A 72,089-nucleotide genomic window follows, 5' to 3' on the forward strand; every position below is an offset into this window, starting at 1 on the left:
GGGGAAATATGGAGTCCTTTTGGTAAAAATAAACAAATAAAATAGATATATATATTGGTGCATATGCTTTAGCAAAAGAATAAACAAAAAAATGGTACCTGTGATTACCTTTAAGGAAAGAACTGGGGTGAGTATGGAAGGCAGAAAGGGCAATTTACACTTTATATCAGAGATTGTTGCATTACTATTCTTATTCAATATACATTTTAATATCAGAAGGGCTTCGTGGGTGATGCAATTAAGAATCTTTTTTGGTTTACCTTGTGTTCTAGTTTGCTAGCAGCTGGAATGCAATGCACCAGAGACAGAAAGGCATTTAAAAAAAGAAATTTAATAAATTGCTAGTTAATAGTTCTAGGGCTGTGGAAACATTCAAATTGAAGCAAGTCCATACGAATGTCCAAATCAAAGCACCAAGAAGAGGTTACCGTCACTCAAGAAAGGCCAATGAAGTTCAGCTGGAAGGGCACGTGGCAAAGTCTCTCAGCTTTCTCTCCAGGCTTCTTGTTTCATGGAGCTCTCCCAGGGGTGTTTTCCTTCTTCATCTCCAAATGTCTCTGGTGGCATGGGTTCTTGGCCTCGTGGCTCTGGTCGGCTCTGTTGTGGCTTTCTGTGGTTCTCTTTTCGTTCTCATAAGGCATTCTCTCCAAAAATGTCTCCACTTTTATAGATCCCAGTAAACGAATCAAGTCTCACATAGAATGTGTGGAGACGGTTTAATACCCACGACTGATTGAGTCATATCTCTGCGGAGATAACCTAAACCTAATCAAGATTCCAACCTATAGTACTGAATAGGGATTAGAAGAGACTGATACTCTCACGAGATTGACTAGGATTAAAGCATGGCTACTCTAGGGTACATAAATCCTTTCAAACCAGCATACCCTGTAACATTCTTTAATACGAAGAATATAAGTATCAAAAGTAAATAAAACCCAGCTGCCTCATACACTTTTTCATGAATAGATCTTTACAAACATTTTCCTCCCAAACTGTACTCTAAATTGATTATTCAAGGTATTTTAGTATCAGAATTTTGAATTAAGCCATCTATTAAACACTCTGAGCTTGAAGTGATATTAAACTTGTAATAGAATTATTTTCTCCAATCACCCTTTCAAATAAAATGTATTTATGTGTTTCAAACCATCCTTTCTCCTCCCTAAAGCATTGCACAGTTTCCCAGCCACTTCCATTAATTAAAAGCACAACTAGATACACTTTAAAGCCCTGATTTCATCTTTCCAGCCTCAATTTCAGGCACCTGGGTGCAGACAGTTTTTTCACATCTCTCTCTCCCTGGTTCTCTTGTTGGGGCAGGGCCAAGACATTAGAAGAAAAAGGATCTTTTCAATGAACTGGGCATGAGGATGCATTATTTCTGTGGGGAAATGCCCTGGGAAACTTGTGTAAATTATTTGGAAGCTTCCCCACTGCTCAATGTCTTAGTATATGAGATCTAGCTTTGACCTCATCTGACCTATTCTCCCTTCCTCCTGGTAAGGGAAGTGGCCCAGGTAGGCAGACCACACTTGATCCTGCTGAGGAGCTCTCACTTTTACTCTCACCCTTTCCCTCTTTCAGTTGCCTCTTTACTGAGGACTGCATGGGGTGCAGGAGTCATGGTTTTAGGGAACAAAATTAGGCAGTCTGCCTCGCTGCTAAGTCATAGGAAATGGGGATTGTTTCCTCCTATTGATTCTCATTTCAGGACGTTCAATCCCCCTTTCCAAAAAATGTCTGCAAACACAAAAAGTACACCCCCAAAGCTAGCTATCTTTGAAAAATTTAGTAAGTCTTTGATGCTAGAAGTTTTCAATTGAAATCCAAAATCTCTTGTTATGTTACGATTTCATGAGGATACTACTAAGCTGATAGTACTAATACTTTCTCTGTGCCTGTAAGAGGAATGATAAAATATACGGCTGAAGAGATAAACTAGAATAAAATCCTGAGAAGATTTTTTTTCCTTAAAACTATGTTTGGACTTTGCACTGTAAGTAATAAGAAATCTCTGAAAACTTGTACTGGGTAGTAGTAATGAGCTCCATCTTTTCAAATATATTCTCTTTGTACAATGATAGAGCAAAGTCTGGCTACATTGGTACAGCAGATTCAAAGTTTAAGTGGGAGTTTGTTTCTAAATTCAGTAGGTAAAACCATAGACATTGCATCTTATCAAAAATACCTTCATAATCCCTTAGGAAGGTGCCAATTTGAGATCAGCATACCATCTCTCTATAGGAACAAAATAGCTAATTTTCCCTTCAGTTTTGCAATATTTACGATGTGCTTTGCTAAGTAGAATGGTTGCTTATATTTAAGGGTCATTTTGCTCCTCTTTAAATTGTCTAGACTGTTTCTCAATGTTGCAGAAACCTCACACATGAAAAGGACACACAGGAACTGAAATTTATTGAGGAAACAGCAGGTGAGTTTCTCCTATCTCTCGCTGACTCTGGCGCAAACTCTTATTGAGTAAAAAAGGAAGTGGAATTGACAATACCACTGAAATAATACTGCTGTCTTATTTTTGTAGAATGAGTAAAGTTAATCATGAAAAAGTCAATCTGTAAATAATATCTTTATGATAATCTATACAGAAATAATGGAATCCTGAGGGGGATGGAAAGAAGTTGAAATTTACATAGAATTTTGGAGATTTGGAAAATGATTGAATTTGAGGGAGGCACATATTATACCAAGATTCCAGTTTTGGAAATGGCTTTATTTACTTTAATAGTGAAAACTACTATTAGTAGAGAACTCAAGTTTTGGAAGGAGATTATTATTTTAATTTAGATGTAGAATAGGTGGAGATATACATCTCATAAGTATAAAGTTCTGAGTAAAGATCTGAGTTGAAAAAGGGATTTAGAAGTCATCCATCTAGATGATATTTGAAGCACTGTGCATAAATCAAGGTCTCTGAAATATGGTGCAATTGGTATTTCGTCAGTATAATTCCTTGTAGTAGGGGAGGTGTCCTATGCATTCTAAGATATTTAGCAGCATCCTTGGATTCTATCTACTAGATGCCAGTAGCATCTGCCAGTTGTGACAGTCAAAAATGTCTTCATGCATTTTCAAATATCCCGTGGAAAGCAAAATTGCCCCTGATTATGAACCACTGGAGGAGATGATATAAAAGAAGACAAAGAGTTGGATTGAAAATAGACAGGAGTCCCCAGAGCTATTGCTCTAGTTTGCTAGCTGCCGGGATGCAAAATACCAGAAACGGAATGGCTTTTAAAAAGGGGAATTTAATGAGTTGCTAGTTTACAGTTCAAGGGCCGAGAAAATGTCTCAATTACAACAAGTCTATAGAAATGTCCAATCAAAAGCATCCATCCAGGGAAAGATACCTTGGTTCAAGAAGGTCAACGATGTTCAACGTTTCTCTCTCAGCTGGAAGGGCACACAGCGAACATGGCAGTGTCTGCTGGCTTTCACGTGGCTCTACCAAAAAGGGACTCTCTGCTTCGTGGTGCTGCAGCATTCTCTGCTCGCTCTGAATCTCTCCTTTCAAAATGTTTCCTCTTTTATAGGACTCCGGTAAACCAATCAAGACCCACCCAAATGGTGGAGACATGTCGTCACCTAATCCAGTTTAACAACCACTCTTGACTAAATCACCTCATCCAGGGAGATGATCCGATCACAGTTTCAAACATACAGTATTGAACAGGAATTATTCTACCTTTATGAAATGGGAATTTGATTAAAGCATGGCTTTTCTAGGGGGCATACTTCCTTTCAAACCAGTACAGCTATATAAATGTTTGTTGTATGAAAGGAGGAAAAGCCATCCCCAAAGGGTACTGAGGAAGAGCTGCACTAAAGAAAGAGGGAAAACAGAGGGATGTGGAGTTGTGGAATCTTGAGGAGAGAGCACTTCTTTGAATGCTCTTTCTAAAGCTTGTTGCCCAGAATAAGAATGTTGACATTTGTTAATATCAAAGGACAGGCATGTTAAATAATATGGAAGGATTTTGGGTCCCTGACACAATAGAGTATCATAGAAATCTATACCACCTACATGGATTTCTATGTTATTTGGAAATTTTGACACTCAGTCATGAAATTAATCCCCAAAATTTCTATTTTCCAAACTCAAGCATTTTTTTAATGCTTTACCTTAATGTACTGGCTAAGGCAAATAATATTAAATAGAAACAATGATAAGGATTGTGCTTATTTTATTCTAATTTTGTCACTTTTTATCATTGTGATGTTTCCTGTATGTTTTTCCAGATAACATTTACCATATTAAGGAGAATTCCTTAATTTTATTGAGAATTTTTAACATGAATGAATATTAAATTTATCTATTGAGCTAACATGTGGATTTCTTATTCAAACTAATTACTGTAGTTATATATTAATAGCCTTTCTAATGAGAGGCAATCATTGAATTCCTAATATAAATTCCTAATATAAACCCAATTTTGCATTTAAAGTATTATTTTTTAATACAATGCTGATTTCATATACAAATATTTAGGATTTTTGCATCTATGTTCATAAGGAAAAGTAAACACTAGCATTTAAAAAATTTTGTTAGGTTTTTCATAAAGGCAAATAGGGTTCAAAAAATAAGTTGAGGTATTTTCCTTCTTTTTGTGTTTTCTGAAAACTTTAATATGATTAGCTTTATCTGTTCCTAGAATGTCTGATAGAATTCCTCTTGTAAATTATGAGTCTAGAAAATTTTGTAAATAGATTTTAACTATTGGTTCAAATTATTTAATGATTATAGGTTAAGTCAAGTAAATGATAACTTGCATATTTCTAATCAGTAATTGTTCTTCCCTAAGTTTTGAAATTAATTGGTATAAAGTTGATGAGAGCACCCCCTCATAGAAATTTTTTGATCTCTGTTGAATTATGTAATGTGCCCTTTTGAATACTTCATTTTAATTGTACCTTCTGGTATTTTTATTCTTCTTGATCAATCTTCTCAATTTTTCCTATATTAAGGGTTTTACGAAATAAGTGGTTTTTATTCTATCACTCTCCTCTCTTATATCCCTGCTTTTTACTTTATTACATTTTAGCTCTTTATTTTTCCTTCTCTTCTATTTTTTATGTGTTGTGCCCTTTTTAAATATTTGAAGTGTACTCTTTCCTCATTATTCTAATATAAAGAAGTATTCTATTCTAATATAACTTTATTAAACAATAGATATCCTCCTAAGTGAAGCTTTAGCCACATCTCCCGAAATTTTATTGTAGTATTTTCTTTATTTTTCATTTAAAAATATTTTCTGATTTTCAATAAGATTTCTTTTATCTTGTCTCTCTAACCATGGCTAAATAGAAGTATGCTTTTAAATTGTCGAATGAGTTGCTTTCTTTTAACTTTTTATTGTTGGTTTCCAACTTAGAACATGGAAAACATGGTCTAGTGTTTAAATTTTCAAAACTTACATAGACACCCTTTAAGTTAATTATTTGAAGGAGCAAAAGGAATGATAGACTTGGGGCATTAAAGAAGACATATTTGAAATAAAGACAAACTTGAGAAAGTCAAATACTGATGGGACGCAGTAAACATGAGAGGAAAACTGAAGGCTGTGTGTTCTCTGAGGTATTGGGGAGGTGACAGGTCTCCAGATTTCACGGAGAAGAAAGGAGTGGGGGGGCCTCCTTCACTGTGATAAAGAGGGAAAGACGAAAGAATGAGTGTAAATATAAGACACTTTTTTGATTAGGTGGTTGATAATTTATAGATAATTTTTCTGTGAAAGATAAAGCGAAATCATTTGTAAGGTGGCAGGGATTGGTAGTTTGAAGAAACTCAACTGTATAGAGGGAAAAATGTTGTAATAGATGATGGTGATGGCAGCATAACATTGTCAACATGATTAATGACACTGAAATATATATTTGAATGTGGTTAAAAGGGGAAAATTTGCATTGTATATATGTTCCTAGGGCAAATTAAAACACACACACACAGAAACACAGGATCGTACAATGCAAACAGTGAACCTTAATGTAAAAACTATGGACTGTAGTTAACAGTACAATTATTAAGCGTTTTTTTATCAATTGAAACAAATGTATCACACTAAGCAAGATGTTTGGGAACTTTGTATGTTATGCATGAGTTTTCTGTAAACCTACTCTAATAAAAAAATGTATATGAAATAGTGACTTAGATAATAGGGGCACAAATAAAAGGGTCACTAGCACGGGCTTCCATTAATTGATTTCTGCGTGAGCTTGGAGTGAATTATGAGTAACTCTCCACAGCCATTCACACAGAACTGTTACTGAAAACTGGGCTTAAGCTTTCTTTAAATTCCATGTAAATTATATATTCCATTGTTTCCAGTTCTCAGTCCCTGTGGATATAATCTTGATGTCCTATCCTATGCCAGGCATCATAAACAATTTATATTATTTCCTCAAGGAGGGAGGTTCGTTCTGGAAATGCTGAATACACCTTAGCTACTAGGTCATAGCTATATTAAATTAAAAATTGTTTAAGGCATTCCATTTCTGAGATTCAAGTTAGAATTAGCATTTTTCATTTAGCACAAACATTACACAGGTTCTCATTTTTTTAATTAAATGCTGACAGTTTCTATTTTTAAATCATTTGTTGGTTTCAGTGCTACCCCAAATGTCACATTCATTTTATGTTCACACAACTGTTTGGAATCATAACACTGTTTAAATTTGTGAATGTCTTTTATTCCTTCTTCCTGCCTCTGTCTGGCTAAATATATACATGCTGCTGATTGAAACAGTAACCACACATAAACACACTTTACAAAATCAATGATTGTCAACATGAAGTCTGAGGTCTTTGTGCACTATAAACATTTCTGAATAATCAAACTGTACAATGTATTTTATTACTGCAGTCCTCACATGATCTGTCTGTTTTATCCATGTGGATGATTTGCTTCCATTGCTCCCAACATAGGGATTAGGCCCCATGCTATGAAGCGCTACGATGCTTATAAGTCCTTCTGGAAGCAAAATGCCAACTGTTCAGAACTGAGGGGTTTCCCAGGGCGCAAAACTTTCATCTTTAAAACCATGACAATTGTGGGCAAACTGGGGCAGTGGTCATCTCACCTGGACATCACACCAAATCCAAAGTTTGGATTATCTCTGTTTACAACTGAAATTCAGTATGCCCCACAGTTTGCCCTCATTTTAAAATTCTTTATTTACTTACGCAAATAATTGTGGTAGTTCCCTTCGTGTATTCTTTATGCTTCGAATCTGAGTTCAGAACTCCTGCAAAATGTGCATTCTGAATGAAGTATATATAAACATTTTAAGAGACCCATTTGGAGAAATAGCATTTGTGCTGTAAACTCCACTTATGCTTATGTGTATGAGCATTACAGACAATGACATCTCACAAAGTCTGTAAATAATTTGAATTTGCAGGCTGTGAGACCTCATGCTCTAGGTCTGAAAGCACGATACTTTACCAGGTTGGTCTGACAGAAGATGAAAGTGAATGATTTGTGATTTGGGGGAATTGGGGAGATGTGAGGCATTATATAACTAATGTGAAGTAGAGATCAAAAGTGAGATTTTTTAAAAGTTTTGTCCATGTAATTATGTTAATTTTCTTGGTTTGAACTTTTATCATACATTAAACTAGAATGTAACTCAGGTGATTGTGGAGCTAAGTATCATGGCATAAGGTTTCAGGGGCATACCTCTAATGCCTTAAAATGTTTTCTGCTGCTTTGGCTAATATCTCGCATTTGATGTCACAGGAGGTGGGAGAATATAGATTTTAAAACCAGAACAAAAGGAGCAGGTGACAGTATAGTTGATTTTCACAAGCAAGTGTTGCTCAAATTCCTTAACCCTGGAAACAGGTACATTTCTGAGCACTATGGTCTAGAAAAGAAAAGAAACCTTGCAAACATGGAAAAATATATATATTATTGAAAGAGGAGAAACACTGTTAGAAAATAAGGCAGCAATGGTTTTTCAAAGCATCTCTTTTACCCTCAAGGTAATTAAAGCAAAGGGTAACTGCCATTCTTGGAAAGAGTGGGAGGATGGTGATGTGTTATTTTCATAAGAATGTAGTCTGTGTGGATATGGTCTAAACATTTCCCTAAAGGGATACATGACTTTCAGGAAGAATGCTTTGAACAAAACTACTCTCCTTTGATTCAGGAGAATGAAAAAAGATGGGGGAATCCATTACTGAGCCTGTGCACAAGATTGTAAAATCAGAGGAGAGGAACCTTGGTAAAACAAGTTCCTGTGAAAAGGCCTTCAAAGCCGGTCAAAGATGTGGACTGAGCTTCAAGACTGGAAGGGCAACAGAGTCCTGGTTAGCTCTTTTGTTAAAAGGATAAAATGGAAAGACACTTTACCAGGTGACTTACTGAATTTTCATCTGTTTTTCCAGAAGGTGCTGAAAGGATGGGAGAGAGAATTCGTAGCAGCTGTGGATGTTCTGTGGTCCCACCAATCTCCCACCTTTGTATGTGGCAGAGAAGGAAGCAAGAACAACTGAAGGAGTTAGAGGAATTCATATTTTACAACAAGCCTCCCTGATGCGTGGGTTTATCCACAAAGTACATTGGATTCATGCTGAATGGTAAGTGCAGTCCATTCATCTGATTGTGGATCAAGGAATCTACTGATTCTGTCCTTTAATTAACATTTGTGGGACACTGCATAAGTGCCTAGGGCTGTGCTAGGTAGATTTATGCAAGAACTGAAGACAGAAGGATTTTGAATTAGATCTAATTCTGTTGTATCCATTTTTGAATATTATCAACAGTTAACACTGACAAAAGGCAAGAATAACAGAACATTGCTCTCTTCTCCCCACCCTCATTTCCTATTACTCACTGTGTTTTACATCTATATAATGGTAAAAGTTTGCATAATAAATTGTTTTGGGTGCTATGCATATTGCCTCCTTCTGTCTGATAATTCTTATTATTAGTCAAATTAAGAAATGATGGGACAAAGGTAATGTAGGGGGAAGGGCTGCATGATTTAAAACTGGACTATTCTATCCCTAATTTTGGAGGGCCTTATAATGTTGAGGCTATTTTACCTAAATCCAGAGAATACTTCTGAAACTTTCTTGAAAGCCCAATTTTTCTTCCTTTTTTATATTGATTTGTTTATAGCATGGCCAAATGCATTGATTTATCCTCTCACCTACTGTCAAAGCAACCAAGTTCTGATGTTGAACATGGCCGTTTTAGGTAATCTATCATACAATGGCTCAACAGTGCCACACTTCTCTAAAGCCCTTTCTGAATGTGTTTTCTTACTCAAAAGCAACCACTTTGTGAAGTGACCTCTGTACCTGGTGTGTCAAGACTCAATAACTAATTGAATACAAAGTGATTTCAGTTCCCCACCTGAGACAGCCCTGATAATCAAACTGAGTCTCTCTCATGCAGTGGGACCTATAAATTAGCTTAGTAGTCCATCAATCCAGGCTCTGAGCAAAAAAAAAGAAAGAGAGAGAAAGAGAACAGAAAAAAGAAAAGAAAAGCTGTTAGCAAAATTGTACCCTTCCACATTTGTCCCTAACAAGCAAATAATCGTCAGCACATTGAATCTGTTAGGAAGTAAAATAAATATAGCCATCTATTAAAATCCTTAACACATAGAAGGAAAAGGAAGTGCTAATTTGAGCTGAACACATTCTATTTAACAATGGTCTAAATCCCAATTTCATCTTCACTGTCATGAGCACTGCCTATTTTTATATATAGTAGGTATTACAGTTGTATAAAATATATGCTTATTACTATAAGAATGACATAATCCAACAAATCTGAGGGTGTAGGCCAGGTTTCAAGAGAAGCAGACTCTGAAGTAGAGATTAGTATGCAGAAAGTTTATTAAGGAATGTACCAGAAGGGAAGGAAGCTGGATTGTGCAGAGAAAGAAATCGGGCTCTCATGCTGTCATAACCAAATCCTCAGCCTACCTCATAAGGAGCACAGCACTTGGAACACCCCTCAAAGTTGTCTGGATTTGGAGTCAGGGGGATAGGCCCTTAGAGCCTTGCATGGATTGCTTACTTCCTACAGGATGCTCCAGTGAAGTGGGCCCAACTTTGGACAGCAAGATTCTCTCCAGCTCCTGGAGAGGGTTTAGCACAGGCTTTGGCACTCTGAGTAGCTGAGATAAGACCCCTTCAATCCTGAAGGGGTCTGTGCTGCACAGTGTAGTGTTCACACATCAGCTAAGTGATAGTTGTAACAGTTCAGCACAAGCGTCCATGTACAACAACAACAATTCAGGAAATATTCAATTAGTTAATTGTTGTATATATTGCCCAAAATGAATGCTGGTGAAACATCTTTGACATAAATGTTCCACTGTTGGCTTTCCGATTATTTTGATTTGGGGGCATACTTTGTGAGCTAAAGGTGCTTTAACTCCACTTTAGCACATGACCAATTCTGCCTGATGGCTTACCTAACATAAAGAGAGGTTCTCAACAGCATCCTCAGAAATAAAGGACATATTTAGGCGCAGATAAGGGGCAGTCACAGGTGTCATCACTCTTCCCAGGTTTTTTTCTCTTTTCATGGAATATTTTAGAGAAAAAGTAGGTGTTATTACAGATCACGAAACTTGGTTACTTGGTTCACAAGTTAAGAGCCTATCGATAACTTTCAAAACATATTAAACCTGCAGGTAACATACAGAAAGGCAGGCTGTGAATATAAAAATAAGTTACAGTAGCTAGAATAGCTGACACGAATTAGTTGAATCATAGGCAGAAAGAAAACCTGATTAAATCTGGTGCTTTAGAAGAAGAGTTCTATTATAGCAAGAAAAAATTTGCTAGAAAGAAAGATGTGGAGAAAAGATATTTGGGGGAGATCTTGGAATGGGGTGTTAATATTGGACAGATTTTCTCAACCTCAACTTTACTGATGTTTTCGGCCAGATATTCCTTTGTTATGAGGGGCTTACCTGTGCATTTGAATGATTTTTAGCAGCGTCCCTGGGATCTATCAACTGGATGTCAGTAGTAACTCTCACCAGTTGTGATAATGGAAACTATCTCCAAGCACTGCTGGATGTCCCCTGGGGGAAAAATCACCACTCACTACTAAGCACATTTATCTAGACTAATGTATCTGCAGGGATATGGAAGAATATTAGTGCATATACAGTTAAAGTGACGTAGACATGAGCTTAGATAGGAATTACATTTTAATTATATTCACTAGAAGAAAAAAAAAAGGGAAACTGTCCTCGGTTCCTCTAATGAATATGTTCCTCATTTTATATTTATCATCCTCTAAATCAAGGTAGCTGTTTGTGCAGTGGGAACAGTATAATTGGAGGAAGACAGAAATTGGAAGTAGAAAGAATGAAGAGCATAATGGAAGAATTAGTTGGCTGTTTAATTTAATCCTCAGGAGGTTTTTAAAGTATTTCAGGAGAGGTTTATCACTGCGAATATCTGATGATTATATTTTTAAAGGCAAATAACATAATCAAGTTTTTCTTAAACTACATAGCAAGAGCTCAATCACATAATTCTTCATGTGAATCTTTAATAGAAGTTTTGAATTTATGCAAATATTAGAAGTCCTTTTCTCACCTTCTTGATAGGTGAATTGAAGAAAATGTGATTCAATGTTACCTGATTCTAGGTTAGTAAATGTCATTTTGTATGAGCCCCTAATCCAACATGATGGTAGATAATGTAATAGACATTTCAGATTATGACATCAGTTTTTTCTTCCCAGGTACAATTTCATCATATTGTTTAAAATTTTAGTGCTATATGAGCTTTATTAAGCAGAAACATGGTATTTCCTCACACACACTTAGAAAATAAACGTTGTGCCAGATTTATCTGTTCCCACCACTGTGTGTCTGTAAATGTCAGAGCAAGGCATATTATGTTAGATTGGAATCTATTATCCTTCATGAAAATAAGTTGCATTTGAATAATTATGAGAAAGGGAGACAAAACAACTAAACAAAATGTGTAATTAAGTGCTTCCAGAACCCAAAGCAGTAATAAAGAGAATCTATATTTTCCATAGCTGTCATGAAAATTTTGCCTTCAAGGTCCTTATCTTTCTTGGTCTTGTGTCAATTTTTAAAATTCCAAGTAGATTCACATTGAAGGATTTTTCTTTTGATAGATGGGAATATCAAATACCTGTGTAGTTGTGAAGTTTATTTGGCTTAGTTTGCTAAACCTCTTCATCCTCCCTCAAATATGAAATGATTATTAAATCTATCATTTGAAGGCAGCATTGCTGCCATTTGCAAGTTATTATTATATAACTGTAGAAAGGAACAACAGTATAGTATTTTGATAAGTGCACATTTCAGCATTTGTTAAAATAAATGCTTGCAGTTCTCTTTTAACAGTATTGTGCTCCTTTCTGTTTCCTGAATCAGACTTTTGATTTCTTTCCAATTTTTACTTTTTTTGTTATGAAAATACCTTCAATCCCATCTCCAACCAATTATATCATACTCAATTTAAGTGCCGTCATCTCTTTCACAATGTCTTAACAGACCAGTAAATACGTTTTAATTCATTCTTTACTGTGTCCCTGGGCTACAAGTCCTGTGATAGAGTTACGCTTGTCCTTTGGCTGATGGCTTGCTTGTCTTCTATCCTTAGCTCTTGATTTCTGGGGAGATTCCACCTGTTCTAGATGATCTTTCAAATAGATTTAAACTTGCTCCAGGATGGCTTTGTCTCTCATGTAGTTCACATTCATATTAGGAGACAACTCTTAAAGCTTCTTTGTGTTTCTCCAAGTCTTATGAGGAGAAGTACTGTGCCGGTTTGAATCTGTGTGTACCCCAGAAAAGCCATGTCTTTTAATCCTCATTTAGTATTGTTGGGTGGGAGATTTTTTATTGTTTCCATGGAGATGTGGCCAACTCAATTGTGGGTGGTAATTCTGAATTAGATGTTTTCCATGGAGATGTGTCTCCACCCATTCAAGGTGGGGTTGCTTACTGGAGCCCTTTAAGAGGGAACTGTTTTGGGACAAGCTTTAGAGTCAACAGAGCCCCCACAGCCAGAGAACTTTGGCTATGCATAAAGAAAACACCCCCAGGGAAGCTACTGAAGAAGCCTGGCAAGAAAGCTACCAGATGTCCATGTGGTTTTCCAGCTGAGAAAGAAACCCCAAATGTCATCAGCCTTCTTGAATCAAAGTATCTTTTCCAGGATGCCCTAGTTTGGACATTTTTATAGCCTTACCTTAATTTGGTCATTTCATGTCCTCAGAACTGTAAACTTGCAACTTCATAAGTTCCCCTTTTTAAAAGTTGTTCCATTCCTGGTATATTGCATACCAGCAGCTTGCAAACTAAAACAGGTACCATCTGCATTTGTTCCAGATCATCTTTTCAAGGATATTTGTATAGAGAGTACTCTTGGGAGACAGAAATAATCTCTACCTTCAGAACAAAGTGTAATTTGTTTACTGATGCTATAATAAAGATGGTATCTTTTTCTGGGGAAAAGATCAGACAGGCAACTGTCCATTATCAAAGATGTGTGTTCCCTAAAGTAATGGTTCCTTTCCTGTAGCACACTCTACTTTGATTGCATGTGTCACTTGATCCTTTCTGTATCATACCAAGGGAACTGGGGGTGGGGGAACTGGTGTTAATACTCATACTGCTATTATTATGACTAATAAGGCATCTTTTATCTCTGACCCAGGAGTCTCATGTTTTCTGTCAGTATACATGAAATTGGGGCAGCCAAACTTGTTAGCTTGCAAGTAAGGTAAAGTCTCAGAACCTTTGACATTCTGCTCCGTGGGAAATATTTGCATACTCTTCCTCAGCTGTCAGTGAGCCTGCATTACTTTCCAATCACAGTGCACTTCTCTCTCTTCCTTGCTGTCTTCTAGCTACAAATTCCTCAAGGATGCGTCAGACCACAGTCAAATGTGATTTCAAACTCCAAGGAACCATCTCAAATTCCTCAAACAGTCCCATCACAGCCTATTCTTTTTGAGGTTGTGCTGAAGGAAGCAGCACCCACTCCCCTAGAAGGGGAGATCATATTATAGAAGCAGTTCTCACCAAAAATTCTTTTCTGAAATGTTTTCTTCTATATTCTCTTGAACTTTTTATATTCTCAATCTGAATAAGAATAGTATGTGAGAAAGCCCCAAGAATAATGAAATTAATTTTTGATAACATGCATTGAAAATGTACCTTTTGATCCAAACCCTCATACTTATATTTTATAGCCATTGCATTTGGGTTTTGAAAGAAACTGAAATAATTCCATTTTGTGCTTCTTTTTATATATAATTTAAAACATGCAATTACAATATATTTTTTCATAAAGCATGTTTAAATACGCTGTTAAATATGCATGACAAATAGAAACACCAAATTAAGCAAGTATAAACACCAAGACATGAGCAAAAGTGAGGGGAATGGAATCAGGTTTAAAAAATCAGATGACTTCAACTATATCTACAGAAGAAGTGAGGGAAGATTTGGAGCAAACGACAAAATGTTAAGATTTTATATAGATTAAAACTGGGTGCTTAATGATGCATGTTTGCTTTTTTTTTTTTTTTTTTTTTTTTTTCTTGCATGGGCAGGTACCGGGAATCAAACCTGGGTCTCTGGAATGTCGGGCGAGAACTCTGCCTGCTGAGCCACCATGGCCCGCCTCATGTTTGCTGTCTTAATCTCTGTACTTTTCTAGATCCCTGACAAACTTCATTAACAATCAATAATAAGTAAAGTTTATAGTGCTATATTTGATTTACTATTTCCGAATTACAGTTTGTTTTCCTAATACTTGAATGACAGTCCGGCTGTTTATAGTTCTTGGGATTCACTCCTCTCAAAATTCCAAATTCATTGTTCTACTGTCTTGAGATTAGATGTTGCTATGGTTTAAGCCTGAGGCAGTAAAATCATTTTCTTTTGGCTGAATTATATTTCTGCTTGTTTGCTTGTAGGATTCCTCTCTTATGTCATACTTATCATCATCATCATCATCACCATCATATGATATAATTATGAACTAATAGTCAACATTTCTTTAGCCCTTTTTATGTGCTAAGCATGATTTAAGCAACTAATTTATATCAAATTGTTTAATTCTCATAATAACCCTATAAGGTATGAGACATTATTATCCACATTTTAAATAAGGAGAAACAGTCACATAGAGTATATTATCTAGCTGGTTATACTCTGAGATTTGAGTATAGTCAACATGGCTCCAGAGCATATATTCTTGACCACTGTGCTCTGCTGCTTTTCAAATCATACATGAATTACACAAGTTAAAAATGTATATATGCTTATTTTATAAGCATTAAAATTATACATATATAATTATATATTGTTGTAGTTTGCTAGCTGCCCGAATGCAATATACCAGAAACAGAATGGCTTTTAAAAAGGAGAATTTAACCAGATGCTAGTTTACAGTTCCAAGGCTGAGAAAATATCCCAATTAAAACAAGTCTGTAGAAATGTCCAATCAAAGGCATCCAGGGAAAGATACCTTGGTTCAAGAAGGCCAGTGAAGTTCAGCGTTTCTTTCTCAAGTAGAAGGCACATGGCGAACATAGTCAGAGTTTCTCTCTCATCTGGAAGGGCACACGGTGAACACGGTGTCATCTCATATATAACATAGGTATTTTCTTCTATGTACAAGACCATGCTGAGAAGTTGTCCTACAATTTAAAGTATGAATATATGTATTGGAAATCCTCATGTCCCTGAATTTCGATCTACCAGACATATTAGAATAAGAAAAATGAAATGTCCGTGGGTTGGGCAGACTCATGCTGCACCAGTTATTTCCTAATTTCTTGTATTCCATAGCTGAAGAGATGAATGTGATCACACCCAGGATTCTCATCCCTGTATCATCTGTGCCAAAAACCATCCTAAAAATACATGCTCATGAGGACCATTCATTAACAGCATAGAAGAGATTTTCCAGTTTATGTGCTTTCCAAATCACCTTTGTCAGAAACTTTTAAATTTGAGTCTGTTTATTCTACCTCAACATTTAGCCTTGCAAAAGCCTTGGCCACCTGGGTCCTTCTGCAAAGCGCTAAACTGTCTGAAATAGAGCAGACATTGCCTGTTTCACCAGTTGACCTCAATAGGTGGAGCTTAACCTCTGCACTGTTTTTTCTCTAATCTATTTATCATTCTATCTTAGCTTTGTGCCAACTTGTTTTTTAGGGGAGATTTAGTTTGTGTCTGCCAAAGCTCTTTAATATCCTAAGCTGAAAGGTATTCTAATCAATAGAAAACATTAACATAATAATTTGAATGAGAATAAAGAAATATGAATAATGAACTTGAAGAACCTCATGCTAACTCATTTAAAAAATGAAAATATTAGATCCCAGATGAAGATTTTCTAGAAGCATGGCATCTGCATACAGGGTTTATAAGAACTTGATAGCTAAGCTTTTTGCAGCAAAGCTTGACAGTCATATCCATAGACGTTCAGTGTTCAAGGAAAGTCATAATAAAGAAGTCTGTTATTTTTTGTGGCAGAAAAAACAGATGATTTAAATGCATCCTGAAAAAGGTCTTTTCTGTTAATTTCCAAAGAGATCACCTCTTTAGCAATTCTTTCAAAGACCATTTTTCTTTAAGCTTATGGCAAAGAGTGAGAAGGAAATCTATTTCAAAATAAGTTGAACATTTCTTCAATATTTGTGCTTATCACTTTGGCAATAATAGGAAATGAGGAGCTGACATTTGCATCCTGAGGCTTCAGTGAAGAAGACCTTTGTTTCCCTAACGCCGGTCTGGCTGCTACCGACAGGAGCGTGACCTGGACCGGGGCTGAGAGGACCCCTGTCCCTGAAACCCATGACCTCACCACCCCGGGAGGCCAGGACCCACACCAGTGCTAGAAGTTCCGAGAGGAAACTGAAACACGGTTGATGGCAGAGTCAGGGGAGAGCAGATGGGAGCCGAAGCGCCCCCGTCACCCCAGCTTCCAGAGAAGGGGAACGGAGCCCGGGATCCCACAGGCCGTGGTCCTACACTCCAGATTGGAGTCCACCGGGTAGACCAGAGCAGGGTGGAAAGAGACTCCGCTTCCACAGAGGGCCTGGAAGCAGATCTGCTTCTGTGGCAACTGACAGCAGCCTGAAAATGGCTTTCAAGATGGATAGACTTGCTGCCCTGATGAGTAGAAGGCCCCAGAAACCATGGCAGAGTGGCCAGGGTCTGAGGAGATGAGACAGAGAAGGGTACCATCTCCTCAGTTGCAGTGAAGTTGGAGGAGAGGGCTGAGGTGGAAGACAAGTTGAAGGAGGGAGGCACGGAGAAGGAGATAGAGATGGGGAGAAACCAGCAGATGAAGAAATGGGAAGTAGTGGAGGAAAATAGAGCTGTAGAGGAGGTGAAAGAGGAGGTGGGGCCCAGTCCCTGATCCTGTATCTTCGCATGAACCCCTTGGAGGCCATGCAGCAGGAACTGGACACTGAGTGCTCAGGCTGACAGGGCCTTCCTCCAGCTGGAGCACAAGCTTGAGCCAATGTGTTAACACTACCTGAGCGGGAATATTCCAGGCTTCTGGGTCTCTGCCTTTTGGAATCACCCCCAGATGTTTCCCATGATTCAGGGCCAAGATACACAAATGTTAAGGTACATAACCAATTTGGAGGTGAAGGAGTTCAGATACCTGAGTATAGGCTTCAGGTTCAAGTTCTTCTTTCAAAGAAACTCAAACTTCAGAAACAAGCTGATCGTCAAGGAGTATGAGGTCAGATCCTCCAGCCAAGTGGTATCTCTTTCCACTCCACTTATATGGAGCAGGGGCCATGAACCCCTGTCCTTCAATTTCAATGGCAGGGACCAAGATGTCATCTACAGCTTCTTCACCTGGTTTTCAGACAGATTCCGGCAGGATTGTTGAGATTATCAAAGAAGACCTATGGCCAAATCCATTGCAATACTACCTGTTGTGTGAAGGAGTACGAAGAGCCAGATGTCACCAAGTAAGAGAGCTGATGGAGATCCCCAGGCCCATTTGGTTCCAATCTGGTTAGCCTCTGCTCTTGGAAATATTCCTGCACAAGGTCCCCTACCATCTCCTGCTGAACTTGTGTTTGATCAGCAGTGACTTTTTTGTCTTGACTTTCTGTATCTTCCCTCCTCTGGACACTCAGTCCACTCAAACTCAAGACTGAAACCTTGGTGGCCATGCACTTCCCCTTCTATATCCCCTTAATGCTGTTTGTTTAACATCACCTGTTGCGTGACCATACTTCACACACTTCTAAACCAGAAAAATGATGCTGCAGATTGCACTGCCTTTCTTTTCAATGCTTGGATCCTGTTTGTTCCCAGGGTCTCTGGTATGGCTATCCACCTGGATTTCTAGCTTTAGCTAGAACCCTGTCTTACGTGCCCTGCTTTCCTTCTGCAGTACAGGCAGACAGACTGTAGACATCTGCTGGGCATCAATGATATCAAGAGAGAATGTACATAAACTGCTTGAACTCTGGGGTCTACAGCTCTATTACTCTTCCTGCTCCTCTGGTCACCACCTGTGCAGCTCCTGCTTCTAGATGAATTTATTTAGACATTCTAGATGAATGTCTCTGAGACTTGTCAGCTGCACGGTCTGATTTCTGGAAAACAAGGACCTTTAGAACTGGTGGCGGACCTGTGTTTTCTGTCTGCTCTCCCTTCCAGTTCTTCCCCTAAATACCTTTTAAATCCTTATTTCTTGATCCCTAGAAACTGTATAAACAGGCAAGTGGTTAAGGTGACAAATGAGACCCTGTCCTCATGGGAAGAATAAGGATGATGTTCATTCTGAGTACCAGGAAAGGAACTCTGCCAGTGAATTCGCACAAAACCTAGGTGTCTTAGCCTCCTTCCTCACCCAAATACGATGAATGCCAAGATGGTACTTCTCTTCCATCCTTCCCCCCCTCTCTTACTTTTTTTCTCTCCTGCACATCACCCACCCTCAGCCCCCACCTCTCTGGATCTATCCACTAAAGCAGGCATTTTCGTTTAATTTAGCTCTATTTATCATTTCCAAAGACAGGCAGTCACTCTTTTTCAGACTGCCAGAACTCTTGTCCTGTTCTCTTTTTAACCCTGTGTCCTGCTCTTTTTTTAGCCCTGCATCCCTAGTAACATCTAGAAGGTTCAAAGGAAGATAGATCTAGATAGAATGAAAGGAGATTTCTAATTCAGGCAGGATAAAAGAACTAAAGAGATTGTGGTGGGTGCCACAAGAAAGGAAACCAAACAGAAGGTCAGAGGTCAAAGTGAGTAAGGTGGAAATTGGGTCTAGAAGTAAGACTGTACTGAGAGGCTTCAAGGAAAGGATAATTTCTCAGTCAGTTTTGATGAGAGGAGAAACACTTTTCTCAGGACTGGGATGGGAGAATTGAGGGGGTTGAAATGTTAGATATGTTGCCTAGAGAAGAGTTCTTTAAGGAAACACAACCAATGCAACTTTGGGTGTGTTTCTCTTGCCTTCAAGTGACCTTATTTTTGTTGAAGATTAATACTGTGTTCTTATTTCAGTAACATTTAGTAAAATCTTATTACTTTCTGTGTTGTTTTTTTACTAGAAATATTAAGCTGTACAGGCTTTGTTTTGTTTTCAATTGGGAACTTTAGGAAGCTTACCAATCTTACTTTCTAGTACAATATAGAGACTTATATGAGCATTCATAATAGTTTTCAACTTGTTCTTGGTTCTGTTCAAACTGTATCTTTAACTTGGATAACTTGGTCTTGTCAGACTCTGAAAACTTAGAAAATTTTTGTCTTTCTGGAAAAATAATGTACACAAAATTTTGTGGTTCTTTTTGTCTTATTTGATAATTTGCCCCGGTAACAACTTAGTAATTGATGTGTCTTATTTCCTAAATAGTATAAGTACTGGTGAGATGGCTTTGCCATATTGGAAGTATATCATTTGCATAGTTGTCTTCAGCTATATGCATAATGACAAAATAAAAGTACATCACTCTGCAAAGAATAAAAATAAAAAAAGAATAATAGGAAATCACATTTCCATAATGATATCAGCTTCTTCGGCTAGGATCAGCAGGAGGATTTTCTGCATTCCAGTGTATAATGTCTTGAACATTAAGAAAAAGGGATATTACCCAAGGTTATAAAAACTTACATGTAAAATGAGTTTCATATAGTCCATAAATAATTTCTGATATTATCTCATTTCAGAATATGGACTTGAATTATATTCCAAGCAATTTAGATTACATTTTATTTTACCGTTTTTACATGTAATACCACTTTGCCAAGCTGGTATTGAAACAAAATCCCCTATTCCAGGGGGACATCCTTGGCCACCACTTCTAAAATGACAACTGATAGCCCTTTTTCCAAAACCACACCCCTCATCACATTAAATACCTCCTCCAAGCTTGACCTTTTGGTGAGAATTTATCCCTTTCTAATTTATTAAATATTTCATTCCTTTACATGTTTTTATCTTTCCTCACATAAATGTTATGAGGTGATGTTTTTGTCCTTTTTTTCTTTTTTTACTATTATGTCTCATGTGCCTAGAACTGTCAAAATATTCATTGAACTAAGTAGTGAATGGATTAATAAACAATGGATAAATGATAAATGAAAACTCTCTTGAGAGAAGCAGTCAGTGTTGGGGGAAGAGAAGAGGAAAGACAACTTAGGAAATGCTTAAGTAATCCAAAAGCCTTACCTGCTTTATTGAGAGACTTTCTGTGGCTCTTATCCAGGATATCAAAAGGAAGATGAGAACTTCTCCTCTAGAGACTATGTGACGTTCCTTAATATTTTCCTCTCTGGCTGTACTGGACTGTCATTGTTTTGGACCGACAGTGGAGTGGCCCACAAAAACATGCAAGTATGAGAAATTGAACTGTTCTGTGAGCTCAACATATAATGAATCTCTACAATGACTTGCAAAATTATCTGAAAAGGCCTCCAGACCAGAAGCACTAGAAGTGTAAACTGATTGAATATAATTACCACATAAAAAAAAATAGTCTGTATTGAAGTGGTTTGGTGTAGACTTGTAAGTACAGAAAAAGAAGGTGTAAGGGAGAGACCATGGCAGAGCTCATCCCATCAAATGGCAGTTCCACTTGGCCAATGGTTGCTTTATATTTTAGGGTCAGATGGCTAGACCCAATTGTAAAGTGGGGGTGGCAGATTGTCTTATAATTATGGATTTCAAATTGCTTTCCTCAAATTTCTGAGAGTTTCAAGGAGGTTCCTTAGATTTATAGGATGACTTGGACAAGGCCAAGCAGGTAGGTCTCCTGCTCTCCGCATTTCTTTCTTTCTTTCTTCTTTTTTTTTTTATCTCTTCCTCTCTCTCACTCTCTCTTAAAGAAAGCAAGCAGTTCTTCTATTTAAAAACCAAAGTTTTTGAAATTATTGGAATGTAGACTGTACACTTCATCTGAATGATAACTTCCTCAAACTTGATGTTTGTACTTAATGCAATTAATAAATGACTTGTTCTTAGGAAATATACGTGGACAAATTATGCATGCAAGGAATATGATGTATGCAACCTGCTTCTAACTTGTGCTAGTTTAGAAGCCGCTGGAATGTGATACACCAGAAATGGAATGGATTTTAAAAGGGAAATTTAGTAAGCTACAAGTTTATGGTTCTGAGCCTATGAAAATGTCCAAACTAAGGCATACAGAGAAAAATATCTTATTTCAAGAAAAGCCAATAGGTCAGGCAGCTCTGTCAGTTGGGAAGTCACACAGCTGGCATTTGATGGTTCCTTGCTCCTGGGCTCCATTGCTTTCAGCCTCTATTTCTACGGGGGTGGGGAGGGGTCCTTACTTTGCTTCTCTGAGACTGGCTTTCATTTTTTGGCTTCCCTTGGCTATCTCCAGATTCTGGCTTGCTTAACATCTCATGGTAGTGTCTGTTGAGCTCCAAGCATCTCCAGTCTGTGTTCTACAAGCATCAACATCTATGTTAGCTCTGCTCTGAAGTTTCTGTTGGCTCTGTCATTTCTGGCTCTCTCTCCAAAATGTTTCTTCTTTTAGAGGATTCCAAAAAACTAATCAAGACCCACCTGGAATGGGTGGAATCACATCTCCCTCTAATCAAAGGTTATACCCACAATTGCAAATGTCAGAACTCCATTGAGATAATCTAAACAAAAGATTCCAACCTACAGTGCTGGGTTAGGATTAGAAGGAAAGGCTGGTCCCACAAGATTGGATCAGGATTACAACATGGCTTTTCAAGGGTACATAATACTTTAAAATGGGCACACAACTGTTTTCAAAATAGAAAGCAGACAGATAGATAAAAAGATATAATAAATATGGCAAAAGGTTAAAAGCTGGTTAATTTGAGTGCCTGGGTATGGGTAAATTGAAGTTTTCTGCACTATTTTTTAATTAATTTTGTAACATTCCTGTGTTTGAAATTATTCCAAAATTTAAAAAAAATTAAAAGATTAGAAAACCATTTGACTAAAATTTCAGATTTAAATGATGATTAACATTGGGAAGAGACAATTATCCTGATAGGATGATTTAGATATACCTTCCCTTGTAGTTTAGCTCTCCCACATATTTTTACTGTAGAAAGTATGCTGATCAAGGTAAAGAGAGCATCTTGAACATTTCGTTGTTGTTTGCTTCCAAACTTTAGCCTTGAAATGTAAACCTTCCTTTCAATAAATAACACCAAAAGGTATTTTTCATATAGGCTTCCCTGCAGTAATTTTAAAGTTGTTTTTTTTTTCCTTCCTTCAAGAATTGTGAGACTATAGAGAGAAAGTTTACTGTTCTTGCTCCTCCCTTATATTGTGTTTAGAATCAAGTTTGAGTGCTAAACCTTAGATGTCCTGGAATCCTAGCCAGTTCTCCTAATTTGTTTCAGAACTTTCACCAGAAATTGTGCCCTTCCCCAGATCATGGCAATTCCTGATATTCTTGGGTACATCACTCGGTTACATATCTTCTCAATCTCTTCTTTTCAGACCAAACGCTATGCCTTTCTCTGCACAAATGGAGAGTCTGTTGGATAGTTTCCTTTGCCTTCTTAATCTCTAAAGCAAAATATATGGTTATTGAAGAAGAAAACTTAAGTAAGAAGAAGAAACAACCAGCAGCATTAAAATAGCAGTCTGTAGGCTAAATATATAAACAAACAAATAAATAAAGACATGTACCAATCTCGATTCCAAAAATTTAATTTTTAATTTTTATTTTGAATACTTTCAAAGTTATAGGAGAGTTACAAAAGCAATACAAACCATACAGAGAATCCAACATATTCCTCCCTGTCCCCCCGCCCCGATGCTAAGATTCACCAATTTTAAGATCTTACCACATTTACTCTTCTTTCCTTCCTTCTTTCAATTCATCCATTCATCCTTCTTTCTGCCTATTTTTTTTTCAGTACATTTTCTGAACACTTGACTGTAGGCTGTATTCATCATTCTCCTTGAACACTTAATATTGCCATATATAATTCCTAGTAATAAGGATATTCATTTCTGTCACCACTTTAAGTGCAGTTAACAAGTTCAAGAAATTTAAAATTGATATAAAGCTTATAGTCTATATTCCTATATTTTAATATATCTCAATAAGGTCCCTTTGAGCCTTTGCTCCTCCCTTGTGAAATCTTACCCAAGGTCATATATTTCATTTCATCATCATTGTCTCTTTCATTGCTCTTTTTTTTTTAATTGTGGGGACATACATGCCGCATAAACTTTCCTCTCCCAACCACTCCTAAGTGTACCATTGAATGTGATTAATCGTATTCACAATACTGAATTTGTGAATTCAATATTCACAACTGGGAGCATGAGACAGCTCTATTCCAAGCCAATGTGGGGTTGTGGAGGGGCCAATCTGGGCACCACAAAATCCTACTGCTTCTTAAGTAGCCTTTTTCTTTTGATTCAGCACTCATCCTGTTACTTCTGTCCTTTAATTGTTTTCCTAAGCTTTGGGAAGATGTCTCTGCCAGTTCTTTCTGGGTGTTCTAAGCTTCTGTGGGGGACCAGAGCCTTGAAACTTCTCACTCTGCCATCCTAATTGTTTATGATTGCTATGTCTTCCCTTGAATTTTTCCTTTTATTAATACATAGGGTCCTTCTTTGACTCAATTGTTTTGCATTTCAAGTCTGATTTGTCAGATATTAGTATAGCTACTCTTGCTTTTTTTATGTTGTTTGCTCGAAATATCCTTTTCCAACTGTTCATTGTCAACTTCTGCTTGTCCTCAGGTCTAAAATCAGTCTCCTGTAGACAGTATATAGGTGGGTCCTGCTTTTAATCCATTTAGCTAGTCTGTGTCTTTTGATTGGAGAGTTTAATACATTAACATTTAATATTACTACTGTAAAGGCAGTACTTTCTTCTACCGTTTTGCTTTTTGGATTTTGTATATCATATCTTTTTTTTTTTTTTTGTCTTTTCCTATCTGCCTCCAGTGCTCCATTTAGTATTTCTTGGTCACAAATTCTCTCAGTGATTTTTTTGTCTGGAAATGTTTTAATTTCTCCCTCATTTTGGAAAGATAATTTTGCTGGATATAGAATTTTCGGTTGGCAGTTTTTCTCTCTTATGATCTTAAATATATCATACCACTGTCTTCTCAATTTCATGGTTTCTGCTGAGAAATCTACACATAGACTTATTGGGCTTCCCTTGTATGTGATGGATTGGATTTATCTTGCTGCTTTCAAAATTCTCTCTTTGTCTTTGATACCTGACAGCCTGATTAGTAATTGTCTTGGACTATGCCTATTTGGATCTATTCTGTTTGGAGTATGCTGCACTTCTTGGATCTGTAATTTTGTATCTTTCACAAGGGATGGGAAATTTTCAGTGATAATTTCCTCCATTAGTCTTTCTCCTCCTTTTCCGCTCTCTTCTCCTTCTGGGACACTCACACCACATGTATTCATGTGCTTCATGTTTTCATTCAATTCAATTCCCTGAGTCTCTGTTCATATTTTCCCATTCTTTTCTCTATATTTTCTTTTGTGTGTTGGATTTCAGATTTCCAGTCTTCTAGTTCACTAATTATTTCTTCTATCTCTTCAAATTTAATGTTGTACATTTCCATTGTTTGTTTTTCATCTCTTCTACTGTGTCTTTCATTCCCATAAGTTCTATAATTTGTTTTTTCAGGCTTTCTATTTTCTTCTTTTTGTTCACCCATTGCCTTCTTTATATCCTCCCTCAACTCATGAATTTGATTTTTAATGATGTATTCCATGTCTGTTCAAGCATCTTGAATTAATTTTTTCAACTCTTGTATCTCATTTGAATTGTTGGTTTATTCTTTTGACTGGGCCATATCTTCAATGTTCCTAGTATGACTCATTATTTTTTGCTGGCATGTAGGCATTTGACTTCCTTAATTAGTTTATTCTAGAAATTTTTTTCACTCTTTTACCTACTAATTTCTTACTGGATGACTTTGTTCTCTATGTGCTCTTTGACATTCATTTCAGCTTTATTATTGACCTCTAGCACAGGTTTTGTGTAACAGATCAGAATTTTTCAGTCCTTGTTTTCCTGTTTCTTATCCTGCCCATATTGAGCGTTTTGGTTTTTTAGCAGGGTCTACTTAGGTATTATAGACCCAGTCAGATTTTCTCAGACCAGACCAGCCTCCTCTCAGGAGGAAAGAGTCACCTGCATCAGTACTTCCTGAAGGTGAGACCCAGCAGGTTGACAGACATTCCTATGAAGCCTCTAGACTCTGTGCCACAATGTGGTGCTTGTCTGTCTGCAGTTTCCCACCAGCATAAAGTGATGCAGTGCCTTTAACTTCAGTAGACTCTCCCTGCTGAGGGTATTATTGAGAAAGAGGAAAGGTTGCAGACTGGCTTTAGTTGCTTCAGTTTTCCAGTCCCTGGTGTCTGAATTCCTTGAGGGAGGGATTACACCTGAGCTGGGCCTCACCACTCTCCTGGGGAAGGCACAGCCTCTAGGGAATTAACTCCTTTCACCTGACCAGCCTCTTTGCCTCTCAGACAAGCTTAATTTCTCTCTTGCCTGGGGCAGTTGGAGCCTGAGAAGCCTTGCAGTTCTACCTAATGAGTTGTTAAATAGTAGAAACAAAGGGAAAAAAAATATCCTTTTCAGAGAAGGACTCCCATTTCTCAAGTTTGTTAATCAGGAGCTTAAGTTGGTACATTGCTCTATGTATTTCCAAGTTCTTTGTCCCCCACCCCCCTCCTTTTTAGGGTCTATCCCTTTTCAAGTATTTTGTGCTGTCCAATTCAAAAAGCCTCTGTTTTTGTTTAAGGAACTCCTACTTCCTTTAACTTTTATTTGAGGTTTATCTGAGCTGGAGGTCTGTTTTCAGTAGTCAGAATATGTTAATTCCACAATTGGAGCTTGGTTGAGCTAAGCCACTGCTGCTAGTAAAGTCTATTTCCTTTCCGTTTTGGAAACCAGCTTGTGGGGCTTAGGTACTGGTCTCTGTGGCTTGGGGAACTTACAGTTCCATGTTGGATTGTAGCTGGTCCAGGTTGTCCAGACTGGTGTACACTGTGTGCCTGATCACTGACATGGCCCTGGTAGTTTTTCTACACTGTTCTTTGCTATTTACTAGCTGCTCTGGAGGATGGACTAAATTCCACACCTCACTAAGCCACCATCTTGGAACCTCCTCATCTATTTCTTCTTGAGTGAATGTTGCTTATTCTTGCCTTTCTAGGAAATTGTCCATATCATCTACATTATATAGTTTATTAGCATATAGTTGCTCATAGTATCCTCTTATTACCTCCTTCATTTCTGTGGGATCAGTGGTTATGTCCCCTCTTCATTTTCTGGTTTAATTTATTTGTATCCTCTGTTTCTTTTCTTTCTTTTTATTGTCAGCCTAGCTAAGGGTTCATCAATTTTATTGATTTTCTCAAGGATCCAACTTCTTTTTGGATCATTTTCTTGGTTGTTTAACATTCTCAACTTCTTTTATTTCTGCTCTAATCTTCATAATATCTTTCCTTTTATTGACTTTGGTACTAGTTTGCTGTTTTTCTGTAGTTTTTCCAACATTTAATTCCTTGATTTTTGTACTTTCTTCTTCTTTAATATAGGCAATTAAGAAAATAAATTTCCCTCTATGCACTGACTTTGGTGCATGCACCAAATATTGTGCCTTCATTTACATTTTCCTCAAGATATTTACTGACTTCTTTTATAATTTCTTCCTTAACCTACTGGTTAAGAATGTGTTGGTTAGCCTCCATACCTTTGTGAATTTTTTGGCCCTCTTCCTGTTATTGATTTCCAACCTCATTCCATGATGATCTGAGAAAGTGTTTTGTATAATTTCAAACTTTTAAAATTTATTGAGACTTGCTTTGTGACCCAGTATATGGTCTATTCTTGAGAATGATCCATGAGCACTTGAGAAAAATGTGTATATAATTGCATTTACGTTCTGTAAATGTCTGTTGAGTATATTTCATTTATGGTGATATTCAAAACTGTGTTTCTTTATTGGGCCTCTTTCTAGATGTTCTATCCATTTATGAGAGCAGGAATTGAGAGATTTCTACTTCTACCTTCAGTGTCTTCCTCTCCCACCATCTTGCCATCCTGCCCCATCTCCTTAGAACCCTTTCTTAATTCTCTAGACCCCTTGAAAAATCTGCTTTAATGTTTCATTTTGTATTTAGTTCCATCTAACTCAGTTTTGGCTTAAAAATGCCTTTCTTGACTACGCACAAACATGTGTAAATTCAGCCAGAAACCTTTGGGGTTTGTTCCTTAGATATTTCCTGCCTCCAGATAATAGATGCATTGAAGAGAGACTAAATAGTGAGACCATTTCCCAAGGATTTCTGCAGCAATGGAAGGGTTCTGCAGTTTTCAGCCACTTGTAGGTAGGGGCCAAGGACTGCACTCAGCTCAGTGTACCTTATAAAGTCAAAAGTAAAGGCAGCTTCAAGGAAAGATGAGTTGAAGCATATAAGGAATGCAGGACAGTACCTGCTGCAGTTTCTGTTACCTCTACTCAGAGATTTAATTCAAGCTCCAGCTATCAACCTTGAGAATAAGCTCAGTCTAAGATGCAATGATATCACAGTTTCTTCCAAACCCTGGAACTAGGTAATGGTGATCCAAAAATAAGTGGCGCAGTCATTATAATAGCTGCAGCTGGTTGATGTATGAGAGCAAGCAGAGTAAGACATACTACAGAGGGTACTAAGAGAGTTAATGAAGGCAATTGGTACAAAGCTATTTTTATGAGAACTTCTAGTCTGAAAAGAAGGAAAACTAAGTTTGAGAGAAGAGCTGGTCCCCAGCAATATTTTAAAAATATAGCCTTTTGTCATCATACTACAGTAAAATTTATCGTATAGGGTTTTGGGGTAGAAACTGACTTGTTGAAGTCTATTTCTCTTCCCTGCTGGACTTACAGCTAAACTATATTTGCCAAATTCTGTTGCAGTTGGGTGAGACCAAAGGAATGAGTTCTGACCTGTAGGTGGATCATTTGATTAGCTTTTGCCTTTCCAAGTATAAAATCTTATGTACAGATAATAATGATGTTAATTTTCCTTTTTCAGATTTTTTAATTTCTTACTTCTTTCTCTTATATAATTGCCTTGAACATCAACAACAATATGACATAGTGATTATGACAGCTGACATTTTATATTTTAGTATTTTTAATTATTTATATTTTAAAATAAATTTAAGATAGCTGGATGGAGGGAGGGAATAAAAGGATAAAATATGCACCAATTTCATTTTTCTTGATGGTGCAAAATGAAGCATCATTTTGTGCCATCAAATACCTGTTTAGCATTTATAGAGAAGAACAGAGGCAACTTCCAAGCATATAGCTTCTTAGAACGATAAATCAGCAGAAAGATACTTTCAAAATCCTTTCCCAAACAAGATGGCTACAATTTCTGACAAACTTAACACCAAAAAGATTCTCTTTGGCTATGTCTCTCCACTGCCCTATCTACCTTATGATAATGCCACTTACACTAATTCTTGAGAATTAGCTTTCTTTTACAAGCATGGATTTTCTTATAATAGAACAACATTTAAAAGAAAATTGAATACATGTAAACATTATAAAAAGCGAAATTAAAATATGGGAGTTTGTGAGAGTAAGGATGTGTTTGTTCTCTAGTTGCCCTATTCTCAACTAAGAGAAGAGACGTCACTTCCTGCTGATTCGTTATTAACTTAAATGTTTTAAGAGGTCAGTTTGTCAATGGCCTCCATCCATTAAAGTTATTTTAGTCTCCAAATGTTCCCATATGACTTCAAGTTTATCCTAAAACACCCTGAACTATAATGAGTATGAACTCTTGCATTTGATGAACTTTGAATTTAAAAAGATAAAACATCAAAGCAAATATGTGAATATGAATTTTAGACTGCTTTAGGTAGCATACTGTTGGAAAACAGTGAAAAGAACCCTTCATTGGTGCCAGTCCAAGAGTCTCATTCACCCATGAGTGTGGAGTCTTGTTCTTGGGGATGGGGTAGGGCTGGGTGAAGAGGACGTTTGAAGAATATGGAAAATGTTATTTTCCCTATATATTTTTACAACCCAGAACATTCTTTGAAAGTGTTACCTAAAGTCCACTCATTATGCTAGATGAAGCCAAACTTTTTTCATTGGGATAGGATGAAGTTTCAGATTCCAGTGAAGAATCATATTTGCCTGCTCATTCAAGGGCGACTAAGCTTCACCCTGCACACTCAGAATTGTCCTGAAATCTTGATGCCGAGGCTCCTGTCCTCAGTGTTTAGACTGGATTTGGCTTGCTTCCACCTACTTTGAGTGTTGAACAGACTTGTGATTGCCTTCAATCAGAATAAATAAGGAGATTACTATGGCACAACAAATAAAGTGTGGGCTAAGCTCTGTCATAATAATAGCTTTCATTTTTATAACAGATTGGTTTGGGAGAATTTTTCAAATATGATTTCTCCTGTTTTACTGATAGGAAAACAGTTTCCTGGCACCAGTCTGGGATTACAAATCTAAGGGACTGGAGCCGAAAACACAGAACTCACATTTTGGAAATTTGGACTCAGTTCATTAGAGCAGGGTAATAAAAATACGACCACGATCTGCCATTTGGAGGAGGTGGATTTGCTGATTCTGCTAAAGAAGTACTTGGCAAAGAATTTATTGTTTCCTGCTTTGAGACTCCAAAAGCACTTAGAAAATGCAGAATGTGAATCTTAAGAAATAATAGCAGAGGGTCATATGCTAACTGCCATCTCCTAGGAAAATCTGGAAGCAAATTGGCCACTTTGAATAAACACTTTTATTTATGGAGTACAATCTATCTGTCAAAATACCAAGAGGCTCTACTTGGTTAACTATTCTAATACAATTAGCAAAGCAATGTAATTGGCTGCCCTTAATAGACAACAGCTCTATGGGCGGCATCACTGAAGTTATAGTCACACTGGAGATAGGACAAAGAAGCTGCAATGAAGCCAGATGCACACACCAGAGGAGCTATATACCCATCAGAATTTCCTGGGGGAAATATTCATTAGACTGTGCATCTGGTGTCGTTTTGAAAGCCTGCGCCTCAAATGATCCTTTGGTAGATTTGTTATAAAATAGTTTCCCATTCTTCACCCCACTCGTATGAAAAGCAAATACACATACGGTGTTTCTGAACAAATTAGCATGTTATTAACAAAAGTGTGCCTCAGACAAATTGATGACTTCCTGAAATGTAGTGATGCAAATAATGGAAACCTCTCTTATCTTCTGCTGTTGGAGAAATCTGGAAAAAAAATAATATGGTAGATTAGAGTTGGTCATGATTTCTTTGCTATTATACACATTGAGAGACGGGGATCTATTTTCTTTTCCTCCTGATTCTGGGCAGTTTCTATGGCTGCTTTATCCAATAAAATACTGCTGATTTATATTGTATCAGTTTCCATGCAATTTCTAAGAAGGTCTTAGAGATTGGCATTTGTTCCCACTTCCTATCTCCTGGATCACTCACTTTTGGAAACTAGACAAGAGCAAACCCATACATTCTCATTGGAGAGGCTTATCTGGAGAGGAATAGAGGTCCTGAGATGACCATCCAGCTAGCAGCCAGCACCAAATGACCATCTTAGAAATGATGCCCCTTCCACAGTCCAGCTACCCCAGTTGATCCTGCATGGGGCAGAGATGGACATCCCCACAGACCCTGATCATATCACAGATTTATGACCCAAGTAATTGAGCATTATCACTTTAAAATACTAAGTTTGGGGGGTAGTTTTTTATATAGCAATGATAGGTAATGGGAACACTCATCAATAAGTAAGCAAATGGATCAACAAACTGATATTTTTTTCTTTACAATTATTATTTTCTTTCTTGATTTTAAAAAGCAGTCAACTTCTATTTTCTCTAAATGAATGTCTTTAATTGGTACACTAAAACCTGTTTATATAAATTGATTCCAAACTTTTTGGATCTCTATTCCTCTTATACTTATAGATATACATACTCTATACATACTTACTCAAATTCTCATCAGGAAAGAAGTCTGCTGACAGCAGCTTCCCTCGGGGTCTCAAAGAATGTAGAGAGGAAAACTGGCTTTCTCACAAAAGTTAGAGGGATTTAATGTGTTACTTTTTTATGTGGGTATAGTTAGTATTGCATTCGTATAAAATTTAGTATACCTCACTTTTAAAACAATCACAGTCATATGTAAAAAATACAATAACACAAGTGAAGTGATAGGATTGATAACCACACCTGTGCTGCAATCTTATATCTTTCTACTTATAGATTCCCTGTCAATTATGATTTTTTCCTGTATGCTATCTTCTCTCTGCCTACTGACCTGTTCAAATCTTCCCCTGTCTTACATAAATTAATCAGCCTAGTCATTCTCCAAGCTACTAGTCATTCTCTCTTTAATCATTTATTATCAGAATTCTTTAAAGAATAATCCACCCTTAATTTACTTCTTTCACCATGACCCACTATGTCACTGACATAGCTCTCACCAAGGTGACTAATGTCCCCTTATATGCCAAATCTACAGGACCTTTTCAGTCCCTGTCTCAGATATTCTCTGAACAGCATTCTACATTGATAACCATTTCTTCCTTCTTAAAATACTCTTCCTTTAAACTCTATAATACTGCCATCTTCATGTTTTTTCTCTCTTCTCTGTGATTGCCCCTTTTGGACCTTCTTCGCAGCAAGACCTTTCCTTTCCTCTTTCTAGGTGATCCCTCCACAACCAGCAAACTTTGCTCTTTGAGTCAGATCTCTCTCTTGAGCTTTAGATCCAACTGCCTATTGAGTATCTCCACATTTTCTATGTGGAAACCATCATTCCCATACTTTGTTTCCAATCTCAGTGAGTAGGTACATCCAATTGTCTCAGGTAGAAAGCAGGGACCAATTTTGATTATACACTTTTTTCTCTTACATCTGCCACATTTGATCAATCAACAAAGGGTTGTTTTTCTTACTTCCTTTAACTCACCCAAGTTTGTCTACTTCTTTCCAATTACACTGTTCTATCTTAGTTTAGACAATTATGTCCTAATTTCTGCCTCATATATTGATCATTCCAATCCATTTTTTTAATATTGCAGCCATAATAATATTTAAAGGGAAAATCTGAATGTGCCATTCAACTTTGTAAAAATGTTCCATATTACCCTTGCCCTATTTGGACATAGTGTCTTTGTAATGTTCTGCTTCCCAGAATGCTTCTCTGCCTACCTACCTTTCAATGGTTATAAATTTTGTATAGGTACCATCCAGATTACTTCTCTAAACCATCAGCAGGAACACCAGCTCACAGTTAAAGTTTCTGTGACAAATGATAGGCTGCTAGCTCACGTTTCTTTGTAGAAATCTTTTCCTGTGACACGTTGGACAAATCTCAAGCTGCATCACATTTAAAATGAGACGAAAATCATTTGAACTTTGACAGAACATCTCTTAAATGCCCTACCTCCTAACTTTATAGAGTGCCATTTGTTTTGATTAAATGTTTTTTGAACCTTTTGAACCTAAAGCCTTTTGTTATTTCTCTCTAAGACAGCTCTTAACTACATTTTGCTGACTTATAGTAGCATGTTACATTTTTCTTTGCCTTGTTTCCCTTTTCAACCTAAATGGGAGTTTACCCATTTGTTGACAAGATACACTAGCATTTATTCTCTTTATCCTTCTCCATTGATCATGGGTAGGAATGTATAGATTCTCATTTGTAGTTAAATGGGGACAATTTATTTTGGGCGTCATCTGATCACTAACAGCCAAATCCGTATGCTTCTTTCTTTCAGATTTGTTTAGTTACAGTTTAGATCATATGGCAGCAAGAGAAAATATATCTTTAAAGACTGATTTTGTATTTACTCTTAAAACCTAGTGTCTTAAGAGTAAACAATTCTAGTTACACTCCAGTGCAGTAGTAAAGCCCAAGGAAAATCTCAAAGCAAGTCAGCTTACACTTATTGATTTACAAATTGAATAGCTGATCTTATAAACAATGCATGGAGGCACATTCCGACTCAGATATCTCTTAGGTATCACTTTTAATTTTAGTAGTTTTATATAGTAATTCTTCATTAGTTATAGCAGTTAAAAAGAAAACATTTTAGAAGTCATTCCTCTTCACTATAGAAGTATGAGTGCAAAAGATATGAGAGTAAATCAAAATTTTAGATGTTCTTAATGTATTAAGGGTAAACACTTCCTATAGTGCTTTCCTTTAGTTACATACACTTCTGGCATGTAATAGACATTCAATAAATATAATAAATATTTGGTGATGAGCAGAGAAATATATCTAGTAAAAATATTAAGACATATAAATATGTATTTATATGGTTGTGTATATGTGTTTGTGTATATATATGTGTTTGTTATATGTTTATGTGTGAGTAGGTGTACAAAGGGAGAGAGAGAATAATAAAATTAGTACCAAATTATATAATAATAACACTGTATAATAAACTTATTTTCAGCTATGAGTACAATATGTTGTAGTACTTTCTCACATCATGAAATAGTCTCCCAATATGATATTAACAAATGTATACTGTCTAATTATGTGGATGCATTCTCATTTATGTAACAATTTTCCTTTGCCAGGCATGCAAATATTTCCTTATTATAAACAAATTCAGAGGTGAAATACCTTGAGCCTATATCTTGTTTGCTTCTAGTTTATTTCCTTAGGATAGTGTGTATGTATTTCTTTTTAAGAGCTTTTGATACAAATATTGTCAAAATGCTTTTCAGAATGACTATGCCTAGTTCATATGGGCAAAATGGGTAAGAATATGTTTTGCTTAGTACCCTTGTTGTACTAATTATTATTTTAAAATATAAAATGTGCTATTGGATTTAAATGTGTTGGTAGTATTGAAACAGTGGTCATTGGAACATTTAAAAAATTAGCAGCTACCTTTAACTTTTGTGAATTTCCCATGACAAGATTATTCTTATTGACAGGATATTTTTCCCCTAACTTTTATTGAACAATTGGCAGGGACTATTTTAAATGTTTTTCATGTATTGGCTTAAATTGATCTGAATAACAATCCTACAAATAAATAGTCAGATACTGCTATAATTCCCATTTTACAATTGTAGGAACTAAGGAACTAACATGTTAAGTGACTTGCCCAGAGATAGATAGTCGGGATGATTTCTGACATCAAATATTTCTTTTACTGAGAATTGATTGCTATTCTTATTGATTTTTATAAACCCTTTACATATTAAAAATTTTGGCCATCTACCCAAACGTAAGGTTCCATGTTTTGCAAATTGTCTTTTGTCAGGTTTATCAATAAATTCTATTTTGTAAATTCACTCAAGTCGTACTTTAACATGTAAGTTAATAGTATTTCTCATTTATATATTATTCCTTTGTTTTATGGTTTATTTGCTTCTTTTTTATTTATAGCTATTAATCAATTTTGAAATAATGCATTGTGTGAGATGAGATTCTCACTTCATTTTAGCCCAAGTAAGTAAATACTCCACTGATTTCTAGTATCCCCACATGTGTATGTGTATATGTGTGTACAAACAAACATGGGTAGGTCTATTTTGAATTATTTGATTTCACTTTTCTGTCAGGTAGTGTTATTTCCACATCATGTTGTTTTATTTATCATAGTTGTAAAAGGCAGTTTATTCATTACACGGAATTAACAACTAATCCCTTGCTATTTTTTAAATACCACAAAATAAAAATACAAAGCTTATTAGATTAATCAAATTCAAGTTGAATATTAATTTATACATTAATATACAATAGAATGTATTTTCATCTAATTATTGATCATTTTTTATACTATCAAATTAATTTCTGAGAATAGAAATAAGGAAATAAAAACATGTAGATGAGGGAAAAACAGAACTGATGCTTCTGCATTAACCTTTCACTATGAACCAGCTGGTTTGGGTGGGATTCCTATGGGAATCTGAAAGGACTGGAGGAATGTTCTGCAATACTGTGCTTTCTGGTTGATGGTTTGTGATTCTGATCTATGGGAAGGCAAAAGATCATCCTATTTCCCATTGGATGGCTGGTCTCTCTTTTCTTATTTTATAATTTTTTTTTTTTTTTACATGGGCAGCACCAGGAATCAAACCCGGGTCCTCTAGCATGGCAGGCAAGTGTTCTTGCCTGCTGAGCCACCGTGGCCCTCCCAGGCTGGTTTCTCTTGTTCTCTGCTAGGACAGTATGTTAGCAATTGATTCAGTTTGTCAACCTCACTCAACTACCTCTCAAGAAAGTGAAGGTCTTAAAAAGTTTAGTTGCCAAGCCCTATGAATTTTCATCTTTTTCAGTCTCTTTCTAGGTATTAAGTGAGAAACGGGAGTCCCATATTAAAAGGGATATCTGTTTTGGTTTTGTTATGATGGTGAAAAAATTCAAAGCAATGTCCAGAACCACACCCAATAAACTCTGCAGTTATTTATGTTTGTGTGATACATGCATGCACTAATTCAATGAAAATGAGAGAGCTTATTTTTCATTCTTATACCTATTTCTAATCATTATTACAGGAAGTGGGTGTAAAATAATCCCCTAAAATTAAGCCGGAAAATAAAACATTTTCCATAGCCATTATGTGGAATATACTAAAAGAGGGGTCAGAAGATGTTTTCTTCAATGATTCTTAGAGTTGATAAGTGGTGTGTACAAAGTATATTTCCCCCAAATATCCTAATCTTTAAATTTTTCTTTATTCTATTATCTCCATCTCAATTCAGTGAGAAAATCGATTTTTCTCTTACTACAACTGATTCATTATATAGTATGGTGGATATATTATGTTTTCTTTTGATTTATAAATACACATCTAATATTTGGCATGTTTATTTGTCCTATTTAAAACTTCTTTAGTTGATATTACTTAACAAAAGTATTTATGAAGGATATGACAATATATGATGTATCTCCTTTATTTCCATGATTTACTCTTTAATTAGTTATAGCATTTTCATGCTTCAGTTATGTCTTAAATGAGCCAAGCCAACATTTATTTTTGGCCAGTGTATAAGTGCGAATGGACTGGGAAGGTTTTACATGGCAAATATTATGCCAATAAAGGTATTATTCTCACAAATTTCCGGTGATACATTTTATAGCATGTTTTTATCAGATGTGTGTATGAGATATATTCTAATAAACCTCCCAGTTTTAAAAATGTCTTCCAAGTTACTTAATAGGATTTATTTGATTTCTGTATACCTGAGGACTATTGTATATTGTATATGGCACTTTTATCGTGACTATTCAGAGAGCACTTCCTTGTGACCATGTTTGAAATGTATGTTGTTAGATGTCAATTAGGATAGACATTGTGACTGTATGCAAAGTTGTATGTAATGTAATGATAAAAAGTACTTCGATTATTGTTTGCTTTTGCTAGACATTGTGCTAGTGAGTGTGTGTGTACTTTACACTGTTTTTATCGGTTTCATTTTGTTCAACTACTTTGAAATATAGCTGTAATTGTAGATATGGAAACTGAAACACAGAGAAGTTAATCACAATCAGCTAACAGTGCTAAAGCCAACATTTAAACACATGCATGTCTGAATCTTCTCTCTATGCCTAATATAATATACAAATGAACTGCCGATGCTTTTGTAGACATCCTAAATATCTTTATTAGTCTATTAGAATTGCCAAATCACTCACTTAAGGAACTCAGTGGAAGCAATGTGAAGCCAGAAGAGATTTACATGTGAAGACATATAAACTAGTTTTAATTCTTTCACCTATTTAAATATGCCTTACTGAAAGGATAGAGTTCATGAATCCAATGGGAGCTGTACACGTAATTTCCAGTGATTTTTCTAAAGCATCCTAGTTTTCATCACCACTTTGCATCTAATCACAGAATAAAGACTCAATTTGAGAAAATGACTCTAGTACAAACATGACCATCTATAACCATTTGAAATGGTTGCTATGCAGCTAGGTTTCCCTGCTGAGGATGGAGGATCTTTATCGTCAAAAATCTCACTATTGGTAGAGTCAAATATGAACACACATAATTTACGTAATTGCAATGGTTTGGGGTTTTTAACAAAATAATCTAGCCCAGTAGATATAAACCACCTGCTGTGAGTCATGATTAGTTGTCTGGTGTGTTACAAGGTATTTGTGTAAAGCTAAGAAACACACATTTTTAAACGCTCTACATTTTTTTCTTTACAAATTACAGTAGAATGAAAATTACACCAGTATTATTTATTCTTACGTTCTTTCATCTGATAAAATTTCTTTTAGGTGGAATACAAGAATGGATATGGATATACATTGTCTAGGGGTGGGGGAAGTGGTGATCAAAGTTGTAGTACTCTAAATTTCTAGGACTATTGGTATACAAGATATAGACTTTAGATTTGTTAAGTAAAGTATGCGTGTTACAAATTTAAAAGTAACTGCAAAAATGGTCACTATGTAAATTCCAAACCAGTACAGGGGAAAAAACATAACCCAGAAAATTTTATCAATACAGTGGAGTGCAGGGAATTAGAAGAGCAAATCAAAGAACAAGCACAAAAGAGTTGGTAGAAAAAAAATACAAATATATTAGTAATCAACATCATGCAACCTGAGTGCTAGGGTAGTAAATCAGTTGAAAATTGCTGATTTACATGATACTCTGCAAACCAAGGATCTTAGGGAGACGCTGAAATTTTGACACCCATAAAATTTTTCTGATCATGGTATAATGGATAATCAAAAATGTTTGATTTAAGAGACATCTGGGCAGAATGTTTTGTGTTGTCATGTGTTGACAAGATTTCTACTTCTCCAGTGCTAAAATGGCTGACATCCCAATTTAATGAGTTGTCCTAAGTCATTTTCTCTTTCAGTACCCTGGTTTCTTTTTCCTCATTCATAATGATCAGCACATATTTGTATATTAGTTTAATATCTATTCTTAATCATCATCTCTGTCAAGGCAGAGACCAGGTCTATTTTGTTCATCAATGTGTTCCAGTACAGGACACAACACCCACACAGAGGGAGTATCACAAAATTCATATTGGATTAGTAAATGAATGTTACTGACTTGTTCAGATAATTTTCACCCTATGCAGCAATAGAAAACAAACCATCTAGATACATTGTTGTGCTGGTTTGAAAAGATGTATGTCCCCTAGAAAAGGGCATGTTTTATTCTAAATCCCATTTCATAAAGGCAGAATAATCCCTATTCAATACTGTATGTTTGAAACTGTAATCAAATCATCTCCCTGGAGATGTGATTTAATCAAGAGTGGTTGTTAAACTGGATTGGGGTATGTGTCTCCACCCATTTGGGTGGGTCTTGGTTGGTTTACTGGAGTCCTAATAAGGAGGAAACATTTTGGAGAATGAGAGATTCAGAGAGAGCAGAGAAGAATGACATAGCCATGAGAGGCAGAGAGTCCATTAACCAGAAACCTTTGGAGATGAAGAAGAAAAACACCTCCCGGGGAGCTTCATGAAACCTGAAGCCAGGATAGAAAGCTAGCAGATAACACTGTGTCCGCCATGTATCTTTCCACACAAGAGAGAAACACTGACTGTGGTCACCATGTGCCTCCTCACTTGAGAGAGAAACCCTGAACTTCATCGGCCTTCCTGAACCAAGGTATCTTTCTCTGGATGGATGCCTTTGATTGGACATTTCTATGGACTTGTTTTAATGGGAACATTTTCTCAGCCTTAGAACTGTAAACTAGCAACTTATTAAATTTCCCTTTTTAAAAGCCATTCTGTTTCTGGTATTTTGCTTTCTGGCAGCTAGCAAACTAGAACAATTGCCATACTTAAATGTCTGAAGAATTGCATATTAAGGGCTATACAATTTCCTGTAATTGAAATAAAGGCTCTCTGAAAATATATCTTGGCAATTATAATTAGAGATTATTGGGATACTTAAACTTACCCCATTATTTCTTGTATCACGTATGAAGTATTTCAGGCATATTGTCAAGGGGACATAGACTGTGTATATACTTTGAGAACTACTTACAACAGGGGATTCCTGCAGTTGCTCTTATGCAATTCTGAGTTTATCTAGAATAGCAGTGAAAGATCAAATTCTGAGAGTTCTCCCTTGGCCAGAGATGGATTTGGCTTTTAATAAAAGGGTATTTATCTCGTTAGTTCTTCAGAGGAAAGGCAGCTAACGTTCAACTGAGGTTCTTTCTTACGTGGGAAGGCACAGGATGGTCTCTGCTGGTCTTCTCTCCAGGTCTCTGGGGTCCAACAACATCCTCCGGGGTGGTTTCTCTCTTCATCTCCAAGGGCCTCGGCTGAGCTGCAAGTGCTGGGTTGAGGTATGCTGAACTGCTTGGGCTGTGCTACGTTGAGCTCCCTCATTTAAGCACGAGCCAATTAAGTCAATCATCATTCATTGCAGCAGGCATGTCTCCTAGCGGACTGCAGATGCAAATCAGCAGCAGATGATGTTCGCATACCATTGGCTCATGCCCACAGCAACAGAACTAGGTGCCTTCACCTGGCCAAGTTGACAACTGAATCTAACTACCACACATCTAAAGAGGGATGATTATCCTCATTCTCTATACTATTTATAGATATATATTGTTCTTGTCATTTATCGGGGTTGTTTTTTTTTTTTTTTTTTGGTCTGCCTAGGCATGGAAGACATGCACTTTATAATTTCTTAAAAAAGGAGTCATAGAGCCTATGTAGTACTTGGAGATATTGTAGAGTGGCAGTAAATTTTATTGCGCATTTCAGGAGTGTTTTCATTCTCCTCAGGGGTTTTGGAATGGGCTCATAGAAGAAAATCTTTTCAAAATCACAGTACAAAAACTCTAGAAAAGTAACCATACCTATGAGTCTAGGCGCAGGAAAGTTTTCCCAATACAAGCACTTTTCTATAATTAACATTTTTCAGAGTTGAAAACTGAGAGGTGTTCTTTTGGATTATACTCTTCTCTTCACTCACCAGACAGTGTCCTCATAGAAGAACAAATATGCTTGCAAAGTTTCATCAGTATCATTTCATAGAAAGGTTGTCTTTTTATGACTATATTAAATATATATGTATGTAATATATTATATATATTTTATATATATATATAATTCAGTAGAATTTCTTCTAAAATACAAATAGTGCCAAAATTAAATAGAAAAAAAATAGAATCACTAAGTTTATTAAACCCAGATCATGATGAGACAGAAACAGAGCAAATGTTATCTTTTCCTTCTTGAGGTGAGTAAAAGGAGAAAATATTCAAGGAAATATGCTCCACAGATATCAACATTATTGGTAGTCAAGTATACAAAAGTTAACCACAGAAGTAAAATTCTATAGCCAAATTCATTAGTATGTTTTGGAATATCTTTTGTAATAATATTATACTTGTTTGTTTCATTTTGGTTTACTTGTGGGAAGATATCACAGTGGATGTGGCAACAGCATATCAGTGACTGGCACTGTAGAAGAGGAAAAGAGATGAGACAGACGGCCAGTGCCAGAAGGTATGAGAAGCCTTTGTAGTCATCCTCATACCCATTATACTCGCACTGTGAATTGGTATATCAGGGATGGTTTGTGAACAATGCTTGTGATAACACTCTCTGGAAAAGAGGATCAGTTGCATGTCTGCTCTTTTTTTTTTCCATGCAAAGATTTTGAATTTAAAAGGAAGTTGTCATACTATGCAACTTTACTTTGTTCTATTGAGTCTGTCCATATAACAAATAAAACTGAATGTCGCAAAGAATTCACGTAATAGAGAACCATAATGGAAATGAGTTCAGAGGATAATCCACTGTCTCTTAGGCTCTGCATTTATGCATCACATTCTCTTTAATATTGAGTCTGCTGTGTATGGCATGCATTTGAAGATTCTCTGGGTAAGATGGGGAGCACCTACTAGAAGTAGTCATGACTAGGTATTGGAGTTATTATGACTAGGTATTGGAATGATTATTATGCCAAAATGTAGGCATGTTAATTGGTTTCCAAGCTACCAAAATATATACCACACAACGGGTTGGTCTTAAACCATGGGAATGCATAGGCTCACAGTTTTAAAACTAGAAGTCCCAAATCAAGACATCAGAGAGGCGATGCTTTCTCCCTGAAGACTGCAGTGCTCAGGACTGGCTGCTGGTGCACTTCCTGTTTTTGACTTTTCTGACACATGGCAATGCATGTGGTGGCATCTCCTCTTCTTTCTCTGCCAGTTGCTGGTGACTCCTTACTGGCTCTTCCTGAGGCTTTCTCTCCGTTGCCTTCTCCTAAAGGCCTCTAGCAATGGGATTGCGATCCTGATTCAGGTGGCCACACCCTAACTAAAACCAACCTCATCAAAAGGTTCTATTTAAAGTGGGTTCACACCCACAGGAGTAGATTAAAATTAATAACATGTTTTTCTGGTGTACATAATTTAGCTTGCCACAGTATGGTTATTGATAAGTTTGAGGACTGAATGGACCTTTATGCTTCCAATTAGTTTCCAGGCATTTTATATGAGTTTACGAAAATACTACAGTATTTTCATAGGTGTGACACTAGTGAAATCTCACTTTGGATGTAGTAGAAAACAGATTACATTTTATAACAACCCTTAATTCTCTCTCTTTTCTTATTTTTTCCTTTCCCAAGAGTATACATGTTACATATAGTAATTTCAAATACTTTGAAAATACTGTGCAATGCTATACAGTGCTAAACAAGTATATACTATTAAACTTATCACTATTAACACATTTCATTGATTCTAAGATGTCCTTTTCTTAACATTTATTTATCTCTGAAATTGGGATGATATAACAATCTGTAGTATTTCACATTTATAATTCGCACACTGTATTTTACTCTTTCAAATATTCTCAACCCTGGCTTGATGAAATTACTTGAGGGGTGTTAGTTTTGTAATATTTTGTTTTGCTTTTAAACACTTTAACACTAACCCCTGGGTTCTACCACCAGGTTTTCTGATTTAATTACTTTGCAGTAGGTCTTGGCATTTGGATCTCTTTTTATTTTTATTTTTTTCCATAGGCAGGCACCAAGAATCAAACCTGGGTCTCTGACATGGCGGGCAAGAGCTCTGCCTGCTGAGCTACCACGGCCCACATGCATTTGGAATTTTTAAAAGCTTTCAGGGGAGCCTAATGCACAAGCAGGATTGAGAGCTACTAATCTAAGTATTTGAGAGTTGATTACATATAAAATTGTGTTTTTTAAAACCAAGACCACTTAAAAGACATGTAAATGACAGCCATCACTGAATCCCTTCCCCAGAGATTATGCTTCAGTAGATTTAAATCAAGTCCTTGGAATCAATGTGTTTGTTTGTTTTTAAGTCTGATGCTGATACACAGAGATTCACTGATGAGACAGTTCTTTGAGAAACGTTGTCTCCTTCCAGAGAATGATGGGCAGTTTCCAGCGATGTATTACACTTCAAGTACACGTCCTTCAGGCTTATTCTTGTAACCTTCACTACTTATCCCCTTTTAAAACTGTATTGAGATGCATCTAGATTTATGAAAGGGTTGTTTTTCTGAAAACTCTTCTCCAGAATTGCCTCTGGGTTTAGGAGTTGTTTCCCAGCACACTTCTTAGTGCTTTTAGTTGTCTAACACAGGAAATGATCCATCTGCTATAAACCTGTTGCCATAGGAAAGACCTCAGGGTCCCTTTTTCCTCATAACTATCTTTCTCTTGCAAGGTTTAAAACCAAATAATGTAAATTTTCTTCCTAAGCAGTGGCTAAAGAAGAATAGATACACTTTTGAGTTTGTTTGTTTGTTTGTGTTTTTAAGGTTTTTCACTAGTATTAACAAGTAGAAAACCAAAAGAATTAAAGGAAGCTCACCAAGGCTTAAAAGTTTAAAGTAATAGCTTTCTAAGTCTTCTTTGAAGTGTAACTGTTAAAGTAATCTTTACTCTTGTTTAACTTCTCCGGGGAGTTAGAGACAGCCAGGCAAGCCTTCTAGCTACATTTTGATGCCTCAGACTAAGGCATTGACAGTCTCTAACCACTTAAATTCTCTTTTTCACACTCATTGTCTTCTTTCTTACCTTCATTTCCATAGGTGTAGGTGCAGGGCACAAGTAAATCTGGCATTGTGGGAATATAGCTTTAACCAAGAAAGCAAGGCAGGTTTCTGCTAAGAAGCAGAAAACAACAAAATGAATATTTTAATATTATTTTTCTTGTATGATGTCAAAAAGATTATTCACAGTATCTCTGAGCAGCTGGGAAATCATTTCCAAACTATTATGGATCTCACATCATGGAGGTATTTGGCTCAATGTACTGTCATTAACATAGTTCAATATTTGTTTGAAGTGAATCCTAGACACTAGCTTTCCTTTTTCCTGTCTTTTCTTGTAATCAGCGTCAAGTCTCATATTTCCTTTTGATGTTTCATGTGGATTAAGAATAAGAGGGCTTGATTAGAAAATACTAAAAACTGCTTATATAGACATTGTGCCTTAGACACAAAAATTTTCAAGGAGGGCTGGTTGGATGGTTTTTGTGAAGATTCAAAATATATGAATTATTGTGTGCAAATAAAGTGACCAATTTTATATATATCCTTGAAACCTGTATTTTTTTATTTCATTATTTATCTCTCTAAGACCCTTTGAGCTTTGAAGATCCTTGGTTTGGAAGGAATTAAAGGAGAGTGGTTGGAAGGTGCTATAGAGAAAATGCCCCAAAATCTAGCACCTCCTAATGAAATTCTCCATAATAGGTAGATTATGGAAATTTCCCAAAGGATCATGAACTTTATGGACATATGACAGTTTCCATATGTCTTATAATTTTTTAAAAAGCATGTACAATGGAATTTTTTTAATTTTTAAATATTTTTCATTTTTACAGCACAAATCTCAAATAGTTTATTTTGTGATATACAAATAATGTTATTCTGCAAGATAATTATGGGTGTGTGTATATATATACATTGGGTGCAATATATATATGCATATGTTTCTACTTTGTTTGATGCAGATAACTTGGAGGCTCAGACTTTTTTGTGGTATGGATAATCCACAAGTGTCATCCTATGAAAGCTAATACTCTTGCTTTTGCACTCATAACATGTGTGGTTCCTATGCAACCCCCTTAATTCCAAAAATAGTGATTATATATACAAAAGCTCCCTTTGAGATTTTTGTTTGTTTGTTAGTTTTCTATTTTGCTTTTAATCTTGGGGTGAGGGACCTGGGCAATATCACTTCACTTCCTCCCTGAATCGCCACAATGTACGGCATGAGGCACTGTGGCATTTTAGATGCAGCCTGTAGGTTGGGATCTAAGATTCATTTTATGAACAGAGACTGCCTTTATTCCAGAGGCAGCCCTCATTTTTTATTTTGAAGTGCTGCCATCGTTGGTGCTTGGCAGAAGTAAAAAGGACAACCATAAACTACAATCCCCATGAGGGTTTCATGTGGTTGATCAGGTTCCTCCTTTAGATGACTCTGCATTTATGACTTCTCTTGAGAGTAAGTTTCAGGAAGACAGTCAGGGTTTTCAACTTCAGAATTGGAGATACGGTTAAGTCATCTGACTCTGAGAATTAAACAGATGTGATGGTGATTGGCTTTTTCAAGGCACTAAACAAGGCATCAGTGGTAGAACTGGCCCATAGGACCATCAAGAAGTTTGAATGGCCCATTCATTCTGTACACTCTAATTTGGTTCTTTGAGTTGATGTTTCTTTCTGCCTCTCTTGCTGGCCAGTTTGTTAAATGAAGCATTGATTTTATTAATTCAGTTTGTTTTCTCTTAATTTATTGGTGCCACAGTTTGTTCTACTGAGGTAGCAAAATTTCATGTAAGACTGTAAGTCTTTTAACTACCTTATCAGTAAAAAGTACTTTGGGATGTAAATTGGCTTTGACTAAGAGTTGGCTCATCAGTAAAAATTGGTTTCGGATTCAAATATGGTTTTGCTGTAATTTGGTTGAGCTATGAATTGTGAATTATTTTAGAAAGTTATTTTACAAAATTATGGTTCCAGTCAATAGAATGTTCAGTTTGATTCAACTAAATTTAATATACATACTTGGCAATTAGTATGTTACTAATATGTGTAAAAGCTTAGATTTAGCAAATGTGCAAAGGCACAAAAAACTTACTTTAGAAAAGCCAAAAATATGGTTGATATGCTTAAGCTTATATATGTTTAATGATTAGAAGACTATATAATAAACAGCAGCATTAATTATCAAAATAATGTTTACTTTTTCTATCTTTAAACACTTTCTGAAATTGTGTTCTGATGTGTATTTGGTGTGTACGTGTAAACAGTATCTAATTCTCCTTCTGTGCTCTTAACCACTAACCACTGACATGCTATTATTATATTTATGGTTTGTTTCCAGCTGATTGTGTCTTGTAATATACTGAGTGATAATGACAGTAAATTCTTGGTGAGGTCAAAAAATAGAAACAATATCAATGGGCTGAAAATATTGAAGGAGGGTTTGTGAAGAACCCAGGAGGTGAAGTAAAGAAATAGTTTTGACAAGGACAGAGAAGGAGAGAAGACACTTCAGGCAAGCAAGTAGAACATGAAAAAAAGCCTTAAATACTGAAATGGGCATGATATGAGTGAAGGTATGGGGACGGATTACCTGAGTAGAAGTCAACTCTATAGGAGTCATGTAGATAATTTTAGGCAAAGTTTTTCCTAACAACAGAGTATGGCTTGGGCTTAGAGGACTGGACATTGGATTCAGTTTGGTAGTCTAAGGGATCTTCTTTACAGGCTTCTGAATGGGAGTGGTACAATCAAGCATCTCTATTGCTTACCTGTGATGTTGGAACAAGCGGTTGGGAGAGGTCTCTACATAGGAAAAAGTGACAGAAAGAAGGTATGAGTGGTTCATACACATGACCAAAGGAAGAAAAAGCAGCAGAAAGACTGAAAAGACTCTAAATTTTGCATGAACAGCAGGAATGTCAGGCATAAACCTTTGTAGTGAAAACTAAATATTCAACTGAAGGGATCTGTACTTAAAGCATGGCCCTGGGCTTAATATGGAGATAAATTCAGCTTCTAGGTGTGTACAAAAGGAAGAAAAGGACTTTATTTTGGTTCGGCATGAGCAGAAAGGTAAAGGAAAAAAAAAAAAAACCAAGGAACATGTCAAATTGGGTAAGCAGATTTTGAATCCAAGCACTATAGTTTAACATTAAAAAAAATTACAAATAATAACTTGAGCCTTGAAGTCATTTTGTAGTTGACGAACAATTGAATGAAAAAAGACTTGTTCTGGTTTAGGATTTAAACAGGGTTTGAGTTGGCATGATGGAGGAGTGGGGAGCAGTTTAAAGTGAGGTGCCGTGGTAAGAAGAATCATCTACCAAAGATGTTTGCATCCTAATCCCTGGGACCTGTGAACATGTTTGGTTACATGGAATAGGAGAATTAAGGTTGCAGATGGAATTAAGGTTGCCAATCAGATGACTTTAAAATATGGATGCTATCCTGGTTTATCTGCATGAGCCCAATATCTTCACAAGGGTCTTTAACATATGGAAGAGGGGCTCCTAAGAGTCAGTTTTAGACTTATAGGATGTGAGAAGGACCAGATTAGCCATGGCTGGCTTTGAAGATGACCGAGCTCATTTCTGATTTCTTTGTAATGGGTTGACTCTTATACTCTAGTGGTTTCAATTGTTACATATTTTCCATAATTGATTAGTACCTTTATATACTCAACCTCCACTCCCTTCTTCGAATTCCACCTGTATTTCCAAATGACTTACTGGTACGTTTACAAAGATACATCAAGCTCAACTTGTCTACAAACAAATTTACCTCATGCTTTTTTGTCCCAGATGACTTTTAAACATTTCAATTCCTTTTAGACATCTAAATATCTTTCAAAAATCTTTTACAGCAGATCTTTAATCTTTCCGGTTAGTTAAATCATTTACTTTTATTCACATTTCATCACCAGTACTGGGGAGAAGAGGGCTTCAAAAGAAATTAATATTTAACAAGCACTCAATATATGTCAGGTATCCTTACTTATAAAATGAAATGGGGCTAATTTTTAATTGTTAAAGTAATTTATTTAAACTCAGGCACCAAGTTTCCCTGTCTCTCCAAGCATTTATCATTTTGGGGGAGAGATTATAACCATATAGAACAGAGAGATTGGCAAACATTTTTCTGTAGAAGGCTTTAGTAAGTATTTAGCATCTTCAGGCCAAATACTTTCTCTGTTACATATTCTTCTTTGGTGTTGGAGTTTTTAAAAGAACACTTTTAAGACATAAAAATTATTTTCAGCAATGGACTATTCAAACGCAGGGCAGATTAGGCCGACCCTCTGAGGTTTGTCATCTAGAACAAATAGAACTTTGCTGAAATTTATCATAGTGTGAAACTATTCTTGACAGCCAGACTTTGTTGAGAAAATGCTTTTTTTTTGTCCTTTAAGTTATAAATATTTCTTTTTATTTATCAATAATTGGTTCTGGTAAAATTGAACTCTTTTTACTATATGCTATAGAACAGAGGAAATGGATTTAAGGGGTAGTTCCAACAAACAGGAAGGGGTGGTAAGGAGAGCTTCTGGAGCAGAGATGTAAAGTCAAAAAAAGAGAGATGTAAGTGGTTGTGTCCTTGCACTTCTCCCACTCAACAGGTCAAATCTCAGGACGTAGGGATGGCAAAAATATCCAGTAAGGTTTGGAGAGGGATCCTAAAAGAGAGGGACTTGTTCTTTCCTAACCAATGTGTAACCAAAGAAAATGACCAAATCCTTTGAAGAAGCACCTCATCTCTGGGGCTGACTTTTATCTCTTGGCTTCCCTTGGGTCTCTCCAGGTTCAGTCTCACTTAACATCTCATGGGAATGTCCGCTGGGCTTCAAGCATCTCCAGACATCCATGTCTTTGTTCTGTGAAGCAACTATTTTCCAAGCACCTACATCTGCTCTCTCTGTCAGCTCTAAGGTTTCTGTCATTTCTGGCTGTCTCCAATATGTTTCCTCCTTTAAAGGATTCCATTAAATTAATCAAGACCACTTGGAAAGAGTGGAGTCACTCCTCCACCTAATCAAAGATCACATCCACAATTGGGCATGTCACATCTCTGTGGAGATAATCTAATCAAGTTTCCAATTTACAGTGCTGAATAGGAATTAAAAGAAATGGCTGTTCCCACAAGATTGGATCAGGATTAAAACATGGTTTTCCTGGGGTACATAATACTTTCAAACTGGCACAAACTTCAATTAGAAATATGAATGAAATGGACCTGGTTAGGACTAAGGCAAATCAGAAGATAGGGTAAAGGTTAAAATCTCAACTTCTGTGTGAGATCAAAGAAGAGATGTTTATTTGGTCCAAAATTTAAATTTTCTGTAATGTACTATCTAGTTTAAACTGTCTGGTCAGTTTATTTAAACAAACTAATTCATGGAACCTAGAATAGGGAATGAGATGATATTCTGTACAGGTTAATGTAATACAATAATACATACCAGAGTATTTGGGGCAGAAAATAAAAAAAAAAAAGTATTTGCAAAGTCCTCTTGAGGGACTGGAGAAAAATGTGGAACTATTAAACTTCCCCACCTGGGGGATTTGTGATATTCTCTCAGACATTATCTCTCAATTTAATAAGCTAAGCCTTTGATCTTGAGGCTTGCACTTACAAAACTTATTTCACAATGGCAAAGCTAGGTCTGCATGTAATTATGCTTAAGAGTCACCCCCAGAGAGCCTCTTTTGTTGCTCAAATGTGGCCCTTCTCTTCAAGCCAACTCTGCACATAAACTCACTACCCTTCCCTCTATGTGGAACATGCCTTCCAGGGGTGTAAGTCTTCCTGGCACATGATTCTCAGGGATGAGCCTGGCCCTGGCATCATGGTATTGATAATGCCTTATTGATTAAATGGGGGAAAAGAAATGGAACAAAGTAAAGTTTCAGTGGCTAAGAGATTTCAAATGGAGTCAAGAGGTCATTCTGGAAGTTACTTTTATGGAAGCTTTAGCCAGTGTTGTACTACCATTGTATGCCAAGCCCCAACCAACAGCATTCCTGAAAATCTTAGGGAGTGCCCTGGGCTCTACATTTCTATTAAAGTTTTTCTTAGTAAGTTTATTTTTTTCAGAAACATAAATCATCTAGATTGATCCTATGCCTGATTATCCCTGAAATCCAGAGGTACCAATCTCTCTAAGAACAATAACCAGGTCTATTCCTCTACCCCACAAGGGCAACACGCTTTTACATCAAGACAAAGTTAGAATGGTCATTGTCCAGATATCCCTGAAGATTGAGAGAAAGATCAAATGAGAGGGAGGAGGTGTAACTGAGAAATTAAGATTTAACAAATGACTGTGGCTATTGACTCATAATACAGATACTTTCTTTCATGTTCTAACATTTTAGAATAGCCAGAAGGAAATACCTGAAACTGTTCAACTGCAGTCCAGTAGCCCTGATCTTCTTTGTTAATGATTGAATACTTATATTGCAGAGAAAAAAAGTCAATTGTGTGTTGTTTGTATAGATCTACCTTTGGATGATTTATTCTGTTTCATTGAGTATCATCAGTACTACACTATCTTAATTAACCTACCTCAGCTTTAAGTTTTAAAGTTGGGTAGAGTTCAATGCTAGTGGTCAATAAGAGTGAGGGGTAAGGGGTATGGATGTTTGGGTTTTCTTTTTTCTTTTTTTTTTTTTCTGGATTCTAAAAATGTTCATGGCAATAAATGCACTACTATGTGTTGTTACTGTGAACCACTGATTGTATATTGTGAATGGATTACATGGTGTGTGAATATAACTCAATAAAATTAAAATTTCAATTTTAAATTAAAAAAAAAGAAGCACCTCATCCCATTGCTTAAAAATGGTAAAACAACACTAAGGGAGGAAAGTGGTAGACAAGGGCCTGAAATATCCCTTCATCCAACCCTGTGAGTGAGCACTGTGGATGTCTACTTTACCTGATCCTTTAGTTATCTGTGTCTCCAGCTGCTTTCTGATGGCTGCTATAGGGGAGACCACAAATGACCACTTAGTACAGTCCAGTTACCCAACAGAGCCATAACACTCATTATTTGTCACTATATTTTGGGGTGATTCATTATGCAACTGTGGATAATTGAAACACAGCCAGTTCTAGTCTGCTAGCTGCCGGAATGCAATATACCAGAAACAGAATGGCTTTTAAAAAGGGGAATTTAATAAGTTGCTAGTTTACAGTTCTAAGGCTGAGAAAATGTCCCAATTAAAATAAATCTATAGAAATGTCCAATCACAGGTATCCAGGGAAGGATACCTTGGTTCAAGAAGGCTGATGAAGTTCAGGGTTTCTCTGTCAAGTGGAAGGGCACGTGGCAAACACAGTCAGCGTTTCTCTCTCATCTGGAAGGGCACATGGTGAACACAGCATCAACTGCTAGCTTCTTCTCCTAGTTTCCTGTTTCATGAAGTTCCCTGGGAAGTGTTTTCCTTCTTCATCTTCAAAGGTCACTGGCTAGTGGGCGCTCTACTTCTCTTGGCTATGTTGTTCTTCTCTGGCTCTCTCCGAATCTCTCATTCTCCAAAATGTTTCCTCTTTTATAGGACTCCAGAAACTTATCATGACCTACCCAAATGGGTGGAGACATGTTGTCACCTAATCCAATTTAGCAACCACTCTTGATTAAATCACATCTCCAGGGAGCTGATCTGATTACAGTTTCAAACATACAATACTGAATAGGGATTATTCTGCCTTTACGAAATGGGATTTAGATTAAAAGATGGCTTTTCTAGGGGACATACATCCTTTCAAACCAGCACACAGCCTCAGAAACACTTCATCACTACATGGAGAAGAACTGTCTAGGTTAGTCATCCATACCAGAAGTGGATTTTGTATGAGTAAGAAATAGCCTTTCATATATTAAGTCAATTAGGCTTTTTGGGTTTTTACCACAGCAAAACATATGGGTTCTCAAAGAAATGTGGGCTTTGGTGCTCAGTGGTTAGCAAAGTATGGTCTGCAAAACCCTGAGAACTGCAAGACCATCTGCAAGGCCAAAGCTCTTTTTTATATAATATATGTTTCATTGATGGTAGAAAAGCAATAATATTTAAAAATTCTGATGCTGTATTACAAATCTAGGCTATAGCAACAGAAAGTATAAATATGAGGAGTCATTGTATTCTTCACTGGTATGCACTTGCAATTAAAATACTGACGATTTCACTTAATGTCTTTGATGAGGTAGTAAAAATTGGTAATTTTCAAATCTTGCTCATTGAGTACATACCTCTTTATTACTCTGTGTGATGAAATGAAATTAAGCATAAGACTCTTCTGCATGACAAAGTACAATGGTTGGGCTCAAGAAAAAGCATGTGTGTGATTTTTTTTCTTTGCGTTGGAGTTCAACTAGCTTTGATTTTTTTTTTCCTCCTGGGTCCTTATTTTCATTTGGAAGAATGCTGACAGAAATTATGGTTATTCAGACTTGCACATCAGGCAGATATTTTCCTGAAAATGATAAAAGGGTGTCATTTAAAGAAAAACCACTGGTTATATTTACTTCCAGTTTTAAAATAAGAGCTTCCAAGGAAAGATTAGAATTTTGGTGTCTTTTAGTTTGTAAACTGCCAGAATGCAACATACCAGAAATGGAGCAGCTTTCAGAAAGGGGATTTATTAAGTTGCAAGTTTACAGTTCTAAGGCCACAGAAATGTCCAAACTAAGGGATCCAGAAAAAAGATACCTTAACTGCAAAAAAAGGTCAGATTATGTTCGGGTTTCTCTCTCAGCTGGGAAGGCACGAGATGATATCTGCTAGTTTTCTCTCCACATTTCATAAGGCTTTCCAGGGGGCGTTTTCCTTTGGCATCTCGAAAGGTCTCTGACTGTGTGGGCTGTGTGGGCTCTTTTTGGCTTGGAAGCTTTTTCCAAAATGGTTCCCTCTTAAAGGGCTCCAGTAAACGACCCCACCTTTAATGGTTGGAGACGCATCTGCATGGAAAACATCTAATCAAAAGTTATCACACACAATTGAGGGGTTACATCTCCATGGAAATGATAAAAAAGATCCCACCCTGCATTCCTGAATGAGGTTTAAAGAGCATGGCTTTTCTGGGGTACACAACAGATTCAGACCGGCATAGTGTATTAGGCAGAAAAATGGTCCTCCCCAAAGAGATCTACAACTTAAATCCCATGAACATTTTATATTATCTGGCAAAAGGGATTTTGCAACTATAATTAAGTTTATAAACCCTAAGACAGGGAAGGTATCCTGGATTTTCCAGCTAAGGCCAATCTAATTATGTGAGACCTTAGAAATAGGGAAATTTCTCTGAGGAGATGTGGCAGAAGAGTAAGCCAGTGATATCTGAAGCCTGATAAGGACCTGAAATGATCTTGCAAGATTGACAATGGAGAGAATAATGTGATGAGGAGTGCAGACTTAAGGAAGAGAGAGTGTCTCCTCTCTGGTAGGCAGTGAAGAAACAAGGGCCACAGTCCTACAACCTTAAGGAACTGAATTTTCGCAACAGTCTGAAAGAGCTTGGAAGCAGATTATCCTCGAGAGGCTCCAGATAAAAGTCCAAGCTGGCCAGTACCTTGTTTTTTGGCCTTGTGAGACTCAGAGCAAAATAACCAGCTGAATCCACCCAGACTTATAAACTACACAACTGAAAGAAAATGAACGTGTGTTGTTTTAAGATGCTAAGTTTTCATAATTTAACATAGCAATAATAGAAAACTATGTACATTTAAACATGTATTTGTCATCATGAGCTTGATCTCTTTCTCATGAGATCACTGGTGATATTAATGAATTTTTTTGATGTTTCTAATGAAATGTGTTAACACATAGAAGATCCAGAAAACTTATTCAATCAATATTTTCCAAATATGTTGCAAAATCATACATGAGTAAAAGACCCATTCAAATTTCAGGGTAAATTGATAGATTTTTAATATAACAGAGTGCAGCAAATTTCTAGGTATGGCTTCAGATTATTCAAGTATGACTTACTCTTAAGAAGCTTTCACTTGTTGAATTGAATTTCATTGTAGTATCAAAAAAGAATGCTCATAATTATGCACAAAAAAACATTAGAATGCTCCTCCCTTTTCCAACTAAATATCTATATGAGGCTTCAGTTTCTTCAAATTTTTCACCTAAAACAACATACTGCAACAGTAGAGTTAGTTAGGTAAATCTAGGTATCTCCTATTAAGCCAGATATACAGACATCAAATAATTTGCAAAATGTAAAATAATGTTACTCTCCTCATGGCTTTTTTGAAAATGTAGTCATATTTCATTTCTTTTAATTAATATGTAATGATTTTTTATTCTTATTCATAAGTGATGTAATAAATATTTACATTTACCTGTGGTTAATTTCTAATATGGTAAATATCAACAGATTCCACCCACAAAAACAAAATGTTTTTCAAGCCTTAATAATCTTTAATGTGCAAAAGTTTCTGAGATTAAAAATTTGAGAATCACTGACCCCGCTCATCACTGTGAATAACAGACTGAAGTCCCCTCACTTAGTTCTCAAAGAAAAGAGCTCTTCTACCTGCACCCAGAAGGAACTTGAGAAGACGGAGGGAACATGTTTTGAGAGTGTAGAGGCAGTTCTGATTTTGAAGATGCCTTTTGAACTGAATGCATGAATAAAATACCTACTTTATATCAGAAGACACTAAGGTTCCTTTAGTGGCCAGATTAAGTTTACCTGCTGTTCTAGTTTGCTAGCTGCCAGAATGCAACATACCAGGAAGGGAATGGCTTTTAACAAGGGGAATTTAATAAGTTGGTAGTTTAAAGTTTTAAGGCCGAGAAAAATGTCCCAATTAAAACAAGTCTTTAGAAATGTCCAATTTAAGGCATCCGGGGAAAGATACCTTGGTTCAAGAAGGCCGACAATATTCAACATTTCTCTCTCAGCTGGAAGGACACATGGCGAGCATGGCAGCGTCTGCTGGCTTTCACGTGGCTCTAGCAAAAAGGGACACTCTCCAAAGTGTTTCCTCTTTTAAAGGATTCCAGCAAGCAACTCCACCTTCAGCGGGTAGAGACACAGCTCCATGGAAATCATCTAATCAAAAGTTACCACCCACAATTGGGTGAGTCACATCTTCATGGAAACAATCAAAATGCTCTCACCAGCAAAATTGAATGAGGCATGGCTCATTCAAAGAACATGGCTTTTCTGGGGTCCACCACAGAGTCAGACCGGCACACCTGCCTTGTACTCTCAACCCTTTTCTAATAGCAAAACCAGGAAATACAGAACAGAATAAGGTCTGTTATAGAAAAGGAATGTACTACTACCTTAATTTTATAAATGAGAACATTGAAGTTCACAGATTGATAATATCCCTCCTTGACTAAAGAGCTTACCTGTGCTGTTTGGGTAGTGTTTAAATCCCTGTGCAGACACATCTGCCCTAGGGTGGCCAGTTTCTTTGTAGTGTTATCTGTAACCACTGCCCTGCGCCCCACATACCTTAGTATCTACTCAAATCAGGGGTTTGTGTGTATCCTAAATACAATAGCTTTCTTTCCTCCCATGTTCTATGCATTTGTTTATTATTCTCTCTAAGGAATGCCTTTTTCTTTCCCTTATTGGAGGATCTCATACCTAAAAAAAAAGACAATTTATATGTCACTTCTTGTCTGAAGTCTCTTGGATTAAATCCCTCAAGACCACAATCAATCATGATTAATTCCTTCCTTCTCTGTCTCCTATATGATTTTACATATATTTCCATAATGGTACTATACATTTATAAAATGAGGTAGCAGAATATTTTTTTTTGATAAATTGCAGAATCTACTTTTGCATCTTTGACTTTCCATTGTACTCTGATTTCTTCTCTACTCATCCTGCTTGATTTTACTTTTAACTCACATTGACAGGTTAATTTTTAGTCCAGCAGGATAAGTCAGTTGAGTTGTAGTGCTTAGGGAAGCTGAAAATTTACAGTGACAAAGGAAAGAAAATTGTTTACTTCTCAGTCTGGCCCACTGCACTGTGAACTCTTGGAAGACAAGAATTCTATCTTTATATTCCCAGCATAGTTCTTAGCACCTTTAGATGCTGAGTAAATATTTGGCTGATAAATACTTGAGTGATAAAATGTTTGAATGAGATAATCTCTCCCTTGTCCTAAGGACCCTTCAAATTCTTTGGCCTTATCTTTTTCTCTGAACCTCCTTACATTCCTTTCTTTTTTAATTATTCTATTCTAACTGCTTTTGTTTTCTTTCCCTATATCTATTTTATTTTTTGGATTCCTTCTTTCCTTTTCTCTGTCTTTTTTTTTTCAATTTTGAAACAAATATATATAATACTAATTTAAGGTGGCATCCAATTAGTAGCTTCTGAACTGGACTTCCACACCTCTCATTTTATCACCAATACATGCTTGAAGGTTAGAGAGGAAATTTCACATCACTGATGAAAACAAAGGTGGACAAACTCCTGCCAGAATTGTGAAAGAATATCAATTAAATGAGAAAAATCATCAGTTATTCACCCATGGTTTAAATTATTTGATGTTGGTGAAGATGAGATTTATGACAACCGTAATAAAACGCTGCCACCAGTTAGCACTTAATGTTTGCTGAGACTTCTGGAAACTCGGAAAATGGTCATCACATTTGCCATCTGGGTCTGAAAAGCCCAAGGTAGTTTTTTTTATGTCTTTCAGTCATTTACAAAAAATTTCATGAAGTGAAGATTTATAGTGAAAAATAAACTTATTCGGAATGTTAATCAAAATCTAAACATACATTCAAGATATAAATATATAATTTACATTTCATATAGTGTAAATTTTGGGCACAAATGTGATGAGAGATGAACAAATATTATCACATATTTTTTTAGCAAAATTGGATGGCCCAGGTTCTTGCTATAGAATATTGTATGACAAGGTCTATCCTTTTTTATGACTAACTAGTTGAGAATATATATTTCCTTTATGTTATTAGAAGGATGTTGTTCGCACAGCAATTCTTAAATTTTGAGAAAATTCATCTAGGGTTTCACTTACCTGAATACTTTTGTCCTCATTATTAGTCTGTTTAATAGGGTCTGTAGTGTTCTCTGCTTTACAAGGCATCTCCTCTGTACATTTTATCCTCTTGGTATTTTAGGTAGAAATGGAAAATTTATGAATTTTCAATTGTTTTCAAATGAACAGGAAAAAAAAAAACCCTGCAAGGATGAGGTCTGGAATCTTCTTATACCTTCTTGAATGATGGTACAATACTTTGAATCACACAATAAGACAATTAAGGAAGGATATTATATTATCCTTCTGGGCTATTCCATCATGTTATCTCTTTCCCTCTTTTAGTTATTTTTAGCATCATAATTGACAAGTAATGAAGACGAATCATAAAAAATAAATCTCTGGATTGATGATTAACAAAATATTTCAAGATATAGAAAAAGTAGGAATTATGAGGGTCCATAATGTAGCTTAAGATATAAAGGACCCATATGGTAATCACAAGAGTGAATGTGTTTTGTTCTATTTTTAAAAATAAGTAAACTTCCTCTCTGATCCTGGGGAAAGCTTGTAAGAACAAAATTCATGAAATATTAATTTTTATAAATGTTTAGAACTAGTCATCTCATAAAAGAAACTTTAAAACTAAATTGGGTCTGATATATACTGATAATAAGTATGATCTAAGACACTTGGTTCTGTTCGTGATTTACAAGAGACCTACTATTATTATTCCTCATGTACATGAGACAAACTAAGACTTTTCTCATGTTCTGCGCCAAAGTTTCACAGCGAGTAGGCAAGAAAGTCAGTTTTACATAAAGCCTTATGTGCGTCTACACTACCTCCCCAAAACAGAAATTCTGACCATCTAAAATGGTGAAAAGTGAATTCTTCCTGTTCTTAGTGTCTCATCTGGGCTCAGAAGCTAAGGGTTTGCATTGTTCGGAACACAGGCCAACACTGATCATCTTGTACTTTGTATTTCCTTCTCTCTTCAGGTAAAATAATCAGGGCAAGAAGTTGAGATGCTGAAAGAAGAGTAAGGAGAGAGGCAAGCAGGCTACCGAAAGGACATTTTCTCACAGGTATTATAGTACCCATAATTGCAGTGCTCCTGGCAGATTGGACCCTGGAAGGTCTCTGCCAGCAAGGGGAGCTCTAGAATGTGTTCATCTTCTTTTCCTGCTCTCAGCACAGCCACATTAGACAATTCATACTAGACACTGAAAATTAGACAAAGCATCTCTCCCTTCAGTCTGCTCTACTTCTAAAGTCTAAGAGACTTCACTAGAGTGAAGCCTCATCTCCATATTGGCAGACATTGGATCTAGGTGGAGTTTTTCTCATTCAAATAACAATAAGTAATTTTAAAAGATAATAAAACAAAAAACAAACCTGCGAACATGAGAGGTATAGACATGGGATTACAGAGATAGAGAATATAACCCTGAATATTCTTAGGAAGAATATCTTAAAATCAATTTTCAGTAGAATGCTTTATGATAAGGCTTCTATTAAATAGGAACAAAAACATTAAGAAAAGGGGCTGTACAAAATAAAGATTACAAGGAAACTAAATTGTGGTCGAAAGTCCATTTTTAATCAAAGCTGGCAAAGAGCAATCTAGGATGTGAATGACAAATTTTAAAACAAACAAAAGGCACATAACTAAGAGGGAAGATAAAAATTCCAAGAGCAAATAATGGCAGCCAACCCAACTCTTGTATTCACACAAGAGAGAAATCTCTTAATCATTGTATACTCAGTCCCTAAAAATTACATAATAAATATTTGCCAAATGGATGAATCAGTGAAAGATTAAGTGAAGAAAACTTTAACCAAATGTTGCCAACTGGTAGCCCATAAGCAAAATATGACCTTCAGATATATTTTATTAGGTTGAACAATGTAATTTTCAAGACAATTAAGCAAATATTTTTAAATTGGACGATTTCATATGTTCTCTTAAAATATTAGACTAATTGGGTATACTTGTTCCCCTTTTTCAAACGGCAATTATTTCTTAGGCCTGAGTAGAAGCTTTTCCCTCTATGGAGTCTTTATTCTCTCTCAGGACCCACTTCATTTTCTTATATTTTTGTGTAGACACTGGTATTATTTGAGTTTGTGAGCCCTGCCTTACAATGAAGGCAAATACTTAGTAAGTGCACATTGAAATGGCTTATAACATGGCAATAAAATATGTCAAAAGAGATCTATGAATCTAGAAATATTCTGGAAAAATCAATTAGACATATCCAGAGCAAATTCTTGCAAGTACCTACACTGAAAATAAGGACTACTCACCAAGCATAAAAATTAGATTGAATTCAGATTTTTGCTCTTTAACAATAAATGTGAGAAGATAATAAAGCCACAAATTCGGTTTTAGGAGAAATTATTACAATTAATAAATTTTGTATTCAAATTGTTTTTCTGAAGGCAGCATTCTTAGAGGAAATAATAGGTTAAAAAAAAAAATGCCGGGTGGGCAACAGTGGCTCAGTGGCAGAGTTCTCGCCTGCCATACAGGAGACCCAGGTTTGATTCCCGGTGTCTGCCCATGCAAAAAAAATAATAATAAAATTAAAAAAAAATATATATATATATAGATAGATAGATAGATAATGTTGGTACCTACATATAGATACAATCTACAGTCATTAAGGCTCAAGAACAGCGAAAAATGTGTTTAATAGAATTGTAGTAAGCTTTGGAATGATTTAAACATACAATTTGAATAATTCTTGCATATATAGCCATGACACAAATAGTAGTATTAAAGGTTATTTTAAAAACAAAAACAAAAAAAATGAAAAAAATGACACATATCCAAAACCAAGCACTGTACTAACAAAGGTTAAAAAATAGACATGCCACTAGGAGTCAGTGAAAAAGTGCTGTTGCTAGTTTTATATAAAAAGATTCAGCAGTTAATTCATGACTTTGATAATCAGATAAATGCAGGTTAAAATATGCTTTTGAAAGAAAACCAAACAACACATACAGTGAGGATCTTGCCTGTCCCCAAATAAGAAGATTCACAGAAGGAAAATTTCTATAACATCACTATAAACTAACCTGCTACAATTATCATGGCAGCACTTAGCATTTTTGGAGTTCAATATATATTTTGTATATCAATTGATCCACCTCTGTTGGCTAACCCATTTAATTTACAAGGCAGCCCTATCTGGGTAGTATCATTATCTCCACTTTACAAATGAACAAATAGAGACTGGGTCAGTTGATAAAACTACCCAGCTGTACTGGATAGCTTCAGAATTCAAATTTTAGGAACATAGGCTACTTTTTCCACTAAGCAACAGTGATGCTACTTAGCCTGGAATTACCCAATAGGCAAGCTCAGCCTGACTGTCCCAGCTAATCACCGACTCTACCAAAAGTGAGGAAAGAAATGTTTCTGAATGATACGTCAAAAAAGAGCTTTGTAATAGTCTTTGTTGAAAAATTGGAATTTTGTTAGACTCTCTTACAAGTACTCTATGGTTAATTTTTAAAAACATTTCAATGTATATCTGCTTTGGGAGGGAGACCATAATGATTTCAGTGCTTAGGGCGTGACAAAAATCTTTACCTAAACCAGTATTTTCCCTAGGTGTGGTCAGCAAACCATTTTTATTATAGTTACCTGGGGAAAGTGCTAAAGACATATGTCTAGTTAGCCCTGTCTCGAGCCTCTTGTTGAAATTTCTAGTGGTAAGGTCTTGAAATCTCCGGGTTTAACAAGCTCCCCACTGTACTTTTATGGATATTAGAATGTGATTACTACTATTTAGAAAAAAATCTCATTACAGCTGGGCCCCTTCTGGCCAGATTACATTCATTACATACAGTCCAGCTTCCATGTTTTCCTTTGTTTACTACAGCCTCTAAGACAGTCCTTACTTCTTGGTGTAATGCCCCATCCCCTCACCTTGAGAATTACCTGGACCTGGAGTCTTGCTTCTACTGGAAAGAATGTAGCAAATTTATGAGATGTCACTTCAAAGATTAGGTTACAAAGAGAATAGATTAGGTCTTGGATGTTTTCTCTTCCTTTCCCTTAGCTCTCTCCTACGTGGGAAACCACAGGAAACCAGATGCCCCATCAAGAGACATTCTTAAAAAGATGTCTACAATAGTGAGGTTGGAGGCACATTTTCTGAGACTGGACAACTTAGACAATGAGCTTGCTTTAAGATGCCTGCAGCTCCAGTTGACAGATTGCCGCTTTAGCATGACCACTTTGAGCCAGAGGCACCTAACTAAGCTGCACCCAGATTTCTGACCCACATAAACTATGGTTTTAAAACCCCAAGTGCTGGGATACTTTGTTACACATCGTGTATCTCATGCTCAGCACAAATACAGTCGTTCACATGTATTCTAAGAATTTCAGCCCTCTTCGCATTCCTCTATTTCAATTATTTCCCTTAATTTCTCTTGAGCTCTCTTTAGGATCTCTATGAACCAGTTTCTTCTCATCATCTTTGACACAAATCTGTATTTCTAGGGTCAGGCCAGTTCCTAGGTTAGGTTCATCAGGGCAATACCACTGGTCCCCTACTTTGAAAGTGAGGTGGAATGGCACAAATTGCTGCTACTTACCAATTATGTCTGAAAACCATTAAAATTCAATATCAAAATGTATTCTTTGAAGAAACTGAGTTGCCCAGGACAGCTGAGTATTTAGCATTAGAAATTATTTAGGATGAGAGATGATTATTCCCATACAGGTGATAGTAAAAGAAGAAAAGATGAACCTTCTAAAGGTGACAATGCGGAGCATAAACAATATTTAATGAAATGTGTGTGAGTGCAAGCATAATAGTTTCTTATAAAGGTGGGTATTTTTTTTTTGTCACCTAACTGTTCGGTAGCATTTATGAAAGCCGTCTCATTTCTAACACAAATATGTGAATTTGATTTAGTAAAGCACTATGACTGCTGACCTATTGTCTTTCTCAGAACATTGAAGCCTTTTGGGGGTAACCAACCCCCTAAAGTAATTGTCTAAGAGTAAATCTTTTGATATGGCAATAAGATGATGTAGAGGGCACGGTGCTACCCTCTAAATTTTCCTTAAACCCGGTGAGCTGTGAAGACTGAGTCTGATGCACTTTTTTTGTGGTCTGAACCTCTGCTGGAAGTACATGACTCACGGTGCTGTGAAATATCGCTGATGAGAACACTGGCTGAGACCCTCCCTGTAGTGTATGGTAGCTGGACAATGACTTTGCTTCTATTGCCAAATCAACTGATGCGTTCTGTCAAAACTACTAGACAAGCTGTTTATTTGACGCTGGGGAGTGAAAATGACCTGAATGTGGCCTGGATTTTGCAATTTACAGCTGCTTCTGCTGGCATGGCGAAGACAGGCTTACTGCTGGAGCTGCGTATTTCAAACCTTTATTCCATTTGTGTTAATGCTGATGTGCTTAAAAACAAGGGCTTTGAGGTCAAATTGACAATAGGTCAGGATTGTGTCTCTATCACCTATTATTTGTACTTAACCAAATTATTGGAATTCTCTGAGTTCTCTCGTCTATAAAATGGGTATCCTTCAAAGTACCTGCCCCCTGAGAAGGAGGGTGTAGGGAAGATAAATGTGGAAAAGGTATATTAAGCCCTTAAACACTGGCTGGCACATAGCATTTAATAAGTGTTAAAAGTTAATACGCTTGTTATGATTAGTTGTTATAGCTCTTAATTTTATAAAATTACCTATAGGCATTAGTGAAAAAAAGACTTTATTCTAACAATCATTTTAATACCATTCATCTTTAATTTCAGAACAAAGATTTTTTGAGCCCTTTGAAAAGATTATGTCTCTGATCAAAGATGAAGACCTTAGTTAAAAAAAAAATACTTTTTTTTAAGTTAAGACAAAATCAAATATGTAACTAAAAATCAAATCTAATTTTTTTTAGTTTTTAAAGCACACATTTCTGAATAGGGTTTCTAACTTAAAATTTAACAGCTTTAACATTGTCAGTAGTAAATAATTTTCTGTCTACTGAAAATCAACAAAATTGTGATCTCCTTCAGGTTTGAAAAGAGATTGTCCCAATTTTAATTTTTTTATATGATTTTTCTTCAAAACAGTTGTTCTTAGTGCTTTATTCATTACTAATGAAAAAATCATATTTCTCCCTTGCACATTTGCATAGATAAATCATCATACCTTCATAATGCAGGCGTATCTTCCCCAAACTTATCTGATTTTCTGATGATGAATAGGCAGAAGTAGCCAGCTGCTCATTTTTTTTCCTGGGATGATCAATATTTAATTGAGAATCCTAAACTTTTTCTTCTCTTTATTTTTTCTCCCCAGAGGCAATTATAATATACTCATCTTACAAGGAGGTTTCTTGTCCTAATGTCATTTTTTTTTTTTCATAGGGAAGCCCCTGGAATAGAACCTGGGTCTCTGGCACGGCAGGTGAAAATTCTGCCACTGAGCCACGGTTGCACCGCCCCCGATGTCGTTTTGTGTTGCAATGTACACATCTTACATTTAGACAAGCAAGCAGTCCACCGCCTTGGAGACCTTGGTCAGCTCATTCTATCAGTCTCAAAGTCTGGTTTATTCAATGCTTCTTAAGACTCTTGACTAAGTGACATCTACTCTAATATTGGCATCAGATCTTTCTATATTTGGTTACAAGAATTTCCTTAAAGCATTGCTTTAGAGTGTATCATCCCCATCATAATCTTTCTTTCTTGTGAGCTAATACAAGTTCAGAATTATTATCATGATGACTGAAACACATAACCTTTGCTGAAACCAGAATTCAACTTTTAAAGCCTTAATTTTATTTCCCAATCTAAGGAAAGCATTTTGAACAGTCCTGGAATTTAGAAAAGTTCCCAAATCAAATATGTTTGATATTTCTACTAATTATTGCAACTTTGGAAAGGGTTTCATCTTGGAAGGATGTCATATAAACATTGTGTGAATGCTCTAGATAAATTCATTTCAAAGCTATATGATATTCCCGTTGACCTTTATCATATTGTAAACTATTAGGCTGGAATATGTTTTACACTCAAAAGTATCTCTATTATTAATCTCAAGTGGATATATTGCACTCTTAGAAGTTGATCCAGTAATTAAATCATTGATTCAATATGTATTTATTGCCTCAAACAATATTTTGAATTCCGTAATTACAACAGTGTGCCAAACAAGTTCTCTAAACGTCATGGAAGCCACTTTTTAGTGGGAGGAGACAGACAAGTCAACACATAGTGTGTCAGACATGAAAATGCCGTGGAAAAAATGAAGGAGAAATTTGCAAATTAGAAGTTCAGGGAAAAGGGGAGGAGTTGGTAATATTTTAGGGTAGTTAGGGCTCTCTGCAAAGACAACTGTGGAAGAAAACGGAGGGATTTGCTGTATCTAGGGTATTCCATTAGATGGGAGCACAATTGGCATGCTTAAGGGACAGACATAAGCTTCAGAGGCTGAAGCAGAATGAAAGAGGGAAACATAGAAAGGGGTAAAGTGAATAATGTTCAGATAAAGTTTCACCATGTGGAGCCTCGGAGATCATTGTGAGGAATCTGGCTTCTATTCAGATTGAGCTGGCAAGCATTGCTGGGCTCTGAGCAGAAGAGAAAAGTGTTATCTATGTTTTAGAAGGATCACTGTGGTTGCTATATGAGGATACACTGAAGGAGGTGGTGCCTGAGAGGAAAGAGCCAGTTAGTACTCCAAGGAAGATGGGAACTTAAAACTCACCATTAGTGTGTGGAGACCATTCTAATGACCAACAAAGAAATACCATCACGGGTGGCATTTTTCAGAAACAGACATTGAGATGAAGTTTGACATAAAGGATGTTTATTAGTGATCGAGAGCTGTGGAAGGGAGAAGGAGAAAGAAGGCTAAGGTAGAGGAGGAATGTGTACAGTGTCACAGGCTTAAAAGAACATTGGCCAGCCCCACAGAGTGCCATGGATGTAAATCGAGTGTCACAGTGTCACAAAATGAGCTTAAATATCTGAGTCTTTATAATCCAGCACAATCAATCATTGGATGTGGGCACACTTGGAGGTGCATGCACTTGGCCAAGGTGGCTCTGCAGGCAAGGCAAACCCTGAGGAAGCTGAGAGCTGGAGTCTATACATGAAATGATCTAGCAGCAAAGCAAAATATGAACAGAAAGAGGGGGAGATTGCTGGATCAATATCCTGATGAAGGTGAGAGAGCCTGGGATCTACCTGATCTTTATGTAAGTGCTAACCAGTAGTTAGCAAAATGTATGAACATAATTTTAAGCCAACTTTGTTTTCTTTTTATGATTGAATATCTTCAGTGAAGTAAATTTTGCACTTATTAGAGTGAAACCCATGAAGGGGAAACTTGTGATTTTTCTTTCTACTCAATTAAAGTCCTCCCTTTATTAGGTAAATCTAGAGATGTTTTCTTTTAGGATTATCAATGAATTATTGATTTCAACACTTTAAAATGTCATGTTATTATAATTAAAACTTGCTTTAATAGTAATAGATCACATTGAGAAATGTTCATTTCTCTATCTGTGAAATTTGAACTCTGACTGTTTTTTGAAATCTGTGGTAGTGGCATCATACTTTTCCCCACCATACGACCTGAAATATACACTTTAGCAGTGTGAAGTGAAAAGTGATACAGAAATCTGGAGTAGGACAATAAGGGTAAGTGTTCTTGACTCCTATTTGATTGCCATGGATTTTCCTTTCAGCATACTGCATGCTAGGCAAATGAATACACCAAACTGAACAGAAGCAAAATATTTAACACGTCAACCATTCAACTAGTTGTTAGGGCAAACTTGCTATACCTTATTTGTTTTTCTTGAAGTTTGAGAAGGCCTATTACTAAAATCTCTTGGCTTTGTAGTGGACATTGTTTTAGTATTTACACTGGAAATGAAAAAAGCTACCAACACCATGCCTTTCTGTGCAAACAATTGCAAATACTAGGTAACGTGTTTGCTGTCATGAGTTTAAGTCAGCTGATGTGAGTTAGAGGTGAAGTTTAGGTAGAAATAACTAATGAGGACTAGTAAGCTCTAGAGAGGTTAGTGACAAAGGGCATAGAAATTATTTCTGTGAAGGGTATTAAATAACACAGAGTTCCCAGATAAATGAGAACAGCAATTGATGACCTCTGAATGTTTCTTCCAACCTTAAGATTCTCTTTAACTCTGTCCCAAAAGCACTATTTGCTAACGGCTGAGCCACTTTATTTCTCTACGCCTCATTTCTCTTCCTGACAAATTTGTGAATGCTCTTCTAACACATCTACTGGATTTGTTGTAAGTAAACCTGCCCCCAAAGATTATTTTAACCTACAATATTTGATTCAAGAAAGTATTATCATTTGACATTAAAATTTTTCCATTAGTTTTGGAAGCCTTGTCCTTAAAAATCAAAAGAAAAGAACATAAATGTGCTAAATCTGACCATTACTTGTTGCAGTCATGACCAGAAGGAAACAAAGCATAAAAATCAAGCATTGTCAAAGAAACCAAACAGAGTACATGTTGGATTCTTCTACCTCTTGTTTTTGTTTTACTTTCATTCTATTTTGACCCTTCTTCCATACCCACCAACCGCTCCTTGAGGGCAGTCCATTCACAGAACAGCTCTTTCTGTTATAACCTGTGCAAATCCTACTCACTCTTCAAATCACTGTTTCTCACTAAATATTCTTTGGCTACATCAGGCCTCATTGATCTTTCTTTGCTCATAAGTCCAGTAGAATTTATAGGGTCCTGAAGACTGTTCTTTCTAGGTTCAATTATCAAGGTTGAGTATTGTTCACTAATATTTTATCTTAATCCATCACCAGTATATTGTAGCTCCTTAAATGTGTAGATTTGGTATCTTCTTTACATCTAGCACAATGCTTGTAACAAAAAGGCCCTCAAATGCCCTCATAATACACTGATTCAGTCAAGAAGTCTGTAAAAAAAATACCCTATATATCTTTAATGGGCACTGTTCCCATAAGGTTTAGATAATATAGCTTTTTAATCAATATGTAACCTTCTAGATCTTTAAATCAGTTCTGTTTCTGGGGATTGACTGCAATTTGCATTTTTCAAAGAGCTCTGGCCTAGATGATTTGGATCAATTATCCTGAAAGTGAAATTGGCAGCCTCTATTTATTTATCTGTAAAGTCAGTGAAAAGGATTTTTTAAATCCCTCACAAAAGAAGACAATTTCCCCTTTAATTTAATCTTAAAAGAGTTCAGAAACAAAATTTAGCAAAAATAATTATCTACTTGTTTAAGAAACATTCTTTCATGCTCCAGGGTTATAAACAGTAAACAAAGCTATTCATTTGAAATTAAAACCTTGAGAAGTATTAACAGGAATGACTGTGTGTACATATTTATAAACCACCTCTGAAAAAGTTTTATGGTATAATAGTATTACTTACTTTCAAATGTTATCCTTAAAGACATGCTACTGCAAATGTAAAAACCATGAATGAGGAGTCATACCAATTTCAGGATAGTAGTTCCCTTAGGGGAAGAAAGAAAGGAAACGGACTGGGGAAGTTTACAAAGGGTAATTAAGCTGTTTCTATTTTGTTTATTTAAAAAGAAAACATCTGGAAGAAATATGGCAAAAAGGTCGCCACATATAGATATTTCTTATATTATTCCTTGTATTCTGTGTTTATTATTCTGTTTTGTAGAATAATTTAATTTTCAAAAACTTAAAATAAAATACTGGCATGTTACTCTTCTCCAAGTTCATTATTTTGAAGGATAAGAGCCATATTTCCTAATTGATTAACACTTTGAGAATAGTCAATTAAATCCTTGTAATATATATTAAGCAACTAATATGTACTTGGTACCATTATAATAACAGATATGAGTAACCGTAAACTTTTACCCTCTAAAAGATTAAAGGGTAGAAGTAGAAGAAATAATATAATTACATAAATAAAAATGACTCAGTGTAAATTAGGAATGTTGTGATCAAGGGTAACTTTTCCAAAAAAAGAGAAATGGGTTAAGATGAGTTCTAAACTTAATGAAAGTTACAAGTCAATCCAAGATATTACAGCTTCAATAAAATAAAGACTATTAAACATTAAGGGGAAATTGATGGAAAAGCAAATTCTCCCAGACTTTACCAGAATAAATATTCAAAAAAGTATTTTAAGGTTACCAGATCGATAAAAATTGAAAGCACTAAACTTTATGAACAGATAGCTTATGTTCTTTTCAAACACATAAGTCTGGGCTTAAAGGCATCGTAAGGCCAGTTGAAGGGTAATCTGATATTGGTAGCTCTAGCCAGTGCTGTCCAATGGAACATTCTGCTATGATGGAAGTAACCTGCATCTGTGCTGTGCATTATGATAGCTACCAAACATAAGCAGCTATTGAGTACTTAAACTGTGGCTATTACAAGTAAGAAACTGAATATTCAATTTAATTCAATTTTTATAATGTGAATAGCCACACGAACTAGCAGTGAATGTATCGAAAGTGCCCCTCTAGTGTTTTGTATTTTTGTTTCCAAGTGGTTAAATTTTTACATTTTCTACATCTATTATTAATGTCTAGTTTTCCTGAAATGTCACTACAGAAGTGGCATGAATTATTTCTGATTTTGGAATTGATGGCTATCACCTGATCAAACAGAAAAGCAACATGCCAATTCAAATGCCTTGAAAGGTCTGTAACTTGAAATTGCATAATAGCTGCCCTGGTAAGTTCTGATTACTTCCAGAAAATAACAAACAATTTATTGTGACAGTAGTTTAAAAGAACTCTCTCAAGATTAGTATTCAAGACCCAGCATTTAATACATCTCTCCCTATAACACTTTTGTAATCATATTTTCTCTTTCCAAATAAATGCACAATATTGCAATATTGTCCCTCCCTTCCCCCTTCCCGGGCCGGCTGGGAGAATTGGACAGGCGGTCCCCTCAAGCCGCGGCGGCTGGTACCCCCCCCACGCGTGGCCCCCTGGACCAACTGGGAGAATTGGATCGGAGATCCCCAGGCCGCGGAGAACGGTGACCGGGATCCCTTCCAAACACGTGACTTCCCAGTACGGCTGGGAACGGTGGACTCTCCCGGGCCGCGACAGCTGGCGCCCTCCCACCACACTTGGCACCCCAGGCCAACTAGGAGATTCGGAGGGGTGCTCTCCTGGGCTGCGGTGGCAGGCGACCCTCCCCGCGTTCGGATCCCCGGGCCAGCTGGCACTCTTCAAAGCTGCTTTGGCTGGCGAACCTCCCCCAGGGCGAGAGTTTTCCAAAGTTAAAGGACCCACAGCACCTTTTACTGGTGGGACACGCAGACAAACGTGAGCCACGAGCGCCACCTACTGGGCAGGAAAAGAAAAATAGAACCCAGAGATTTCACAGAAAAATCTTTCAACCTGTTGGGTCCAACACCCAGGGAAATATGACTAAATGCCTAGACGCCAGCAGAAGATAACGGATCACACTCAGAAAATTGAAAATATGGCCCAGTCAAAGGAACAAACCAATAGTTCAAATGAGATACAGGAGCTGAAACAACTAATGCTGAATATACGAACAGAAATGGAAAACCTCTTCAAAAACGAAATTGATAAATTGAGGGAGGACATGAAGAAGACATGGGCTGAACAAAAAGGAGAAAAAGAAAAACTGAAAAAACGAATCACAGAACTTATGGAAGTGAAGGATAAAGGAGAAAAGATGGAAAAAACAATGGATACCTACAAGGATAGATTTAAAGAGACAGAAGATAGAATTAGTGATTTGGAGGATGGAACATCTGAATTCCAAAAAGAAACAGAAACTATAGGGAAAAGAATGGAAAAATTTGAACAGGGGATCAGGGAACTGAGGACAATTGGAACCACACAAATATACGTGCTGTGGGTGCCCCAGAAGGAGAAGAGAAGGGGAAAGGAGGAGAAAAACTAATGGAAGAAATTATCACTGAAAATTTCCCAACTCTTATGAAAGATCTAAAATTACAGATCCAAGAAGTGCAGCACACCCCAAAGAGAATAGACCCAAATAGGCGTTCTCCAAGACACTTACTAGTTAGAATGTCAGAGGTCAAAGAGAAAGAGAGGATCTTGAAAGCAGCAAGAGAAAAACAATCCATCACATACAAGGGAAACCCAATAAGACTATGTGTAGATTTCTCAGCAGAAACCACGGAAGCTAGAAGACAGTGGGATGATATATTTAAATTACTAAAAGAGAAAAACTGCCAGCCAAGATTCCTATATCCAGCAAAATTGTCCTTCAAAAATGAGGGAGAAATTAAAACATTCTCAGATAAAAAGTCACTGAGAGAATTTGTGACCAAGAGACCAGCTCTGCAAGAAATACTACAGGGAGCACTAGAGTCAGAACCGAAAAGACAAGAGAGAGGTATGGAGAAGAGTGTAGAAAGAAGGAAAATCAGATATGATATATATAATACAAAAGGAAAAACGGTAGAGGAAAATATTATCCAAATAGTAATAACACTAAATGTTAATGGACTGAATTCCCCAATCAAAAGACATAGACTGGCAGAATGGATTAAAAAACAGGATCCTTCTATATGGTGTCTACAGGAAACACATCTTAGACTCAAACATAAACATAGGTTGAAAGTGAAAGGTTGGGAAAAGATATTTCATGCAAATAACAACCAGAAAAGAGCAGGAGTAGCTATACTAATATCCAACAAATTAGACTTCAAATGTAAAACAGTTAAAAGAGACAAAGAAGGACACTATCTACTAATAAAAGGAACAATTAAACAAGAAGACATAACAATCATAAATATTTATGCACCGTACCAGAATGCCCCCAAATACATGAGGAATACACTGCAAACACTGAAAAGGGAAATAGATACATATACCATAATAGTTGGAGACTTCAATTCCCCACTCTCATCAATGGACAGAACATCTAGACAGAGGATCAATAAAGAAATAGAGAATCTGAATATTACTATAAATGAGCTAGACTTAACAGACATTTATAGGACATTATATCCCACAACAGCAGGATACAGCTTTTTCTCAAGTGCTCATGGATCATTCTCAAAGATAGACCATACGGTGGGTCACAAAGCAAGTCTTAACAAATTTAAAAAGATTGAAATCATACACAACACTTTCTCAGATCATAAAGGAATGAAGTTGGAAATCAATAATAGGCGGAATGCCAGAAAATTCACAAATACATGGAGGCCCAACAACACACTCTTAAACAACGAGTGGGTCAAAGAAGAAATTGCAAGAGAAATTAGTAAATACCTCGAGGTGAATGAAAATGAAAACACAACATATCAAAACTTATGGGACGCAGCAAAGGCAGTACTAAGAGGGAAATTTATTGCCCTAAATGCCTATATCAGAAAGGAAGAAAAGGCAAAAATGCAGGAATTAACTGTCCACTTGGAAAAACTGGAGAAAGAACAGCAAATGAATCCCAAAGCAAACAAAGGAAAGAAATAACAAAGATTAGAGCAGAAATAAATGAAATTGAAAACATGAAAACAATAGAGAAAATCAATAAGACCAGAAGTTGGTTCTATGAGAAAATCAATAAGATTCATGGGCCCCTATCAAGATTGACAAAAAGAAGAAGAGAGAGGATGCAAATAAATAAGATCAGAAATGGAAGAGGAGACATAACTACTGACCTCACAGAAATAAAGGAGGTAATAACAGGATACTATAAACAACTTTACGCTAATAAATACAACAATTTAGATGAAATGGACGGGTTCCTGGAAAAACATGAACAACCAACTTTGACTCAAGAAGAAATAGATGACCTCAACAAACCAATCACAAGTAAAGAAATTGAATCAGTCATTCAAAAGCTTCCTAAAAAGAAAAGTTCAGGACCAGACGGCTTCACATTTGAATTCTATCAAATATTCCAGAAAGAATTAGTACCAACTCTGCTCAAACTCTTCAAAAAAATCGAAGTGGAGGGAAAACTACCTAATTCATTCTATGAAGCCAACATCACCCTCATACCAAAACCAGGCAAAGATATTACAAAAAAAGAAAACTACAGACCAATCTCTCTAATGAACATAGATGCAAATATCCTCAATAAAATTCTATCAAATCATATCCAACAACACATTAAAAGAATTATACATCATGACCAAGTAGGATTCATCCTAGGTATGCAAGGATGGTTCAACATAAGAAAATCAATTAATGTAATACACCATATCAACAAATCAAAGCAGAAAAATCACATGATCATCTCCATTGATGCAGAGAAGGCATTTGACAAGATTCAACATCCTTTCCTGTTGAAAACACTTCAAAGGATAGGAATACAAGGGAACTTCCTTAAAATGATAGAGGGAATATATGAAAAACCCACAGCTAATATCATCCTCAATGTGGAAAAATTGAAAACTTTCCCCCTAAGATCAGGAACAAGACAAGGATGTCCACTATCACCACTATTATTCAACATTGTGTTTGAGGTTGTAGCCAGAGCAATTAGACAAGAAAAAGAAATACAAGGCATCAAAATTGGAAAGGAAGAAGTAAAACTATCACTGTTTGCAG

General features: G+C 36.4%; 1 pseudogene; it reads left to right on the forward strand.

The window, feature by feature from the left end:
* The first annotated feature begins 6,957 nt into the window (after positions 1 to 6,957).
* Positions 6,958 to 18,035, forward strand: LOC143665146 (testis-specific Y-encoded-like protein 1; annotated as a pseudogene).
* The last annotated feature ends 54,054 nt before the right edge of the window (positions 18,036 to 72,089 follow it).

Source organism: Tamandua tetradactyla, chromosome 21 (assembly GCF_023851605.1).
Source record: "Tamandua tetradactyla isolate mTamTet1 chromosome 21, mTamTet1.pri, whole genome shotgun sequence".
NCBI lineage: Eukaryota > Metazoa > Chordata > Mammalia > Pilosa > Myrmecophagidae > Tamandua > Tamandua tetradactyla.